Source organism: Taurulus bubalis (genome assembly GCF_910589615.1).
Source record: "Taurulus bubalis genome assembly, chromosome: 16".
Classification (NCBI taxonomy): Eukaryota; Metazoa; Chordata; class Actinopteri; order Perciformes; family Cottidae; genus Taurulus; species Taurulus bubalis.
In genome coordinates, this window is record NC_136604.1 from 8,835,751 (window position 1) to 8,907,839 (window position 72,089).

General features: G+C 40.1%; 3 protein-coding genes across 3 annotated transcripts; 2 read left to right on the forward strand and 1 right to left on the reverse strand.

Moving 5' to 3' along the window:
- Positions 1-10,465: 10,465 nt before the first annotated feature.
- Positions 10,466-11,923, forward strand: LOC306748349 (uncharacterized protein; the record flags this gene model as incomplete). The annotated part of the gene is made up of 1 exon (XM_079231509.1): positions 10,466-11,923. One exon carries the CDS (start codon positions 10,466-10,468, stop codon positions 11,921-11,923), a length of 1,458 nt encoding a protein of 485 aa, XP_079087635.1.
- A 5,817-nt stretch (positions 11,924-17,740) lies between these two features.
- On the forward strand, positions 17,741-26,262 carry tmem79a (transmembrane protein 79a). The gene is made up of 4 exons (XM_079232203.1): positions 17,741-18,325; positions 19,881-20,075; positions 20,213-20,435; positions 21,861-26,262. Exons 1-4 carry the CDS (start codon positions 17,851-17,853, stop codon positions 22,051-22,053), a joined length of 1,086 nt encoding a protein of 361 aa, XP_079088329.1. The 5' UTR covers positions 17,741-17,850; the 3' UTR covers positions 22,054-26,262.
- A 1,048-nt stretch (positions 26,263-27,310) lies between these two features.
- Positions 27,311-41,785, reverse strand: LOC306748796 (myocyte-specific enhancer factor 2D homolog; the record flags this gene model as incomplete). The annotated part of the gene is made up of 12 exons (XM_079232016.1): positions 41,673-41,785; positions 39,057-39,260; positions 38,539-38,676; positions 37,777-37,993; positions 37,399-37,455; positions 35,936-36,117; positions 34,717-34,746; positions 33,010-33,139; positions 32,061-32,316; positions 29,573-29,641; positions 28,279-28,329; positions 27,311-27,776 (listed from the first exon to the last, which is right to left on the reverse strand). The coding sequence occupies exons 1-12, from the start codon at positions 41,724-41,726 to the stop codon at positions 27,311-27,313; spliced, it is 1,854 nt and encodes a 617-aa protein (XP_079088142.1). The 5' UTR covers positions 41,727-41,785.
- Positions 41,786-72,089: the final 30,304 nt, after the last annotated feature.

The following is a 72,089-nucleotide window of genomic DNA, read 5'->3' on the forward strand; positions in this document are numbered from 1 at the left end:
TTTTCCTCTGCATACGTGAGTCTTTGTCTAGCTGTCTGCCAGCAGGGGGCATTTTATTTGAATGCCTTACTGCACAGACCTTCACTGAATCTTAGGCGCTGGCTATGTCGGGAGGACAGACAGCAAAAGGGCCCCGACAATGAAACAAACGGACAATAATCGAGGATTTATATTTATATGTTTTACATTGTACTCTAACGAAATCTTTCTTCTTTCTGCAGGATGCGATCCAGTCCATTTTGTACGGATGTGTCAAGATGCTACATTTCATGTCGGACCGCATCGGCATCGATTAAAAGAACAACGGTAACCACCCAACATGAAGTATGAGCTGTTTATCATTGTAGAGTCTATTGTTGTTACACTGTAAGATGCTACGTATCCATCTGAAGTTAAACATGTATTAATGTGCAGTTTTTTTGTCGAAATGTAATCTCATTTAAATGTTAAATAAAGAATAATTCCCAATAAAGATACATGGCACATACACATACTGTACATACATCACAGAAATGTCAGGGCTGACAGAAATATTTAAGATTTGATGGATTTTACTTGCGGACGAGGCTGATTGACCAGCTAGCTGAATGACGGTGTGCTTCATTGTCCCTGAGACCCTTAACCTGTGATGATATGATGTCACAGGTGAGGTCCTTGGGAACAGAGTTGCATGCAGTTGCATCTGGAGGCTACAACGTGTTGTGTCATTACACAGAGAGAAAACCTACTACAAGTCATGTACTTTTTTTTTTTTTTAATCATGAGACCATCACAAATATCAGAAATGTATCACAGATCAGAGTAAATCTGCAGAGCAGTTTCGACTGCATGGACTCATCTGGCGAGAATTCCCCGACCTTTCCAGACATCATGGAAAGCCGAGAAGAGACTGCGTGCTCCTCTGGAGGGGGCAGTTCCTTCTGGCCAGCTTTGTACGGTTCATCAAAAGACAGCCAAGGTTCGTGACCCCGATGTATGATTCTTCACATGGGATCTCTATAAACTGTTTTAGAGACTCCAGATTACAACATCCAAGTTAAGAAACCGTTAGTGTCACGTTAAGACAGCCAGGTGTCATCACCTGGATGCTTATTCATTCGTAGACATTTTAAAGCTCTTCTCAGAAACTGAAAATATTTGATGACGTTTAATAAAATATGTTGGAATTTCTCCATTTCTCATGTTCTCAATTAATCCATGAATCACGTTGTCTATAAAATGTCAGAAGAAAGTGAAACATAAACGATTAATGAAATAGTTAAATTATAGTTGCTGATTAATTTTCTGTCGATCGACTAATTGATTAATCAACTGGTGTTTGCAGCGCTACACTTTAATGATGGTTATGGATGATTGATTTGCACTTTGTGGATGTTTATTAACTGAAAGTATGAGAATAAAAACGTTTTAAATTGTGAAAACGTGCGTTGTTTTTGTTAATTACCATGTACATCCAATAAATACTGAAACGTTTTTTTTTTAAACTTGATCAGCTGTTTGTCTCTGGTGTTTTGTGGTATGTAAGCAACATAGGATACATTTTTCCTCACCCATTTAAGAGTTTACAGTGAGATAAACAGATCAGAGCAGTAATGATCAGCATGTGATATTTGTTACCGACAGATAACACAAATAAAACTTGTCACATGTTATGACTGCTTAACGAAGCACCAGACTGCAGTTTTCAGGTGAATAAATGAGAGCGGTCCTCTCTCAGACTCTTGCCCTGACACTCAGCCAAGGTGGCTCAGTGTTCCCTGGCTCTCGGCCCCACCATGTGTTTGTGCATCCCAGGACAGTTGACATTGATTGTGCAGGAGACAGACTGAGACACATTAGTACCCAGCTCGCTCCTGCCGCTGAAAAACACATTAACTGGCTGCATTGGGAGCCTTGTCTGGTAACCATGGCAAAGCACACGGGGAGGGAGGAGGAGGAGGGTTGAGACGGGGCAGCGGGTTCAGAGCAGTCTCTCAGGGGTTGTCTTTCTCAAACGCTCCTTTCCTTTCCTCCGGCCATGTCTGTCATTTTCTCTATGCCTCTGTCTCACTCTTTTGAACTGACAGCCCCTCTCTCTCTCTCTCTCTCTCTCTCTCTCTCTCTCTCTGGCTCTCTTCTGCTCACACACATATAAACACAATTTGCATATTTCTTTCTCTTCTCTTGCATTCTTCTTATTGACGCTGACCTCATCAATCTGCCTTACCTCGTATTCCACCCCCTTATCCAACTGTGCTGTGCAACATAATCTGCCTCGCTCTAATTTGCCTCTTTTTTTTCCCTCTCGCCTTTCCCCCCCCCATATTGTTTCTTTCTTTGGCAATATGGTTCCCCTTTGTGGAGAGTACAGGAAAGACAAGAAGGAGCGAAAACAATGTGGAATAAACTGAGCTAACACTGATTCCACAATCATTCTCACGTTCTACACTTTTGGTGTATATAGTAGGATAATGATAGTATTTTTACAGTAGTTTAAGGTTAAGTCACACATATATACCAGATGTTTTTGCTGCTGCAACACTTATCCTATGTGGGCTCAATAAAGGTTGCCCCATCTCATAAATCAGTCCTCATAGGGCGGCAATTTCCATCTTGTGCTATTGGCTGAGCATATTTTTAATGAATGTACGTATGTTTTTACTCGGTGCCAGAGTGCAATTTTAAGGTATTTATACTTATACGTATACTACGTGAGAAAACTTTGAAATTAAAAACCATACACTTGCTTAATAATATTTAGTAATAAAGTGTTTTTGCATATAAAACTCAAATATGCAAATTCTTGACTTTTTAACTTAAAGCCAAGCCATGTAGCTCGTGTTCAAAACAAAGTGTAACAGTAGCTCAAGAAGAATCATAGTAAGCTGACTCCAATGTCAGTAACACAGTAAAGTTGTGCAATAATAGCCACCAGAAGCCACTAGTCGGACCAGGCCGAGTGTATTCAATTGAGCAAAGGTGCATTTTATTACTTATGAATTAAATCATATTTGTAAGAGAAAGAATTTGTAATTACTTCTTTCAAAAGTGACATTGTCTCGCTTAAACCATATATATTACATCTGTTATGCCAGCCACCATCGTTTTCATCAACTCATATACTTTTTCATGTTTTTTCTAGATAAGATAGACTCGATTGATCGTACAGAGGATGTGAGTCTACACATACATCGTAAGTTTAAATCTAGTTTATTACAAATAGACTACATTTTGAGTATCCAACTTCACTGAAGCATGTAAAGAAAATCAAAAATACTAATTCATCGTTTATTTAACCAGAAAGCTCCCGTTGAGATACAATATTTATTCTGCCAGGAGGTCCTTGTCAATTACTTTGCGACCTTGTCTGAACCTGAGCGTTCGCTATACCTTAATAAATTTAGGTTGATCGCTGTCATGCCCCTTCAGGTTAACCTGTTCAACACAGTGTCAGGATATTGCTGATCCAGACAACTGAGATTGATTGAATCACGTTAGGTTAAGTTGTATCTGTAAACAACAAACCTGTTAATAGCCAACTATAATATACTAAAGGACTGAATCTGTCAACTCAAACTCAATGTGACTGTATGTACTGCAGCAGCCAACATCAAGCTAACGATGTCGATCCATCAGAAGGAACCTCACTGTCACCAGCATCATTTAGCAATTTCAGCGAGATCAGCGTTTTTTGGATGTATTGTTGGTGCAACTAACCACACTGGAACTCTTTGGCATAGCGTTATTAATTTAAACTGGTTTGTTTAAAGTAGAAGTTTGAAGACATGTTTCAACTTCCTCTGTTTCCAATTGCTGCGTTCCAAATCACAAACTCTTTGTTTTTACTTTGAACACACACTGCAGCTTCCCTTACAGTGTAAGAACTGTTGCATGTAGTATGCATTCAAGTGCACCTTGAACGTTGACCCTCTCCCGCTCAAGGATCCTCCATCTATGGGGTCAGAATAGCTGACTTGCATACTGCCAAATGTGACCATATGCAGTAGGACATCTTGGTATTTTTAGCATACTGCATTTGACATGCTATGTATTGGGACCTACTAAATATTTCTAAGGCAGACTAAATAGTTTGGTCGTTTGAGTATTGGAATGCACTGACATTTTGGAATGGGCTGTTGCCGTCGAGGGACGCGGGACTGTTCCGCCTAAAAGGGGCGTGGTGATGAGAGCCTGCCGGCCTGTGAGTGACAGGTCAGCAGGGATGCGGAGGCGGAACTAAAGCTCTGCGCTAAAGTTTCCCTCCGGGCCTCCTAAACAACACGGACGATCGGAAGTGGTCGCAAATTCAAACCGCCATCACAGCAACAATAAGCGCGTATTTGTTTTTTCACTTCATCGGCTGTCTGACGAATAGGTAGTTTATGAAGAATTAAGCTAAACTCTTGATGGTAATTTATTTAAGGTGATGTATACACCGCTATATTTATGGCAGTATGTCATCTGTTTCATGCCGCTAGCTACTCTTTCCATCGCCGTCGATTTTGAAGCTGACTATTACCTGGAAAAAAATCTGGTCCATCGTCCTAGCGATTTTCTGAAACCCTAAATTATAATAATAATAATTACAGAGTATGCATTACTCAATATCAGTTCTCAAACTAACGATTATTTTGTTTCCACTTGATTATTCAGCTGAGTCATTTATTTTCTTCATTATTTGAATAGTCCTTTAGTCTATAAACCGTTTAAAATACCCTATACAATATCCTAGAGCACTATGTGCCGTCATCAAATGTTTTTATTTGTCTGAGTAAGGTCAACACAAGAAGCAAATTCTCCCATTTTAAAAACCTCCAATTTTTTGCTTGAAAAATTACCCTATTTAATTGATTTACTATTATGCAATACTGAAGTCCTGCTTTATCGCACTACACCCAGTTGTATCATCCATATTAATTAGTTTGATTTGCGCAGAAAGTGATTGTTATTAAACAATAATTGTGCTTTTTAATGTTTTTAATGTTCAGTTTACAGGTGCAGACATAACCGAAGCGGTCCAAGCTGACGGCAACAGTATGGAAGAAGAAATAAAGATGGAAGAGACGGAACAAGGAGATGCAGCGAGCAATGAGGGAAAAGCCAGTGTAGTAATGCCCAGTAGCAGTCCAATTAAGAGAGGAAGGGGTAGGCCACAAGGTTCAAAGAAGTTGAAAGTTTGTATTACAGATGTTAACCTCACACATCAGGTTTCCAACGGTGGGTCCAAACAGTCTACGAGGGGAAGAGGGCGTCCAAAACTCACAAAAGACACAGTGCAGGAAGGATCGGGAGACAACACTGCGGATAATTCTGTGCAAACTCAAGGATCCAACAAACAGGCCAGTAATGAAGACAGTCCTACGGCTGAACATTCTTCTAAGAAAAGAGGTCGGCCGAGAAATCCTCCCAGTAAAAGCACCTCTGAGAATGCTGACACTAAAGACTTACAGAACGGTGGCTCTGATACAGCGAGAGCGAGAAGGGGTCGTCCGAAAGGATCCCTGAATCGCAAGTCGGAACATTTAACAAGTGGACAGAATGAAGGCAGTTCTGTAACGCGTCGGAGACAAAGAGGCTCTCTCAATGAGAAACCCAGGCTAGAGACAGAGACAGAGGTGAGCAGTGAGGAGGAGGAGGAGGAGGAGCATGCAGTAAAAAAGAGGGGAAGGCCAAAGAAAAAGATTGTAGAGGAGAGCGAGAACTCGTCGTCTGATGAACAAGAACCAAGAAAACAACCAGCCAAAAGGGGACGGCCAAGGAAGTACCCTCTGCTATCACCTGAGGAGCTGAAAAAGTCCAAAGTATGGAAGCCGCTGGGAAGGCCAAGGAAATACCCCCATGCTGATCCTCCAGAGGAGTCTCAACCAGCCCCTCGCAGAAGCCGCGGTCGGCCTTGCAAGTCGGAGTCCAAGAAAGGTGCTCACCTGCGCAAGAGTTTGCCTGCATCTTCACCGCGCGACCCCAATGTTGGATCCCCGAGAAAAAGGGGCCGTCCCCAAAGTGCATCAAAAGGCGATGCTACACCAAAAAGTGATGCTACACCAACGCGGAAAAGGGGCCGGCCTAAAGGTTCAGTCAACAGAAAAAAAGCCAGCAGTGAAACAAAGCATGAAGATCCCAACCATTCAGAAGCAGAGAGGGATTCATCTCCTGATGGGGTGAAACACAAAGCGGAGGCGGTAGAAGAGGAGCTGGAGCCCAACACGGAGACGTCCATCCAGCCGAAAGATGAGACGCCCACTGAGCACGGGGACAATACAGAAGAATCGCTCATCGATCAGGATGCAGGCTTTGAAGTCAGTAACCAGGCTTGATGAACCACCCGGTCTGACCAAAAAAGTTGCTGTTTAAAACAAAATACAATTATGTCATGAAATCACGTTTTTAACATTTTCTCAGTCAGGTAGGCTAGATATTCTGCAGCTCTTCTGTTTTCTGACAAAAAAAAAATTCTTTGTCATCTCAGTAAGCAGCTTTCATTTAGCTCTCAGATGTGGTGTCAGTTTTATTGTTGCTGTAAAACAGTTGCTGGGGAAACTAGAGAGCTAGATTCCTGACATCACATCCGGGCTAGCATCTGTTCTACTCGCCTCTGGAACTCAGTATTTTTGGAAAGATTAAAAGCATTCTTGGGGTTTCGATCCATATTTTAGGACTAACTGGTCAGCCGCCATCATTTTGATCACCGTCTCATATATTTGTGTAAATAAACTGCCTCTATGAATTGAAATAGACGTATCTGATTTTGTTTCTTGTGTCCCCAAGAATACCGTTGCAGTAGTGAGAAAGTGATGTAAGAAGCATTAAACTGTTTCAATAGCTAATGCTTGTGTACCTGAATGTAACCATAGTTTTATTTTTTCAGATTGGATTTATAATCAAGGTTTTTCACACAAAAAAATCAACAGACTACTTTGTCTTACTATTATGAAGTATTCTTATGTTTGGTGCTTTTATTTTATTATATCATTTAACCTGTTTGAGTAGAAGTAAGAGTGTTAAAGTTAAATCTGTGTATTTCTAGAGTGGTGTTACGTTCATCCATCTCTGTATTTTCGGTATCTGTATAATAATAGGACAGACATTTTCTGTCAAATAATTATTTACACATAAAGCTGAGTCTGTCGGGGGCTGCCTGAGCTACATCCCAGTTCTTAGTTGAGGTGGAAACGCTAAAGTAACACACTACTTAAATATATTTCTAATTGAAATTTACTAAAAATGAATAATAAATACATTGTAATGACTTTATCAGAGGATACAAACTTTGTGATACCATTTACTTTTTTTATTTTCTAAAGGCAACTATTGTAATTCTTTTGACTGCTTATTAGTTTGTTCCGAAATATGTGATGGAGGCCAACATTATACACAGTGGAGGCACCGACTACATTAAATAATATTTAGTTTTCCTTTCCACCTGCTGGTAATGAAGACAGCAAGTTAATGCTGTGAAAGCAATCTGTACTCACAAACACAATGTAACATATCAGATGTTGATAAAGTGGACATTTACATTTCTTTTTTTAACAGAACAAACCCAAACCCTACATGTTGCAACAATATCTGAATCAAATACTTTCATAGAGCAAATAATGAACACATCAGATGGTACTATAATGTCAAATGTGGGGTGTGCAATTGTTAATTTTCCTCTTTGCCTTTTTTCTTTTGATGTGTGCGGATGGTACCATATGAAGCATTTAGAAATTATCACTATTATTTCTCAGGATCAAAGAAACTGGGCAATTTCATTCTGGTTGAACTTTACTGAAGTTAGATCTGTACTTGCAGCATTCTTTTATTGTTGTAATGCAGTCATCCTCTGTGATGTATTCTGCCAGAGTGCATGATGTTTGCTGGTATTATTTGGAGCATTGTATCAAGTTCGTTATTCCTGTGGCTGAGATCATGCAGGCATGGGCCTCATTTAGATTTGCAGAAAAGGATTTTAAGCAGTATCTCGTGTCACAAATATTGTAGTCCTCTCTTTTTTTATGTTTGTAGATGAGGTCAGATTAAACGTATTGATTGTACAGGGGGCAATTGAGTGTCGTAACAGCGGAAGTACAAGAACATATGTTCATATATCTAGTATACTATGTACATTATTGGTATACAGCTCAAATGAAGCACAGACATCTAACATAAAAGGTAACCTATTAATGACTATTTAAGCCAACATAACTGTTAACTACAGTTTATTGAACGTACTAAAATAATCACAAGTTGAGGAAACAAGGAATTTGCAATGAATAAATGTAGGTGCAACAAAAGTGTAAGATATGTTGGGTCTGCAGATGTTCTAAACGGGTTAAAGAAGCAAATGTGGGTATAAATACTGAAACAGCTGGTGGACAATTGCTGGATCAACCTACGGGAACATGGAGCAATCCATCAGACGGTGCTGCGGACATGTCGGAGACGGAGAGGACACAGAAAGGAAGTGTTGGCTGGACAGGAGAGCAAATAGCAAGAGATATGAGAGTATGGGCCGATGGAAGGGACTTTTGTGCAACCTGTCTGGGAATCAGAAAATCTGTGTAGATCTGGAGTTAGTTATTTAAGAGTACACACAGGAATGGGATAAACACAATTGGGTGGGTAGAGGACAACATTAAAAGTATTTTCAGAGTGTAGAGACAGTGTTCAAGGGAGGATGTGGGGATTTGCTTTTTAAGCCTGACTGGACTAGACATAAAAAAATAAAAAAATAAGGATTCCGAGGGAGAATAGATTAGATTAGATATTTGTATTAGTCCCACAGTGGGGACATTTTCAGGATTACAGAAGCAAACGGGTAAAGTGCACACAAGAGACATAGTCAAATAAGAATAATGCCTGAAGGTGGCAGCAATGCGACATAGTGGATTTCAATGGCCGTAAAACCTGCAAGGAGAAGATGACAGTATGATAAATAACAGTAGCAGCAGTCATCATGGACATTGAGGCGGAACTCAAACTCTGCGCTGCTGTTTCCGTCAGAGCCGCCTTCATGTCACGGACACCCGGAAGTGGTTGCAAATTTAAACAGCCATCACAGCAACAATAAAGCTGTACTTTTACATCACACGCTGTTTGGACAAACGGAAATTTATGAACAAATAAGCTAAACTCTTACAGATAACTTCTTTAAGGTGAGGTATGCATTTTGGTTATTGCAGTAATTTCTCTATATTTCTCTGATAGCTACTCTTTCCATCGCCGTCGATTATTTTGAAGCTGACTATTACCTGGAAAACAATCTGATAGTCAAAGCGGTTGTCTACATTTCACAAAATGATTGCGCTTCAGTTACATTTGAGATTGCATGGATCTTTTACGATTTGTAAAAAAAAACTTTACCGATGTTTCAAGATGTAATCGTAAATATGCAGCGTAAGAACACAACATTATTATTATTATTATTATTTGTAGCCTCCTCTACTATCGGCACGCCTTCCCGCCTTTGCGAGCTTGTAATCCGGGAAAAAGTCATAACAGTGCAAAACCCTTTAATTAAAATCTAATATATTTCCCCCCTAAATAATATATACGAATATTTTACATGTATATGCTAGACTTGCAGTTTGTTCTTGTAGATTATATTTGGTTACCTTTTTAGCAAAACACTAATAGTTTTATTTTGGAGCCAGAGATATATTTTCCATTAACACTAGTTGTGCTGTTGTGAGTGGATCAGTAAAGCGTTTGACAGTTATAATCCCTGGATATAAACAATATGCAGACTTGTGAATACACATATAATAACGGTATAGTTATTATTTTTGTTATGATTAATCATTGTTTTACACAAGTGTGTTAGTGATTATGTCCAGTAAGACACATTTTAAAATGTACCGTTTAAAGTTACTGTGAGGAACTTTTAACTGGTTATGAAACCGTCTCAATTTAATACTGATGCCTCTTTATGACCTACATAAGTAAGCAAGACCATCAGAGAGAAAATTGGTTATTTATTTATACTTACTGCTTGTCATCGGTGCCTGTGGGGCCGATTCCACATGAAATCATGCAGGTTTGCAAAGTCTCGACAATATTTTTTGTTTTACCAAAGCCTTTAAACGCTGTAAGACGATATTGTTCATGTTTTTTAAGACATTGTTAATTCTACATAACACATACTCTTATTATAACAATATCTATTTCACAGAACTTTCTTATTATAACTCAAATTCAGTTCTTGAACAAACAATTGATTATTTTCTTTCTTATTTTACTAATCCTTTTGCCTATAAAAACACCAGAATGTCTTGTTTAGTCTGACCAACAGCCCAAGTGAGGCCAAGAAAAGCTGCACATTCTTGCATTTTAGAACCTGGAAAATCAGACGTTCGGCATTTTGCTTGGAAAACTACCACGTTATGGTTGATTCTCAAAATGAATGAATTAAACAATAATTGTGCATTTCCATGTTCAGTTTACAGGTGCAGACATAACCGAAGCGGTCCAAGCTGACGGCAACAGTATGGAAGAAGAAATAAAGATGGCCGAGACGGATCAAGGAGATGCGGCGAGCAATGAGGGAAAAGCCAGTGCAGAAATGCCCAGTAGCAGTCCAATTAAGAGAGGAAGGGGTAGGCCACAAGGGTCAAAGAAGTTGAAAGTTTGTATTACAGATGTTAACCTCACACAGCAGGTTTCCAACGGTGGGTCCAAACAGTCTACGAAGGGAAGAGGGCGTCCAAAACTCACGAAAGACACAGTGCAGGAAGGATCGGGAGACAACACTGCGGATAATTCTGTGCAAACTCAAGGATCCAACAAACAGGCCAGTAATGAAGACAGTCCTACGGCTGAACATTCTCCTAAGAAAAGAGGTCGGCCGAGCAATCCTCCCAGCAAAAGCACCTCTGAGAATGTTGACGCTAAAGACTTACAGAACGGTGGCTCTGATACACCAAAAGCGAGAAGGGGTCGTCCGAAAGGATCCCTGAATCGCAAGTCGGAACGTTTAACAAGTGGACAGAATGAAGGCAGTTCTGTAACGCGTCGGAGACAAAGAGGCTCTCTCAATGAGAAACCCAGGCTAGAGACAGAGGTGAGCAGTGAGGAGAAGGAGGAAGAAGAAGAAGAAGAAGAAGAGGAGGAGGAGGACGATGAAGAGCAGCACGCAGAGAAGCCTCAAAGAGGGAGGGGAAGGCCCAAAACAAAGATTGTAGAAGAGAGCGAAGATGAACAAGAACTGGACACAGATGACTCCCAGCCAGCGAAGAGGGGGAGGGGTCGCCCCAAAGGCTCTTTAAACAAGAACCCCCCTTCATATAGGGTGCACCGTAAGGTGGGCCAGCCGAAGAGCGGTCCGCCCACACAAGGGAAGCGTGGTCGACCAAGAAAACAACCAGCCAAAAGGGGACGGCCAAGGAAGTACCCTCTGCCATCACCTGAGGAGTTGAAGAAACCCAAAGTATGGAAGCCGCTGGGAAGGCCAAGGAAATACCCCCGTGCTGATCCTCCAGAGGAGTCTCAACCAGCCCCTCGCAGAAGCCGCGGTCGGCCTTTCAAGTCGGAGTCCAAGAAAGGTGCTCACCTGCGCAAGAGTTTGCCTGCATCTTCACCGCGCGACCCCAATGTTGGATCCCCGAGAAAAAGGGGCCGTCCCCCAAGTGCATCAAAAGGTGATGCTACCCCAAAAAGTGATGCTACACCAACGCGAAAAAGGGGCCGTCCTAAAGGTTCACTCAACAGAAAAAATTTCAGCAGTGAAACAAAGCTTGAAGATCCCAACCATTCAGAAGCAGAGAGTGATTTATCTCCTGATGGGGTGAAACACAAAGCGGAGGCGGTAGAAGAAGAACTGGAGCCCAACACGGAGACGTCCATCCAGCCGAAAGATGAGACGCCCATCGAGCAACTCCAGGAGACGCCCACTGAGCACGGGGACAATACAGAAGAATCGCTCATCGATCAGGATGCAGGCTTTGAAGTCAGTAACCAGGCTTGATGAACCACCCGGTCTGACCAAAAAAGTTGCTGTTTTAGAATACAACCTTGTCAATGAAATCACATTTTTAGTCAGTCGGTCAGACTCAATATTCTGCAGCTCTTTTCTGACTAACTTGTCCATCTTGTTCTATTGTGCTTTTTAAAAATGATTTTATCTCTGTCAGAATATTAGTATTACTAATAATCTTTTTTGGAACTGGCACTGATTGTTCCGGTTTACATTTAACTTTTAGATGTAGTTTTTGTCAGTTTTATTGTAACTATAAAATGGTTGCTGTTTAAATGATTTTAAAAGGGAAAAAGTCAAAGCAAATAGAAACTATAGAGAGCTGTGTTTGTGAAATCACATCCGGACTAGCCTCCATTCCACTATCTTTTGTAACTCAATACAATCTCTTATTCTGTATTTCTTTAATCGCTCTTTCTGAGAAGTTCTTTGTGTTTATTTTCCATATTTCAGGACAAACTGGTATATAAGTACAGAGTGTTATGGGGCTCATTCATATTCTATGGAAATGTAAAAACACACATCTACTATGATACTGCTCTGCTACCCTGTTTTGATTTGAGTTTGCATAATTTGACTTGACAAGGACACAGGATTAGATCTTGGAAATGATTCTTTAAAAAAAGAAATGTATATTTTTATTATAATAATGTGAAAGGGGTCACTCGTATGCAATGAACGTACAGAGAATTATCTCCTGAATCTGCAGCTGATCTCTGCTTAACAGAGCTTTTCACCCTTTTAACTTGTTAAAGGCCGAAAACCTTGCTGTTTTCGTTCATTCTCACTGTTCTCATGGTGTCTTTTGTGGCCTCAGGAATCAACTGTTTTTAGCAAAAGAAATCACAACAAAACACTGTACGAAGCAGTCACAGTTAGCAACTAGTTGGTCAACATAGTGAAGCATTTAGCAGCTAAAGAGAAAGATATTTCCCTCAGGAGTTGGTTGAGACCAAAATCGGAGCAAAAAAAATTGCTTATTGGACACAAGCGCGACTCCAAATGAGTTATGATAATTCTGCGTAACTGCTGGATGTGAAATGGGCAAATTGTAGTTCATAAATTTGCTATACCGTCTTAAAAGGTGCTGATATTTCAATGTTGTGTTGTGCAACAAATTGTTTCCCGTGCCCCCAAGTGGTCAACACAAATCATTATTGCAGGTTTAGGCTTACACAGAATTGTTAGAGGCCACTAAAGTACTGTGGAGTAGTTTGTGTTTTTTTAAATATGGATGTGAAGGAGGTTTCCTTGCTTTTGGATATAAAAAAACCCTGAACTCACGCTTTTATATTGGGAATCTGTGAGGAAAGTTTGAGGCCCTGCAAGATCAAATACGTCCACATGATGTCATGTTTTTCTCAACGCCATTTCAGTTTTTTTAATTTAAATTTGCCTTAGTTGCAGAAGCTTTGAATGTACCATCAGTTAGTGACACAGATCAATGATTTGTCGTCCACACATCCGCCTCTCAACTCTTACTTAACATAAATTCCTCAACAGGACTGAAACTTTTGTCGGAAATGCCTTCTCACACATTACTCGTGTAGATTCAGCTGTTGCTATCATTAATTTTTCTTAATGTTGACATGCATTTGAAAGCTTTTCTTTTTTACTTTGACCGCCATGAGATTAAATTTACGTGATTGGATTGATTTCACAAACATGCATACATTTTTCTTATTTTTTGGCACCTTGTTCAAAAAAATAGTGTGACTTGTACATCATTATTACTTAATGTGTATCGACATCTTTAGGGTTGGGTAAAACAATTAAAGTTTATAAATGCCAAATGCAGCTTCGGTTGTGTTAAGTTATTCAAATATTGTTCAGTGGACACATTTGGATTTTGTGTGTTTTGAACAAAAAGTCAATAATTTGGGATATGATCTTGAAATAAAATGTGATCTGGCTGTTTTATTTTCCACAGCGTGTGTGGTGTTTGGATCTGATGTGACTCAATGCCTCTTTATTAGTGTTTATTACCTTTCTATCTACCTGCAGACATGACTTAAAGATGGAGGCAAATACATACTTTATTGAAATATCTGCTGATTATAGTGTTTGTGTGAAGCAGCAGCTACACACACCCTCACCCGTCCTGTTTGATGACTTGACTGCTGCGCTATGCGCTGAAGAAAGGCTTTGTGCGTTTTGACGGATGAATCATTCAAACTACAAAACTTGTATAGGTCAATGTGCGTGTAGATAAAAACTAGAACTCACCTGCTTTTTTTGTTAAATACTACGATAACAAGTAATGATAATTACTTGTTATCGTAATGACCGACTCAAAACAAAGGAGTGCTTCACTGTAGTATTCAGCTGGTTTCATGTATTATTTTAGACCAGGCCTAGGAGCCTACTGGGGTGTGTAGTCTTTACTTCAAAGCTATTTGACTCAGATGTTTACAACTGCAGAGGGTGTAATGTGTGGGATGAAGCTTCCTGCTTGCTCTGGTAAACAGACCAAGATCAACACACAAAAGGAAAGCGTCTGTAGGCGTATTGACACGGTCTTTTTACTTTGCTGGGGAGAAAAATGTTGTTTAATATGACACGATCTATATAGCTTCATACTATTTAATTAATCATACTCATTCAAAAACAATTTAACGACTTTATTCTTGACATATCAGTCAATTGTTGAGACAAACAAGTAAATGGATCTTAAGGTATTGACTCAAAAGTGATAGAAACAGACAAGCAAAAACCTCCCTAGAAAGAAATAGTGTATACTTCTGATTCGAGGTGCTCATTTGAGAGAAATCAAAAGCAAGAATTATGTAATGGAGTGGAGAGCGCAATATTAAGTCTAGAGCAACTGTTACATTGAGAGCACAAATTATTATGACAAACTATTCCAGAGCTCGAATTATTAAATGCATATTTCATTTTATGTTTGTAATTTTGTAAGATTTTAAATATTATATAGGTGGAGGCTTCAAATAAGCCCAGCTGGTTTTTTGCCTCTTCCTGCGCGGTGATATTAATTTATCTCTATTATGTTTGTTTATCTTTAGATTTTAGAAATGACAAACTCCAGAACACAACAGTTAGAGAGCCAGGCTGCCATTCAATGGCGAGCACAAACTAATAATTGGAGAACATTAATTGCATTCAGAGCACAATTGATCAGACTGAGAGCACACACTCTTGATTTGAGAGCGCGACACTGAATCAGGATTACAAAAGAGTTTTCTTTTCCACATGACTCCTCCGGTCCTCCATTAAAGGGCCCTTCTGGGTTGGACACCCCAGACACGGAGCTGCCCGCCGGGACCACGTGGGCAGAAGGGACTACACATCAGCGGAAATAGAGGCAGAGTGACACCTCTTCCCCGGTTCTTCCTCCCTGGCTACACCTGCCAGGTAACTTCTCCCGTGAGGAACAGCTCAGGTAGTCTCGCTGCTTTTAGACACGACTAACTTTACGGAGGGTTTCGGTGACGTGAGCGGACTCCGAACAGGTAGGCCTGCGTCATTATTTACCTTCAATGTGTTTATGTATGTAACTGCTTCAGTATCACAGCACTCGGTCGTCAATACGTTTCTAGAGTCGCCAAACAAGTTTTGGTTTCAGCCAGAAACTAAATGCCCCACTGCCCTGCAGGCCTCACCAGCTAAAGATCAACGGGGTGCACACAGGAGGAGAGGAAGTCCTGTCAATCTGAACACACTCAAATAAAGCAAATAAATCTATTTTGAAGTGAAAACCAAGAGTAAGCAACCTGTTCAGTCTGTCTGTAACAAGCGGGCAGCTCTCACCGAATAGTTTCAGTGTTTTTGTAAAGTGGCCCATTGTGTTGCAATGTGACAGCGAACAGGCATGTGAGATCATAAGGAAATGCAGTACAAGGAAGACATTCCCTGCAGGTAACCTATCCTATTTAAATATGAACCAATAATCTCCCCTGAAACCAGAACGCAAAACTGGGATTAGATTTCTAGACGTGAAACTCAAAGTCTCACTTTTGTGTCAACAAATGTGTGACAAATCCAGCCATGTTTTCTATTTTCATATCGCACTTACAAACAACACGCCAACTTCATTCTGAGGGCATTTCAGTGGCTGTCGCTGCAGCCCATGTGTGGTCATTCTGCCAGGCAAAGTCCAGCTGTTTCTTGTGTTTTCATAGAGCAGGAATGCAGCCATGTTTATACAGCTTGTTACTCACTTTATGGCCGAAATTAAACTGTTTCCTGTTAATAATTGGCCGGTTAGAATAATCTATATAGATATCCAAAATTGGATTGGACACACTTGGGAAATTGTTCAAGATGTATAGGCCTTGGTTGTATGTAGTACTGTATGTACTTTGTAACTTTTTGTATTCGTAGCGTTTTATCAATTAGATTTGTATTTGCTGAATTCGCAAGAAGACAAATTTACTCAAATTACAATTGAATTGATCAATAAACAATAATTCCTTTCAGTTATGTTTCAAGCAAAAAACGCCAACATTTGCTATAAATAAAATATATGGGTCATACCAACTCACCACGGCCTCCTAGTTAATGTCACGGATTGTGTTGAAAAAGATCATGTGCAAATCCTCTATAGCTCTACTCCAAATACTTTTCAGTTATGATTTTTTTTTTAAGTTTAATCACTGAAAAAAGAAATCTTACACTTTGAACATTTTATTTTATTTAACAGGGACAATGTACAATACATGTACTGTGCCAGATATAGCTAAAAGCACATTTTTGTCTGTAGTCCACTAGTTTTCACTTCACATTCTGATTCAGATTATCTGAAGTGTAAATATAGTTATATCACACATAGAGATGATTTGGTCCTGCATAAACGCATTGACTGCCACAGAGATTGCTTTGGAGCTGAAACAAATCTTTCTAAGATATTTTGACTGTATATTTTTAGCAGAAATTTTAAGTAAAAGAGTATTTGAAGTAGAGTTATACGATTTTGCAAGGTCTCCTGATTTTATTAGAAGTTTTCACATGATTTCTTTCCATCCTAGTTCATGTTAAGTTTGTCTGGAATGGGCCATGTATTTAGAATCAGAATCAGAAACCGTTTATTTGCCAGGAATATTTACACAAATGAAGAATCTTTCTAGGCAGAATTTAGGTTTTGAACTGGTCAAAACGAGCAGTTTGGAGATTTTAAATAGACCAAACGATTAAGGGGTGATCAACAAAGTACTCACCAGATGAATTGATAATGAAGCCAATTGTTATTTCACGCCGTTAATTACTTTAAGATATGATGTTGACTTTATTATCTGTGGTGAAATAAGGTAGTGATGCCAATATTCTTCAAATAAGCTCAGACTGTATATCCACAACATTTCTGATTCACTTGTTATTTGTGATACTTGTTTTGATATTTGGGAGTCTTATACTTCACCATTCAATCAATACTTAAATTAAGGGAACAAATGTAGCATTTTTATTGCTATTTTTAAGTGGAATAAGTCAGATCTTCAGACCTGCACTCAAACAAATCTGATTTGGCCTGTGCCGGGGCAGGACGGCTACACAGGGCAACACACCCATGTTAAACAGTGAACTTTGATTTTCCTTCTTTGAAGGCGGAGCAGGACATAGTAGTTAAACATGTTTTTTACTCCACCCCCTCACAGAGAAATGAAGAAAACATGACTTTTAGTCACTGTAAGAAGATTTGCTAACAGTCAGAAGCTTGACGGCGCACAAGGTATTGACTAAAAAGACAGAAAATTGAATTAAAAAAAATGTCTGACCAGGATGGTTTAATCTCAACTGAGGACGAAGCACTTCCACCTGCAGAGCCACAAATAGCCGGAAGTAAAAAGCCAGAAGAGAGCATAGAGGAAAGATATGAAGTTATACATGACGAGGAGGAGGAGGAGGAGGAGGGGGATGAAGAAGAAGTAGAGAACTCGAAAGAGGAAGAGGAGGAGGAAGAGGAAATGACCACCTCTGCTCATCTGGAGGCGAACACTCTGCCATGGCCTGAAGACAAAGACAAGAGGCCTCAGACTGACAACGACGATGAAGTCTGGTCAGGACAAGGTGGAGGCAGCCGGCACCTGTCGGAGGACCAGAGCCAGGCAGAGAACGACAGAACGAGCAAGTGGAGGGAAAGCATGCCCGAGGGCGACCGGTGGAGGGACGATGAGGTCGAGCTGCGGCGGGACGATAAAGGGGGTGGCTCACTGGCAGATGATGAAGATGAGGGGGAGGAAGAAGACGAAGAGTCAACTTGGATTTCAGAGAAAGCTGCTCTGGGTTTCTCTCCACGAGTCACAATTGTGCGTCCGTCCAGCAAAGAGCTCCCCGAGGAGAGCAGGCTGTTCATAGAGGACGTCGACAAGGAGCCGCAGACGGAGCTCCACTCGGCAGCGCAGTTTCATCCAGAGTGGACAGAACAGGACGACAAGTACTGTGAGTATAAAACCAGACTTTACTGCATCGAGCTCATATTTATTAAGCATGACTTGAACAGCAAACTGTGTGTGACTCATTTATCAAACAACTCACTGCCTAACATTTAAAAGTCATCACATAATTGATTGGATGTTTGCCCTGAGCAGGAACAGCAGAGTCATGAATTTACCTCATGGCTGCACGTTATCCTTCAAAAAACACATGTTCTTCTTTACGGAAGTTATTCTGCAAAAGCATATGCACTTTAAAAAAACGTTTTATTTGTATGCCCTATTTAATATCTATACTAATCGCTAACCTGTGAAAACATGAACTACTGTATGTATTGATATTGTTGTCTATAAATAGGGATTCGAAGTTGGTTGACAGAATTGTGAAAGAAAATAATGCAGCAGGAATTCAGAGTTGCAAAAGAGAAATCATAAAATAAGGACAATGTGGTATTGATGGGAAAAGACAATAAAGACGCAAAATAATGGCAGCATTGTATTAGTGAGACAGCAGAGAAAAGACAAGAGAGAGAGATGACAAAAGATGTTTGGCTGGAATCAAACTAGGGCCATAAATGTGCCATAAACCCCCACGGACCACCCAAGCATCAGATTTCTTAATCCCCTAATCCCTCTCTACTGTTTCCTGTCCAAAAGTCCTCATCTATTTCATCAAATTAAAGACCGATTTAAGAAAGATTACCATTAAAACAGATGCTCACAAACTGCTCTGTCATTGTGACACTAAATCCTGTTTTTTCTTTTTGAGCGGAAGAGGGAAACATAATCTCACTGTCTTCAAATGTGATGATCATAAGAATTTGCTGTGCTGATTTTAAAGTAATTTACTATTTGCAGCCATCGCAGAGTATAAATACCTGAGCAGGTATGGTTTTAAATGAACTAGTCACATATTGGATCACTTTGCTCTAATTAGAGATGCACCACTTGAAACTTTCTTGGCCAATTATTATAATTTATTTTTTAAGTTTGACCTGCCAAGCCTGATTTCCTTTCCTTCTGAGAACTATCATTGACACTTTTGTAACTTTTCTTTAGTAGAAAATTAAATGTGTTTGTTCTTGCATACCAGGGAAGAATCAGATACAGTATTATTCAATACTGTTTACGGACAACTATTTATTATCTATCCAAAACTATGTACATATTAACCTAATTATACAAACCTATATTCTATTAACTCCTGCTGCTCCCTTGCCTCCCGCACACTGACTGCACCCGCCACAATAGTAGAGGAAGACCCGCTGCTGGCAGAAGAGCTGGTCACTGCGCTTACTCCAAGCAGCGTGCATTGAAACAATATAATACATTGAAAGGCATTTCTGGCATAAAAAAACTTTTTTTTTCGAATTGCTTTTTAGAAATATTCGCTGAGAGGGTCTGAAAAGGAGTGTGAGTGACTGCACACAATGATCTATTTTCCCCTTCATCAAATGTAATTACATGCCTTGAGTTGAGATGAATCACGCTCTGACTTAAGCCACCGTGCTGTCCCACTGAAGACAGAAATGAATGGCTTTTAAAAGATCCTCCCTCCTCAGACATGTGTGAGCATCTGTGCGGCAGCAAGCTGACGATAGCCCTGTCGACGGCGGCCGCTGGACTCCTCTTCCCTCTCCTGCTGTGGGGCGGTTACGCCCTCCTTCCCTTCAACCCCCCTCTGCTGGTGGGCGCCCCCCTCAGGGTGGTCTACACTCTACGCTGCGCCTTCTTCGCCATCATCCCCATCCTGCTCGGTAAGACCTCACGTTGCAAGTGCATTGTGTATTGACACAAACACTTTGTAGAATCTAAAACAAACACTGTAAGCCACAAACAATAAAAGCTTCTCACAGAATAAAACCCGGTAAAACTGACCCTCGTCTCTCTGCAGGTGTGGTGGTGCAGGGCGTGGCCCGGCTGCGCTACAGCGCCCTGAAGCCCCTCTATCAGGGTGAACTGGTGCACAGAGAGGTGGCGGTGCACTGGCACTACGTCAACGAGTCCCTGTCCCTCTTCCTCATCTACTTCCTGCAGCTCGCGGTCATGGCCACTTACATCAGCCAGGACCTGCTTAAACTGGTGCCGCTGCTCAGCATCATATTTGTTTTTGGCAGGTATGTGTGCTCGCTGCCAAAACCAGGAATGTGTGATGAGATGGATGATTCTGAATGTTGCTTTGGTTATCAAAGATCTGCTGGATCAGAATCAGAACCATTTTTTTCACATACGAGGAATTTGTCTTGGCGGGTGGTGCATACATTAGACAAATTACAAACAATCAACACAGTGCAAGAAATGGAAACATATTAAATTTGCAATAGAATATAAAATAAAGTGCACAGACAAACCGATAACAGTACTATAAACAAGTGTACTGTAGGTGTATTTGAAAGTGTAATGGGAAAGTGGCAAGTGTATTTAAATATGAAGTAAGAAGGGATGTGCAGGAGAGTGACCTGATCATGAAGGATTATTACAAATCCCCTGTTTAACCATATTTAAACCACTTACTGTGTTGGCGAGTACTTTCTACTTCCTGTTGTAATTTTGCATACATGCAACAGTAAGTGCAATGGATCAAAGTGTAACAGGGCTGACGGACAGTTGGAGCAGTGATTTTTAAATACATTCACCTTTTACACTAACGCACACAAACTGATTATAAAATGTACAAAGATTTCACAGAAAATGTCAATATTTCTAAATGTTATCCTTTTACTTTGTTATTGCCATTTATAGTAGTTATCTGCATTAAAAATACACTTTTTAAATATTTGCTTTGATTGAAAACATTTTTGGGGCATTAGTACTTTTAATTATGTATTACAAGCTTCTTAAATATTTTGTTAGGAAGTTTAAGAGGTCATAATTCTCTACTATATATTTCTATAAAAAAAACTATTTATTCAAGTTTCTCCCCAAAAACACAATTTTACAAGATTACAATTGATCATTCGCCTAATACAAATTCTTTACTGTTCGGCTCTTAAATGCACTATAATGTGCAACGTCTGTGAACAGCTGTCAGCTTCGTTATCAGCAGGCCGGTCGGAGGGAACAAATACATGAGGGGGAAATATAATATAAAATAATATCAATGTATTAATCCAGATCCTTTGAGTCATCAAGCACTTGACATAAAAATGATAAAGGGCGTGAAGGCGGGGAAGCCTCGGTTCTACTTTCCTCAAGGAGGGTCGCACAGACTTGAGCTGAAGCAGAGTTCTTGACAAGGAAACATTTGGATCCTTTACACTCAGTGCCGGTTTCTCCGCTCAGTCCATGTAGTTAGAAAAGGTTGGATGTGCAAAAACAAACGTGAAGGGCCTTGTCTGATAGTGTGACGCCGCTCTGGCTGCGTGGATACGCTTCACCCTCGTAGATGTGGAAAGCATGAATCACGCTGAAGCCGCCTAACATTCCTGCTGAAAGGGTCTGTGTATGCGGGTTGATGTGGGTCATGATCGGATCTATTTATCATGATGATGTGCGTCCTGTTGGCCTCTAACTTATACGTTGTGTTGTTTCCTGTGCTGCAGGCTGATCTACTGGCTGTGCCTCTCTCTGGACAGCAGCATCAGGGGACTGGGCTTCGGCTTCTCCTTCTTTCCCATACTGGTCATGCTGGGCACCAACCTTTACTTCATCTGCGCTTCAGTCGGACAAGGGGCGGTCTTTGACGTGGAACCTCCGACGACGGCTCCGCCTCCCAGTCCGCGCTGGTGGGGTTGAAGGCCGGCGTCCAAAAAGGCAATAAGGAGTTAAGAGACAAATAACTGTAAAACGCCTTTTTAATGAGACGACACGACATTCAGACAACTTGTCTCCTTTTGGATTTCAGTCCTGGTTGATTTGGCGTCACCTGTGATTACTGCAACAGCTCTCTGTGAACAGCTTTTTTTATTATTAAATTAATAATGATACACTGTCAAAACATCTTCCAAAAGTGAAAAAGTTTGTTTTGTACACATTATTGGTCACAATAAAAAACACTGATTCTCCGGGATGCTTTTAATGTTAAGCAGCAGTAGAAAATGTTCTGCTTGCATCAGCAGTAACGGTGAAGGCTATAACGTATTACTTTTCTGTCCAGCCAAAAGAAGTTAGATTTAAAAAAGAAAAAACTAATTGTGATTACTATTGAAGTTGTAAATGTTGTCTCTGTGATTATGATTCATGTTTAAACTAGACCACATAACCAGTGCCAGGTTAAACACCTGAAAAGGCAGCTAGCCTTGAACAACAACAAATGTGGGCCAACTGCATGTGAAGAAAACTACAGGTGAAGAAGTAAACTGCAGTGTAATGGTCAAAGTTCATAGACAAAGAAAAACAAGAGAGAAATCATTTAATTACATTTATTTTCTTGAATCTGTATCTATGGCTATATATCTGTATATTTCTATGTCAATCTGTCAGCAATTTTTTATTTTACTTTCTTACATATGACCATCCCACACTATTATAAAAGGTTCTAACATTCACAGTAGAACCTTTATAGCCTGATGGCTTTGCAAAATCAGCCAGCAGTGTGATTAATCCAATAAATGATTTTTCCAGCTCCTTCAAATATATCAGAACATCAGTTGTGAACAAAAATAATCATTTAATTGAATCAAAGGCGTCCCCTCGTCTAATCCCACTATCAATGATAATCGGTTGATCCTTGAGTCCAAGTGGACATTTGTGCCAAATTCAAATAAATTCTTTCTTGGTGTTCCCGATATATCGCGTTCACAAGAATAGACGGATAGACAGATGCAAAAGGCAGAAAAATTAATTCATTGCCAACTATTTTATGAATCAGTTATGGACTAATCACGTCTGTAGTATATAATAAAACCACTCGGGACAATTCCCTGTAATTTAAGAAAAGTGCATAATAAAAAAAGTTAAAAAAGGAAGTGATCTAATATTGTTTGCAGTGTAGTGTTGCTACTTTTACTTCCGTACAGATATTTAATTGAAAGCTAAAAAAACTAAGACATCACCAAATTGCTCTAGCGTTAAAATATTGTTTACTCTATTGTTTTTGTTATTGCCTTGCTCACAGTTGTTTACTTCACAGGAGAGAGATCAGCTGATTTAAGCAGTGTAGTTCTCACTGAATATGTGAAATGAAGCATGTTTGTAGCTGTGACAATGAGCTGACATGAGGATGAAGAGAGAAAAATGCTGAAATGTATCTAACGCACTTCTAAAATGACATTATTGTTCAAATTAAAAGTCTCTGAAATATTTTAGAGGCACTTTCGGTTTGATATCCAGTAAACATTCAAATAAAACCACAAACTCCAATTTATTTCACTCAGTTTGTCTATTTAATATATAAAATACGATAAAACATACGCAAAAAGGGTAAGGATTCCAGGGACTTGGATACTTTGGTACAACAAACACTTTTTTTTTGTAAAAGCGGTATAGAATTTCAATAACATATCAGTGCATACTTTGTATATGAAAATATACACAAATTGTAAATCATTCTCAAAAAAACAAAAAGAATTATTTTCTTTACAACGAAAACCAAAAGCAGACTAGCTCAACACAATATATTAGCTATAAATTTCATCTTTAGTATTTCATATGCTACATTATTCTGAGTTGTTTATAACTGCATGTCCTGTATCATTACTGTGCGTAACATAAGTCGTGTTACCTGTATCCCATGCATTTACTTTTTTTTTTTCAAATTTCATGAACTAATTTCAGTTGTTTCCCGTTTTTATAAATATATTCTTTATCTTAATTAAAACTGCAGCATTTAACTGGCATTTCCTTCATTGCATTTGCTAATACCACATTAACTGATCGTGCAATTTTCAGCAAGTTGTTTTAAAAAAAGGAAACCAGTACTATGTTTATGATAAGAGAAAATAAGAGAAAATAAAAACTATCCTACACAAAATAGCAATAAAATAATAGCTCCATAATAATATCATAATAGACAATGGAACTGTCACCAGCACAAATTAATCCAAAAATAGTGAGATTCTAAAAAACGTTGTACACAACAAGTAACAAGGGTGCAGGTTTTCATTTCTCATATAGATTGTCTCGTGACTAAACGGCTAATCGGTGTGGTGTCACATTTCAGTCAACCATCAGCGCCCACAAACAAAGAGTTTCCACTGAAATAGAGTTGATGCAAAAATGGAAATGACTGATTAGCTCTGTACCACTCAGTTAAAATACATTGCTCCAGATTTTGGGAAATGCACGTATTTGCTTTCGCAGAGTAAGAGGAGAAGTTTGATACCACTCATATCTGTCCGTTAAATGGTACGTCACAGCTGATTAGCTTAGCTTAGCTTAGCATAAGGACTGCGGTAGTGGTTGGAAACACAAATTCACGTATTTTCCCCCAAAAAATCTTTTGAAAAGTCTTGTTACGTTTTGGCTAAATTTGGATAAAAATGGTTCATAATCACGGTTTAAGTGGTATGACATAAAGGCGGCTTTAGAGGTGCTGGAAGGAGAGTTTTGTTGCCTTTGCACACCTCCAGGCGAGCCGTTTGTCCCCGTTTCCTGCTCATTTCAGCTCTAGCTTCATATTTACCGCACGAATATCATTGAGTGAAGATCAATCTTCTCAAGAAAGCGACTAAACGAGTTTCACAACATTTTGAAATACTCCTTTAATGGTTCACGAGGCAAATTTTCACCAACATGAGTTTATTGTAAGCGTTGGTTGTTAAATTGATGAAGAAATTAATAAAATAAAAAAACTAACCTGAAATTATCAGAGTTACCCAGAACACTGTCAAATGAGGGATGGAAAATTACCTGATCATAGAAAACATCAACAACACTGGCGTGAAAATGTCGCACAGCAAGGTGAGGTTTTTTCCAGACACTTGCCACAAACCCAAAGTCAGTGTCAATCACTGGTGTCACACTCGTCTACAATCACACCAAACTGCATCAATTCATAAATTCCACTTCCCCTACGCTGACATGAAAGTGTTTTCGATAAACAGTCAACAAACAGCTGTCTGCACTTTGAGCGTCGTCTCAAGGGGAAAAAGGTCTAGCAATCAGGAGAATCGTTCTATTTTTAGGCTGTGAACAGCCTTTGTACACTTACACGCCCACTTGAAATGGTTCAGACGAAACAAATTCGTACTAGAAAACATACAATTAAACAACAAACACAGCACTTCATTTCTAAGTGAAAAAAGTCTTAATCTGTGTAAGCTTAATGTGGAAAAGGTTCTGTCAATCAAAATATGCGTCAAAGAAGTGCATTGTGTTTCTTAAAAACACTAAGTGAATGGCAGTGTCCTAATCGTGTCATAATTAGGTGGTAATGGACAATTATTGTGGGTTGGATTTGGGTTTAAAAAAAATGTGTGGTAGGAGAATATGATGACACCACAACCAAGCAGGCCTCTGTGAGTGAGACAAAAAGTGCACACACCATCAACACTAGCATACAATAGGTTTACTGAAACAAGTCCGACCCACCAGCACGACCTAGTGCGGCGAAACCCCTGCACCGTAGCTCGAAACATATCAAAGTCACACTCATATATGCAAACAGATCCACTGAGAATCAACACATTGCTTGTTTTTAGGGATACCTAGCAAAGTCTATGCAAATATAGTCATATGTACATACACGTCGTTGAAGCTGAAAAGCTATTTTACTTTGTCGCCAACTGAAGCGGTAGAAATATAGAAAATGTCTTTCTCCTTTACTTTTTGAAACACGGCAACGAGCTAAGGAGAGCTAGAGAGAGCTTAAGAGGACATCAAAGCTTTTGTATAGGAGGGATTTTTAAACAAAGTCAGAATTTCTACTTCTGGACAACCAACGGACCAACCTTTTTTTTTGCATTTTAAATACCAACAGATAAAGAACAATTGGACTGAAAGAACCAAATACTTTCCCTACCCAAAAAAAGCCACCAGAGCGGCTACAAAAACTCCTACTATGTATTTAACTGGATGGCATCTAATCCAGGTAGTAAGCCGAGCGGCTGGCTGGATTTCTGGCGCAACAATTTCCATCCAAGTTCCAGAGGAGATGAGGCGAGAGGACGGGAGGAGCACCCGTCTGAGGAGCGCGACGGCGAATTCAAAGCTTGAAAAGCATCAACAGTTTCTAGTTCTCGTTTCCGTGACAGTGCAGGTGATAATTCGTCATTGTCCTCGCATCGTGTGCGAGAGACATTTGGCATTTTATTAGTTGTAGAGGTTGATATTGGCACTCTAGCGAGGTGCTGGGCTCCACCTGAGGGCTCGGGCCTGCCTGGGGGTACGAGGTTGGGAAATGTGGCAGCGGAAAGAACCATTGATGGTTAAGTGTCTCAACCCTAGAAGACCCCGTTTGAGTCGGTTTGCTCAGTGCCAGATAGATGCTCAGTCCTCAAACTTGTCCAGATTAAGTTCTATCCAAAAGTGCAGTTTGGAAGTGATTTATGGAAGAATGAGGAGCCCATAATCCAAGCTATACTGGATTTCAAAGAGCAGGAAGTGGTGAGTCATACAAGTCCCATGACGCGGACATGCCACTAATCACATTGTGAACGATGCTCGATGTAAATACATGAAGGTGAAACCGTGTGATAAATGTTTTCAATGGTTTTGTCAGAAAAAAAGGTTCAACACCTAATTTCTACCAAAAGAAATGACTTTACGGGAGTTCATTCAAGCAAGAAGGCTTTAGAGATCTACTGTGCCTCTATTCAAGGATCTACACGGGACAACATATCCAGCTGAGCACTAAGTCATCCTCTCCTCACTCAGAGCGAGATCCCCAAAGGATTTTTATGTCTTTTTTTAAAATGTTTATTCGGCAAAGCCTCATAAGTCTGGGTGACGCAGCTGAGTTTTAGAATTTGGGACAGAGGCAGATCTGCGATGATAGTGTCACATGGCAGTGGGGTCGGGGCCGTGGGGGTTTAACAATGAGTGTGTGTGTGTTGCGGGTGTTTAAGTGTCACCAAAACTTCACTGTGGGTGCAAAGAGGTGTGGCAGGCAACTCTATGTGACCCAGGTATCCAATCTCATGCGCTTGATGTTTCCTCCCTCCTGCTCTGGTTCGTTCGACGCCCTAATGAGCTCGGCCGAGGGGCTGAAGTCGGGGCGGCTGCCGGGGCCTCCGCCTCCTGCAGCACCAGCTGTGCTGCCGCTGCCGCCGCCGCCGCTCCCACCTCCGCCACCAGCTGCACCAGTGTCATCACGATCGCTGCCTTCAAAGGAGCTGGCGTTGCTGCTGACGCTGTCTGCAGGCGAGCGGCCGGTCGGGGGCTCCAGGCACAGCAGGGAGCCCGGGTACTGCGGCGGTGCAGTCAGGACGGCTCCCCCTGAGGTCGAGGACGGCGTGGTAGAAGATGGTGGAGGGCACGGGGTGCTGCGATCCCTGCCGGGCGAGATGGGCTCTGACTTGATGCTCACACAGTTGGTGTTGACGGTCAGCGTGGCGCCTTGAGGTATATGGGTCACAGGCCTGAGAACAGGGTCACAGATGAAGAGGAGGACAATAGAAGATAAGGGACGGCACAAAGAGGAAAGGCGAGAAAACAAAACATACATATGATTATCTTCTTGACAAAAGGCATGAGAGAAACTGGAAGTTCACTTGTATCAAGACAAAAACCCACGTCACAAGGCACAGCACCAACAGGGCAAAGCCACATTCGATTATTCAATAATCCAATAAATTCGGCGCCTTCAAAAAGCAGAAGTAACCCTCCCGCTGTTCCCAAAAGATCAACACATCAACCCAGGAAGCATGAAAATGATTCGCGTGACAAGGTGGTTCGCAGTGAGTCGGCTATGAAGTGAAGAAACTACAGATGATAAACAGAAAATAATCTCGGGTTAGAGAACATGGTGGAAACCGAACTACGTCTTATTTCCTGTTTGACTGCAGACAGCACCCGACATGCTAAGGGGAAGCCAGCCAGAAGCACACAGACACACAGGAAAAAGAAAGTGAGATACAGTACCGGCCCAACCACTCATCTCTACCCAAGAGCAGGTTGGACGGGGAGCCAACACTGTGGGGGGAAAACAAAATGTTGGAGCCCAAACCGAAGGAAAGAGGTGGATTAGAGGTGGATTAGAAGGCATGTGTGGAGAAAAGTGTGACACATTATTGCAGGCAAAGTTTCTTCAACAACAGCAATAATGTTAATAATGTCTTAGAATCAGAAAAACAAAGACCCTAATCTGCTGAATTTGTGTTCCCACACACAACAAAATCCAGGCATGACAATCTTGTTTTTTGATCTACAAGCACAGTGAATGAAGCATTGAAGAAGAATAAAGAATAAATGTGTTAATCAGGACTGTCACGCGGTTTGAAGTTTACTCCTACAGAGTTTGTACGGTGGCTCTTAAGGACAAAAATGCATGCAAGAATAAATGCAAAAACATGAAAATGTTTGCTTCAGTAATGTACTTTTCATGGTTCAATTAAGGATTATTTTTAGAAAATAAAAGAAAGCAAACTAAAACAATTGAAATGTTAAGAAAGAAGGAAAACAGATAAATTACTGCAATAATATTGTGGCTTTGTATCATATTTTAGAGTGCATTACTCTTAATGTTTTAGCATTTTTACATTTGCAGTATTTCGGGATTTTGGGTGCTTGGCTTTCACTCTTGAACGTGTTCCTTAGAGGCCACCGTATTTGTGGACAGGAAAAATATGAGGAACATTTTTGTATCATAGAAAACAATCTTAAAACGTGTAATATATAATTGGCTGCAGTGTCACAATTTTATACATCTTTACTGCATCAACTTATTTATATTTGTGCTGCTAGCTAAATTAAAGAAATAATGGTTTAAAAATGTGGCATGTTTTAGTGACTGTTAGATACAGTTTTTAAGTTGTCTACAAGCTGCTGAGGCCCTTATTACTGAGTGAATTACACATTAATATGCTCAGAACAGCAAACAACACATATTGAAGGTTTCATGTCATGAAACTCAAATTTAGTAACCATACAACTTCTTGGATTACTTGCATGTAAACAATCATGAACGTTAACAGAGTGATTTTTTAGAAAAGGTTTATAACTGCAAATGTATATTCTCCTAATATAACTGAATTAATAACATCCTAAATACTTTTAAGGTTTATATTTAAGGCCAGTGCTTTACATTGAGTTAATAATATAAATGTAGGAAACATTTACTGTATGTTGTTTTATTTTAGACAAAAGCAATTAACATACAAAGTGGATTACAACCCACAAGCTCATGACATTTCACACACTGGTAGTGGCTGTTCACCTCAGGTTGGCAGCCAGGCTGGACACCTGGCTAGACAGCTCGCTGCTCTGCTTGTCCACGCCCCACATGCTGTGGACAAGAGGAGAGAGCACACTTCAAGGATCTGGTGTTCAACACGAACCCTGCAGCGCTCACTCAGCTCGCCTCACACTGCAACTGCACTTAAAAGGTTAGTGAATCTAATGCAGAGGCGTCTCAATCGTCTTCTTTATTTTAAAAAGGAGAACAAAAATCTGCCAAGAGCGTTTCCAAAAAGCCCAAATCACGTTCCACTTACTTGATTTCTGTCCAATTTCTAGAAATAGACCATTACAAAATTACATTTAAAATAATAAAAATGATTGTCAGAATATTTCCCTTCTTCAAAAGGAAAGTTTTAATTCTGACTTTGTTGAGTCCCTAAAGACATTCAAGTCTCAAAGTCTGGCTTCTAACAAGAATAACGACAAGAAAATAGAAGCTGAAGCTGACTGAGTGCACGTGTTTCTCCAAATATGAGGACCCATTCATATCAGGACAATATAACTATGTTTATGGAATAAAACCAGGGTGGAATTTCATATTGGACTCTTACAGCTTCCAGTAGCCCTTGAACTTTACGTCTTTATTAACAAACCTTTACATTTTAACCTGATATCAATGTCCCTTCTAAATAAGAATGAGGGTATAAAACATTAAACTATGTATCGCCGTCTAAACCCTGAAGTACATTGTATATTCTTATATAAATAATGCCTATGGACCAGTTGTGTATAACGTGTGGTTTGGAGGTATTGTGTTTGTGAACTGTTACATAAATCTTATTTATAGGGAACACTTATACAATAACATGAGCACACTTCAACCATTATTAAACCAACAACCTAATGCAACAGTGCAGAGGTTTAGTGGAAATGTGTTTACATGAATTATTTTCCTTAATTCCTGCAATAAGGTTCATGATGCAGTCCTTTAGTTCAAAATGTCTCTTTTAGTTGTAAAGTTGTACTTTAGCAGGCAAAATAAATCTGAGTTTTATCAGTCAACGAGCTTTAATTATAAAAATGAATGAAAGTAAAAAATAAAAGTGTGCATTACAAAATGTATTTCAGACGATATCGGTCAGCTCTAGTTTATATGTAAATAAGACGGTGAGATATGGCATAATTATTGGATGACACATCATTTACTAATACTTTATAGATCACTTAGAAGCCATTAACGAGTACCACTTTTGGGTTGACAGTTGAAAATCATTAGGGGTGGTGGGTAGAGTAAAAAAAAAAAGTTTAAGTTTTGTTACTTTATAATAATATTGACTCAAGATGAAGTAAAAGTACTACTTTAAAAAGATTAAAGTATCTCCTAAAAAACTACTCAAGTAGTCATGATCTATTTTAAATCAATGCATTTAGTTAAAACGGGTCCTTTTTCACAGATTTGATGTGGAATTCTTGAAGATCAAGAATTATGCATCAAGATATTCTTGAACTGTAGTAAATTGGGGGTCTTCCAGGGCGCATGGCCACACCTCGGTTCCATTTGCAGCGCTATGATTGGCTAGGAAGCCATCTTATCTCTCGCTGTTTGAAAATCGCTGTTGTACATGCGAGCGCAGCAGAGTAACTGATACAATTAGCTATACGTAAATGTTCTAAAGTAGTGAGAAGTTTGAAACGCAATATAAGGGAGTAGAAGTAACACACACAAAAATCGCAATTTATTTTTTTTACTCCACTTTACTTTATATATTTGTTTTAAATCATTCAAGTAAATGTAACAATGTACTACACTGCCAAAATAAGTTGAGATTCTAATGATTCAAAAATTCTGCAGTTACAAATGTAATTAATTAATAAAAGGACCTTTGAGAAGGTGAAATTGTTTCACACTGCTGAAATAACTCCAGAAAAACTGAATACCAGATATTCAGATTGATGTTATGAAGAGACTGAGATGGTGAGATGCTGGTGAGACCAATCCACTAACAAGGAATATGAATTGCTTGCATATAAAAGGTCATGGTATGGATGTCATGCAAGCTGACTGGTAAGGTCAGCAGGACAGTGTCTCAGTGTTAAGGGGGTTGTCATCAGGCAGAGAGCTTTTACAGCAGCCTGCCATTATCATCATCATCGTCATCATCGTCGTCATCATCATCTGTTACATTGTTCATTCCATACACATGACATATATTGCTTCTGTCCATCCGGGGAAAGGGATCCTCCTCTGTTGCTCTCCCGAAGGTTTCTTCCCTTTATTCCCCATGAAACATTTTTTTCTGTTTTTTTGGGAAAGTTGTTCCTGATCCGATGCGAGGTCCCAGGACAGGGATGTCGTATGCGTACAGATTGTAAAGCCCTCCGAGGCAAATTTGTAATTTGTGATTCTGGGCTATACAAAATAAACTGAATGGAATTGAATCACCATGCAAGTGACTGGAGAGCTTTTAAAAACAGATTTAAAAGAAAGACATAGTGCCGATGAAAAAAATAAAGAAAAGACTTACACCAAGTTGCTGAGTGATGCAAGATTAAGTTGCTGCTGCTGCTGCTGTTGTTGTTGTTGCTGCTGTTGCTGCTGCTGTTGCTGTTGCTGCTGTTGCTGCTGTTGCTGCTGCTGTTGCTGCTGCTGCTGTTGCTGTTGCTGTTGCTGCTGCTGCTGTTGCTGGGAAACAGCCTGCTGTTGCCATGTGGTTGGCAACAAGCCGCCAGGCGACGCCAGAGCGTGTAAAGCAGTGATGTCTGCACTGGTCAGCTGGTACTCTGAGAGGACAAAGGATAAAAAAAAGTCTGTGTAAAGCTTACTTTTTCTCAATTTAATTATCTGGGATAAAAAAAGAAAATCCTGGCAGTTTTTAAACTTGTTTTGACGGTAAAAAAAGAAAAAAAGAAACCTATTTTATTTATTTTTTAAAGCCACCTGGTGCACTAATGTTACAAATAGTAACACCATCACTAACGTCGGGTATATTTTACCTTATATAATGTGACATCAAAATATATTAAAATACAACAATAAAAGGCAAATTGAAGTACTCCTCTTCTATTTTACCCTATAGAATTTCTCATGAAAAAAACCCACTGGTATTATGGGGGGGACCCTAAAAAAATTTAAAAAGAGGCTCAAAGTCAGTCTCAAAATTAGGGAGTCGTCAATGAAACTTTTTCTTTGGTCTACCCGTTCCTGGGACATGTGAGCCTTGTCCTGTGAAGGCACAGTCTCCCTGCAATGGTAATATCCACCCAATTTTTCTTTACCCTCCATCACTAACGTCGGGTGAAAATATCCGAACACGTGAATGTTGAAAAAAAAAAACAGGAATTGGAGCAGGGAGAGTCTGTGAGCAGCATGGAGCTACACCAGGACCCACGCAACTCAGACAAAAGCAACACAATGAAAATGACGTAACCACAATCGCACGGGTAAAAATCACCCAAAGTTAGTGTTCAGCTCACCTGTGTTGTACGCTGTGGCCATGGCGGAGAAGGGCAGCCCTTGTGCCAGGAGACTCGGTGTGGCCACAGAGACCACCGGCGTGGTGAGGCTCTGTGACGCCTGGATTCCGGCTGCCAGCCGCTGGGCGTTCTGCCAGGAGAGGACACCGACGTGTTAGTCACGGCAGAAACAATTCTCACATGTGGCGGAAAGCTAATAGACTTATTTTCGACAATGTCAGTTCTGACATGCTGGGAATGACTATGTGCATATGGCTGAATTAAAAATGATGGATTGAGTCAAGTAAATCTCAAAGGCGAGTGGATTTACTATCAGGAGGTTCGTAGTATCATGCATCGAAAACGAGTTCCTTGTTTTGAGGGTGCCATAAACAGACATATTACATTAAAGGCAATTTATTCAACCATCAGATACACTTATGCCTTAATTAGATAGCAACAGAGAGAGATGACAGGAGGGGAGAGAGACACCAACCAGAGATATTGCAGCTCATACGCTAAGGCTAGCAGGGCGATACAAGACCTAAAATTATTCTCCATTGATTACTTAATTAATCGCTTCCTCTATGAAATATCAGTGAATAGAAAAACAGGTCCTGAAACTTAAGTTGACTTATCTAAGTTCTTTGTTTGGTCGGACCACGAGTCGGAAAACATTTAGATATTCAGTTTACTATCACAGGAGAACAACAAAACCAACAAATATTCAACTCTAAGAAGCTTGGACGGTTTGTTCTTTTTTCTGATGTATTTTCTGAAGAACAACCAATATATTGATTGACTACTCATTTCAGCTCTAATACTATCATCAATCTTTATTTTATACTATTATTAAAACAAACACTGGAAAATATCTTCAACTATTGTTTGACTTTTAATTGAATGTGCAGCTCATCTCACGTTTCTCCAGTGGATGTCACTACAGGCCTTACAGCAAGTTGCTGGCTGGGCTTTACGTTTCAATCATCACTTTTTAGAGAACAGGAACAGTGTTTGTCATTAGATGACAAAATCTGTGAAACCGCTACTATAAGGTTTTATTATCATGTACTTCTGCTGAAAGACATACATTTCTGAAGTAGTAAGACACTCTGGTCAAGCCGAATTATGAAAAATAAACGCAAAACTGAGCTGCTTTGTAAGAGTGAAAAATAGGAGGTCCTGCGAATAAAGAGAGAGAGATAAAGAGAGAGAATTATTAGAGTCAAATGCCTTTAATGTATTGCCAGTTAGTTTAAAAAAAATTAAAAATCTGACAATTTTGGTGGAAAGTGAAAATGAGTGTCAGTGAATGGGGAACATGCCACGCGTTGTTTGGCACCACAATGCCAAAGTGGAGGAACACCCATGCTTAATGTGGCATCACATGATGAAGTTAATGGACCTGATCAAACCTGACTAGATAACTCAAAAACAAACTCTGCTCAAGGACTGATTACCAAGATCTATTTTTTTTACATCTTTATTACTATTGCGATCGCATCATGATCCTAACAACATAACCACAAGCCCTGAATCACATGCAGTCAGGTGGGAGCCACACGCTGAATACCATCCCAAGAGATGTCAGTGGAAAAAGACCAAAACAATGAGAAACTCTTGCACAGTATAATACATCATGAACAGTCTTGTAACCATGCTAATAAAGTGTGGACAGTCGATAACCATCAACTCATGCGAGTGACCGACGTGGGAAACAAAAATCACCTCGTTTACCAATTCCAGCTCATCCTCTGTCTGCAAAGGGTGGCAACAGATCATATTAGTAGCTAAAAGTAAATAAAAACATACAACGTATACTAATTGTTACAGTAAATGCATGGGACCTGAAATCACAGAAGGCGCCTCCAACTAACAAGGGACAGCACAAATTAAATAGTTGATGAAACAATCTGACCTCAAGGGCCATTTAGTAGCAGGTCTGCAGCTTTTGCTCTTCTTCTCAGATATTTCTCAACACTTTTCTACTGTTCTCAAGGTCAAAAATGAATAATCAATGTCAACCTTTAAGCCAACATGAAAAACAAGTCTTTAGACCTGCAATATTTGTTGTTTGTTGGTTTATTTTTGGCCACATGTTATGTCGTGCCATCTTTTCTTTCATCTCTTCTTTTGATAAAACTAATAAGGTGACCGTTTTAGCAAACAGATGCCTCTTCATACACCGAGCAGACATGGAGCAACATTAGCATTCATTTGGAGTTGTGTCTACGTTCACTTGATGATTATAAGCCCAATGTTTACTTTTCTTTTAACTGAAAACATTGAATTGTGTCTATAATTCTCTGTTGGTCTGACCCGTTCCACACACAATAAGTCATGTGATCCATTGGTTAAATATAAATTAATACTGGAGGAAAAATGGAAATTTGAAGTTGGCAAACAGCTTATGAAGATTGTGTGATATAATCAAAAGCTCCAGGTTTTTTTTATTTTTATAAAAAGGTTGTAAGTAATCTCATCAGTATGTCAGTGGGAGTTAATTCATCTTTACTAACGTCGCCAAAGTTAGAGTGAAAGCGTAGAGCAAAGAGCACAAATCTCTCTGGTCTTTACCAACAACACAAAAAACATGGAAAGCAGCCTCCAATGGCCCATTTACTTTCTATATAATCAAGATAAGTTAATATGTTTATATATGACAATTCCCAAAGTTTTTAAATAGTTTTCCATCTCATTCATTGGCCGGTGAAGGCATGGTTTTCTGAGATAAAAAGGAAAACACGTTCTATCCCCTCATGTCCCTTAACAAATATTATATAGGTTCCAGGTGTCTTAGTTTTCTTATTGTTTGTAAGATCCTTACTTTTTATCATCCCAAGAGTGTTAACAAAAAGGTAAGAAGTGTCATGTTTTCCATTGTGTAAGGTCCAAAACGTTAACTAAAGGGACCCAGGCCCCACAAGTTCTGCTTGGGTAAGCTCACCATCTGCATGAGGCTCTTTCCGCCCTGCGAGGTGATGACTCTGAGGTCTGGCTTGCGGCTGCTGACCATCTGGGGGCTGGGAGGGGGGGGCGGAGACTTGGCCGGAACTACTTTCCCCAGACTGTTGCCGTTGGAAACGGTGAGGAGGCCTGGGGAGGCCCTGGCACTGGTGTATCCATTAGCTGCAGGGAGAAAGAGAAGCAATGGACAGAAATCAATGGGAAAATCAAACAGGTGAACTCAGACAACGGGGTACAGAAAGTGTGCACACTCAAAATTGTGTTGAAATAATAATCCTCTGCAAACTAATTTAAAGACGTCGTTTGTAAAAGCCCAAAAGATGATTTCTGAATCTTTTTTTGTTGGTGATTATTGGACATTATACCACAACAAATGTATTCATTCTACTAAAATCTTACACACACAAAAAATATGATTTGGGAGCTAACATTTTAAGTAAGCATACTAGATAATTTTACTGTGAAAACATAATAAAAAATAAAAAAAAGATTTGTGAAAATTAAAAAAGGACCATAAGGGGCTATAGGTGGTAAAATGAAAAAAATAAAGCATTAGAAGTGAGCTTCTGGGAATCCCATGCCTGTCTGTTGATGTTACTGGTGGCATCCCCTGATCCCTCCAACGCACCGCCACAGATGGTGCAGAGGAGGAGAGGAGGAATATTTTGGTGTTCATTTTGTGAACAGAAATTTCAACAATAAGCTTCTGTTGATGTTCTTTTATTTCATGACTAGATCGTAACAACAATGTAAATAGAAACAAATATTGTTAAATCTGTTTCCATTATGGCCTGAGACGAGACCGCTGACTCAGTTGGGCAAGGATGCCAATTTAGATTCTTTTTTTTTTTTCTGATTTCAAACAAGATTAAATTGTAAAATGTACAATGGACGAATGTCTAGGACCCATTCAAAAATAACAAGTATATTGGTTTTTCTTCAGAAAAATCTAAACGTCGACATGCTGTGGGGTGAGTCTGGTGTCTGCTGACGATATATACAATGCAGAGATAGGGGCTCACGATAGAGGGGTGCGTTTGATTCAGGGTTTCCGTGTTTCCCTTAAATTCATTCTACAGCGGAGCTCAGCCTGGCCACACACGGAGAGGCGCAGAGGAGCGAAGTGAAAGTAAAGTTGTCGATACGCGTTGCAGGCTCAGTAGTTAATATACAGCATACTACATGTATAATTAGATTGCAGTGCTGGCTGTAGGGTTTCTGCCAACTTGTGTGATCTCAACATTTTCAATAATTCCAGAGCAAAGTAAAGTTCCATCCATATTTGTTGGCATTAAGCCTTTATAAAAAAAGGTTTGTTGTTAGATTTGGGATAAATACTCAAATACAGACCAGATACCAGAGGAATTCTGGGCAATACACAAAAAGAAGCAATGACAAAAACCTTACTGGGAATCTGAACAAATATAGTAGCAGATTACTCACGAACTGGACTTGGGCATCCTCCATTTGAGTTACTCAGCTCGCCTCCCAGAAGAGCTCCTATTGAAAAAGGATTAAAGCGATGTCAACTAAAACCAACATTACACCAAGAGTTTTACAATGTTCTGATATATAGTACTTCTCCGGAAGTGTACAATTATTAGGTGACGTATTGACTTTAGATCTTCAATGCTTAATATTTGTTTGATGCAGATATTAGCTAATCATTTGAAGGTTGTACAAATAAATCAACGTTATAAATCCAAATATAATAATTACTACTTGAGAAGTATTCCTTATGTCAGAACTATCTCTTCCCAAAAGGCTGTTATTTATTATTATCTCGATCTCGCCGCACTCGGCAAAGCATCACTCGCTCACCTGCACTGGCTGGTCGCTGTGGCAATCCGGGAGACACCGTGTTTCTCTGAAGAGCCGGTTGCTGTGGCGACAGGAGGTGGGTATCCGTGAGCGATGATGATGTTACATAGGAGGTAGTTACCAGTGCGTTGCCAGGGTTACTAAACTGCAATGTGCTTTGATTAGACGCCTGGACTGGGACCGGCATGGAGAACGTCTGGGCCGCAGCGGTCGACTGCTGCAGAGGGAAGAGATCGTTTTAGTCTCCATCGTACACCAACTACACACCGCTCCATCAGACTGTGTGTTTGTACACAGATGTCTCTTTTGGTAAGCCGATATGTGTTTGATCACCAAATCCCCATTATTTCTTTTCTTCAACTGTAAAAAAAAAAAATCATGATTTATAGACATGAAGCACCAAGTGACAGCTTATTTCATATAAAATATGTACAAATAAAAGTAATATTTAAGGATATTCCCTTATCTTTATTAAATACACATTGAGAAGTATGTCACTTAAAAACAATGTATAGACTCAAACAAAAATCCATCCATCCAAACAAAAATCTTTGGCCAGGTTTGATGTGTCTGTTATTTCCTTCATCTCCTTCTGCAAACGACCCAGTAAAACCACCAGTAAGAGGAACTTAGGCCCAGTAGCCGTTTCCTGTAGGCACTCAAGCCAAACAACGAATAATAAACAGACAAATGTCTGACCAACAAGGTTACAGTGAAGAAAGAAGCAGAACAACAGTAATTACAACATACTTGAGTACTTACCCCGTAGCGTTTGAAGAGAACATCCATATCCTCTGTGGTCTTACGGTACTTGTCATCATTTAGGGGACTTTGGTCAATGGAGTCTTCACCGTCCGGCTCTGGACTATCACAACCGTTGAAGCCTTTCTTTCTCAAAGTCTATGAAAGTAAAAAAAAAAAAGGAGGGAGTATGTCAGTTTAGTTGCTGGAAACTGTGGTTGTCCCAATTACATTTTTTTGGCCCCAAAGCTGATCTGCTATTTTCCAATACCAAATCAGATACTTATATTTATCTAAACGTTAATTATATATGTATCTGACTCATCACCACACCATTTGAGGGCTGAGACTAAACCCAGCTAAACGGTGACTACTTGCGTCCTCATATCTCTTGGTCCTGAAACATCACTTGTACAAAAAGGGGGTCACAATTTTACGGGATTACGTGGAAAACACCTATATGCGTTATCAAGCTCATGCTGCATTTCCTAAAACTCAAGCAATGGGAACTGTCAATCTTAGCTGGGTCATGGATATACCTCAATAATATCTGCATTGGTCCGGCTCTCATGCGGCTCGTTGTACTCTGTGTATTTGAGCAGGACCTTGTCCATGTCAGTGCTGGCATACTGGAACAGCTTGTTGGCATGGTTGAAAATGATCAGAGCAATCTCGCAGTCACACAATACGCTCAGCTCGTAGGCTTTCTTCATCAAGCCAAACTTTCGCTTCGTGAACGTCACCTGAGAGAAAGCCGCAAAGGAAGTTGGGGAGAGGGGAACAGGGCAGAAGGTGGGAAAGATATGTGAGAACACACCCTTTATTTAAAGCTTAAAAGGTCAGAAATTCATATACAACTTGCACATTTTCTGTGTAACGCCGTTTCACTGTTCTTCATTTCAGAGTCTCTCTTTCTCAGGGTTAACACTTTGCTATTGAGATAAATATGTATATGATTTTTAGGTCTTGATCCACAAACAAAGAGGTCTGGACTTGCAAATCAAAAGTGTATTCAGTTCAGGGGAAGAAGTTAATGACTTGTGAATAAACTTTGCCTAGTAATGAAGACAATATATGCAGTCACATTACTGGCACATCAGGGAACATGTATAACAAATAGTATTTTGGTGCTCTGTCTGTCAGAATGGGGCAAACACTGTTACCCCCCTTGTTTCCCCTTCAGGTGCCAATCGGGTGATTAGTTGCCCAATTCTGCTGCACCTGGGTTCCTGAAGGCAAGCTGGCCAATCAGCTGAGTGGGCCCCGTTTAAAAGAGGAAGCCTGAAGAGTTCGGGGGTGTTTTTTTGTTCTATGCCATGTACACACTGACACTGCGGTTGCAAAGCGTGAAGGTTTGTGGTGGGAGGTTGAGGACAGTTGTAAGTTTGGGGTACCTGGACAATCACGTAAGTACTTTGCGTCTAGAAACATTAGGTTATTGCTCGGTGCTCCATGTGTATTTGTTTTGGTAGAACATTGTTTAGAGAAGCATGTGAAACAATTTTGTTGGTTTCTTTTCTAGCAGTAGTTTGCCAGGCCTAGTTTTGTCATCTTTATTTCTATTTTGTTTTGCACGACCACAACTGTCCTAACCGCTCCCACTTCATGGAGAACCTTTTTGTTGTTGTTGTTGTTGTTGTTAGCCACAACCATGTGTAAATAAATCTTGTTTAAAACGTTACTCCTACTTTTGGCTTTTATTCACATATTCCTTGGCTGTCATGCCCCCCCCCTTATCGCCTCGACTGAAAAGGGGACATAACAAACACGATGGAGTCCGTTTTCATCATCAATAATGACTCATCCTTTTTTGTGGAGCTGTGGATTGTTTTTAGTCATACTTCATCATCATAGGTTTTGATATTTGTACAATCAGTTATATGAATCAAAAGGAAATACTCGTCATTTTGTAATTTGTTGATTTTACTAGTTCATTTGCTTTTGTTTCCATAGACATTTTGATGACCGGTTTAAAGAAAGTTTGACGACTTGTGTCGTCTTGCTGCATACAAATTATTTTGAAATGCCTTACGTCGCAACAATTTGATTTATAGTGAAATACTTTCAGTATTATTCACTGTGCAAACAGTTTCTAGACAGAGTCTGCAGAGGTTAAAGTCAGAGCTGTGAGAAAGTGGTTCACAAAGATTATTACGCTGGGAAAGAACCCTAAAAATCCCAAATTAACATTTTTGTATGACTACTCATCTGACCCGACTGAGAAAACAAGACGTTGGTCGGGGAGGAAACCTGAAGAGGGGTGTGAGGGGTTACCATATGTGATAAATAAAAGAGCAAATGGAGCTGAAAGAGGCAAATTAATGAGGACAGCTGGCTCTAGAGTTTTTGAGAACTTTCACTGTAATACAGTGTATAATTGATTGGGACAATGACACGCACATGAAGCCAAATCAACAATAGAGCAGCTACAGAATGAGACAAATAAATCAGTTTGACTTCTAGACAGCAGAGTTCCCCTAAAATATATAACAATCTACCTGGTGTCTTGTACTGGGAGTGAAGGACAACAAACCTCAGTACCAAAACTGTTTGACATCAGTAAACTGCACACTTCACACGTTTCGTGATTATGAAGACTATCTCTTAATAATAACTGCTTTAAAATGGTCTTGAATTAAAATATAATTTCACACAGTACTGCCTGGGGATTAAAAGGTTTTCGAGGCACTCAAAAGTAAATTATGAAAATGTCTTTGTGAAATGTAATGTACAACTGCAGCGTTATCTAAAACATTATAATATCCAAGTCTCTAAAATAACAGAATTTTTAACTGATCATTAAAATTGTAAAATTCAAGATCAACCCCATCAATAAAATCAAGTTCTATTCAGTAATAACAAAATACATAGGGATTACTGCTGCATTTAAACAGAATACAATCAAACTTGAAATAATAAGTTAAATATACAAGGTTATGAATCTGATCAGACATTTAATACCAACTTTAACATGTGATTTGACAGACGTATAGCAGGTACCAAAAGTACAGAGGATCAAAGCCCTACATTCCCTATACAAAAGTGTACACTTTATTAAGCATATTCACCATAATTATCAAAACGCTTTTTGGTCGCAGCCCTCATCCGTATGACGAGTCACACAGAAGAACAGATGCAAACTAAGTTTGACTCACCTGCTTGTTCCTTTCGTCGGTGATCCGTTGGATCTGAATCTTTTTCCTACCCATAATGCTTTGCAGTTGTGGAGACAAACTTAGTCACTTAAGTGGAGAAGCGCCTCTCAGAGGGTGCGAGAGGAAGTGCAGCCTGCGACCTCTTACTTTCAGCCCCAAAAACTCTCAGACAGTGTCATGCATCCGAGGATACACGCACACACACATTTCTCTGCCCAGGTGTGGTCAAGCAACGCTGTCGACTCCTTTTGACGGGCGGCGAGATTGAAGAGTGGGTGCTGCAGGAGATGCGCGACGATGAGGGGAGGTCTTCAGTTCAGTGTTTGTTCACCGAGGAACAAAAAGGGACAATCTTCCCTGCAGCTGCTGTGGCGAGGAGGACGTCGCTCCTCTCCTGCGTGACACAGAGGGACAGCAGGTCACTCCAATATCACAAACATCAAAACAAGACGTGAGGAAAAAATAAAAATCAAGGTCTGATGATGGTGATCGTCACTAAATCAACCTATTCTTGTCATGTGACAAATGAAATGCCAATGTGAGCTCCCTAAATACATGAGACAACAATACTGCCTGATTTTTAAGGCAGGGGCTCACAGGCAAACGTTAAGGTTTCTTTCTAGCCAACACACCATCACTATCAAGAAGCAACAATCCTATCAGGTGGAACGGCACTTAACTAAGTCGAGTTTGGATTTGATCGCATGCTTTGAGACGTTCTCCTTCGGTCTTCATAGCAAACCAAATCCATGAGTCCTAAAATCATAAAATACTAGCAGCTTCTTAAATGAGTATTTTTCTACTCTAGCTGTGTCAAACACCTCTCTCCATACAACCTAATGGACCACTAGAAGTTCATTTCCAACAATACACTTTTGTATTGTCCTATACATTTCATACAAAACTTCCTACTAAAAAGCCTAGAAAGCATAACTTCTCCTTTGCATTAGTTTCAGTTATGTGACACTATACCCGTCAGTGGTGAAGCAGATGACGATCTATAAATAACAGTCATTTGAAGACATTAGTTTGGGAAATTCCTAATACAATATTGGTTTCAAACATTATATAGACAAAATTACTTATTGAGTAAATTAATAGATGATTAAATGCTAAAACTTGTGAGTCAGCGGAACATAAAAGCAAAGGGTCAGCATGTGTTTCCACACACATGAAGCTTTTGGGATATTCAGTGACAACACTGAAACATCAATTTGTCTTTGAACTAAAGTTAGAGTAGCTCTACATTTAAAAATAAAAGGATGTCAGTAAAACCGACTCAGGTTGGGCTGCTTAAGACCTCTAATATAAATCCTGTGACTCAATTGCATGCTCTACAAGGCTCTGTACAAGCATCAACACATTTTTGACTGAACAACTTGATGTCAAGGAATGATTATTTTTGATGGAGATGTGTATTAGTGTTTAAGATCATATTTACACACCAAGAAACGATCTCAGTAGCATTGGTATGACACAGCCCAGGTTAAAGGTCAGTCCAAACGTTGTGTGGAAGAGGTGGCATATTGACATCATTCTCTTTGTGTGCAGGCGGAACCACTGTTTGATACTCAAATCTTTGAGTCATAAGAAATGAAAAATAATGATCAAATGATGAATAAGAAAGCATTGTGAACCTCTGCATGAGCTACAGATAGATTTGAGACTAAATAAACTGATGTTGTTACACACTACCTGAGCTGTTAGTCTCATGATCAATTGTTTCCGATCCCAACGAGATATTTCTGCATGTATTACTGCAGGTTATGGTAATAATTCAGATGTTTTTAATGTGTCAATGGTGGCAGGATAAAGATTTAAATGAATATGCCACCGCAGTAACAACCGTTTCCCTTTGCTTAGGCTGTCAACATGGCATTAACATAATTATTGCTGACTACGCATTTGATTCTATCTAGAAAGACTAATTAGTCACCTAATCTTCAGTAATATATACAGCTGCACATGTACTTCCTTTAAATATGTCTTCAACTGTGATCTAAGCTTACAGTAGCACTGCACAGTTAATCATATAAATCACAATTGTAGCTTCTACATTTGATTAAACTTGGTTAGGTGTGATGCTGATGCTTTACATTTATTGTGGCGGCTCTGGTGCATAAAATCAAATGCTCCCTGGAGCAGAATAGAATGGTTTATTAATCAGCAATAAATTAGTCGATTGACAGAAAATTAATTGGTCACTATTTTTTTTATAAATGATTAATCAATCAGTCCTTTTTTCAGTAAAAAAATGCCAAACATGACTTGGTTTCAGTTGACAAAGGATTTCCTCCTTTTCGGAGTTGAAGATAGATTCAACCGTGGGCTCTGGGACACAATAATGAGCTATTTGTAACGACATTTAATTGACTAAAAAGGCAGTGATTGTACTCTTTTCTATCAAACTTTTGCCGTCCGATCATGATCATCAATCTGATCATGCCATTTATTGGAAGTCTGTACAATACGAGATCTTGCTCGCATCGGGAATCGATCAGCCAGACCACATGTCCCCGACTAAGAATTGACAGTCAAATGTAATTGGTCAAGTTGTTGACTGATAGTCAGTGATTACTTATTGTTATGTCATTCCCCTCTGTTTAAGCTTTATACAACAAAACTATCGGCTGCAATAAATGTTGCTATCACTTAGCTGTTTTAGAATAATGGGACAGTGCGGCGCTATAGCTGGAGTATTGATCGATAAACCCAGAATGACAGACACGGTTTCAGTCTGCTTCCTTAACGTGCTGCAAGCAGCTGTTTAAAATTAAACCCAACATTTCCTGATTTTGCTTAGAAATAACAGAACATTTAGCCCAATCACACATAAACTCATGGCAGAGGCAGCCATGCAAGGTGTCACCTGCTCATCAAGATCTAAACTAATTATTCAAACACTCGCATGTCGATGACACAGCCTTCAGAGGCAATATGCGTTTCAAAATGTTGCCCAGGGACACTTATGCTGCGTTCACACCAAACGTGGCGCGATAACCGCGTCAGGTTACTCGCTCGACAATAAAAGCTGTGTTCACACCAAATCGGGCGTGAATAATCGCGCCGCGTCAAAGGGGCCGTGGCTTAGCTCTGTGAAAAGAGCTATCATTTCCGCTATCGACCATGGAATAAATGCTTTATAATTGTTGTTTAAATTCCACATACGTCGGAACATACAACTCCATCGTGTCTGGGTTCATAATATTATCCAGAATTATTATTAATTATTATTAGCAAACCAGCAGCAGTTTGATTCAGCAACGGCAAGACGGCGGTGATGACGGGCGGAGCTTCTCAACGCTGATTCTCAACGCTGATTGGCTGACGCAATTTTTTTCCGCCCAAATTGGAAAATGTCAACTCTGTTCGTCCCGCGTCATTCGCGTCTGTGCATTGATTTTTTGCATGTAATCTGGTCGCGCGTCAAATTTGCGCCGCGTTTGGTGTAAACGCAGCATTTTAGACCTGCGGACTGAAGGAGCTGTAAGGTAAGGATCATTTTATTTGTTTAATGCTTGACTTTATTGTTATTGATTTGTTTCAGTTATTTGTTTGTGTGTTTAATATCCTTAAATCATGAGCTGATTCGATGGGGCAACGACACTCCTGTAGTGGAAACAAACCTTTTACATGTTCTAAAAACCAATAGCTTCTCCTTCTTACACACAGGCTCAGCCTTGTGGCAACAGTTTTACTTTTCCCCTCCAGTCTTGACCTTCTCCAACCATGCTCTCCTGTGGGATTTGTGTTAGGCCAGACGGAAAAATTGAAAACGCCAGTGGAGTGCACATGGGGCCTCCAAAAACCTAATTTCAACACTTCAGAGCATCCAGCTTGAGAATGAATCAAAAGTTGTAACAAAAGCCAGAATCTTAGGTTTAACTCTAAAATGCTCAGTGTCCTTTATCATTGCCATGGATTACAAGTGTTCATATCCTTGTCCATTATCAAACAACATATTATACAAATGAGAAATGTATCTAGACAGCCTGAAAAACCAACAATACTCCTGTATGATATCGTTTGCGCAGCACCTACAGTACATGTAGCTTTTCCTACATTAGATATTTGTATATCAGCAGGGCTGGACATCATTATAAATCATTCATTAGCTGCAACTGTAAAGCCCCAACTCTAAACAATTACCACAAAATGTAGAAATATCTCACTGCGAGAGGGGGAAAATGACTAACAACAGCTCCTCCCTACTGACTTTGTCAAGCGACAATCTTTGATTAGCCGTGAATTGACCAGAATGGGGCTACACTGCCAGGCTTCTGTCCAGCCTCCCTCTCCCTGACTGCCCTCTGCATGGCTGCCCCCTCATTACTGTAATTGACACGTTCATCCCTCTTCTTCCCCCTTAAGGCGCTGATGGCTCAATTAGGAGCTGGCCTGAGGACTGATTGGACGCCAGCATAATGAGGTCGCCGCTTGGCTAAAACTGAGCCCTGCATCAAGCCAAACCAAGCTCACTCTGCGACATACGAGAAGCCAAAGAAGCAGAACATACTGTTAACAAGTAAAGACACTAGATAGAGGTGTTACATTGTGGGAAATTATTGACTTTTTGCTGGACCGGGTTTGCCTTATTATCTTAAGAGAGCAAGCATTGTGTCACTCTGGTAAAAAAGGAAGAAGAAAAGGAGCCTTTGCATGTTATTCAAAATCATCCAAGTGACGGTTGAATATTCTTCTGATGAAGAAGAACGCAATCAAGCTCGGGATAGGCATCTGTCAGTTTTGGAGGAGTGTAATTAGTGGCTGTGACCTTTAGTGGATTATGCACTAGCCAATGAAATGTGCCAAAGCCCTGAGATAAATGGTCGGAGCCTCAAACGTGACTTGCAGTGGGGTTTGCCTCTCCACAGCTCTCAGACGGGGTTTGGGACGGCCTTAATGGCTCAATCTCCATTCCACAAAGATAGATAGGGCTCTTTTTGCACTTGCATTGTCTTGCGACTTTGTACGCATGTTGGCAGAACTGGTTTCAGGTACTACGCACCTTTTTAAATAGAAAGAACTGCAAACTGTCCGCAAACTAGAGCTGTGCTTTTCACTACAAACTGCTGTAAAAAAAAAAAAAAAAAAGAACTCAAAGCATATTACCTATCTAATAAAACAATTGTAATAATGTTATATTTTGCATTTTAGTCTTTTACATTTAGAATATTTTCCCCTTGTGTCTTACTGAAAAATGTACATTAGCAGGCAAATCAATGAAAGCACGGCGGTCTTACTGAACCTTTTCCACTTGATACAATCAGAAGGAGAGACAAGGAAAGTAAATCGTATCACACTGGTAGATCTCAGAGAAGTTACAACTGTCTAGACACGACTGAGGTATTTCCCCAACAAAGAAGACTGAACTTGGAAGGAAATATTTTACAACTACATTCATACTGAGTTGTGTGTTTCCTTTCCATTTAAACTTGTATCCATTTCAATCATTTAAAGAATATCATCTGGTACCTCCTCTCTGACTCCCTTTAGATCTTTTGTTTTGTTTGAAATGTTTATATTGCTACAGTATACATCTTCGCCCAATTAAGAAATATCAATAATTGTTTGATTTGTTTGTTCGACCTGAGAGACAAAAGGTCAAACTCCCATACCGACATGAATGCATCAATTCAAGACCTGAATTCAATCTGAAGGAATTGCTGCTGTGGACTTTGAAAAACCCCTTGGTTGATTTAATTCTGTTCACCTTGGCAACCACTCCCAGCTTTATTAGCTCAAAGTCCTACCCATAGGGACGACACGTTTCAACAGCACTGTTATTTCAAGCATTTTAATAAAATACTTCTGTTGTTGATACTGCAGCAGGTTTTCGGGAAGCCAAAAAGGCAAAAAATGTTGAAACCTGAGGTGAGGCAGAAATGGGAATCTTTGGGATACGGAGAACTTGGCTTTGATGTAAAAAAAAAAAATAAGGATTCAGCAGCAGATTCAAAACGCATATTGCACATCACATTAAACATGCTGCTGGTGGAGAACCAATTGAGAGCGTAGATGGCTCGTTTCACCAATCAGTAAGACTGCACTACCTTCATGTGTTGATATGAACCCATCTGCAGGAATGGCACGCAGCGGTGTGTCACTGTCAAAGTGGCCTACTTCTTGCCCAACAGCTCTGGCATCTACCCTGGGATGGCACAGAAAAATCATGGCTGCTGCTCTCCAGTGCACTGAATGCATGCCACGCTAAACCATAACCGGTGCCCTGATTTGAATAAAGTTGCTCTTATGGTTTACATGTAAAAGAACACAGTTATAGACTTACAGTATAATAAAGCAATGCAAATGGGCTCAGCACGCCAACAGCATCCCTGCCTGACATTTAGCATGATCAATATAGTGTCTTTTGTAAAAAATCTCTTGAAGTCACTGCGCGCACACACACACACACACACACACACACACACACACACACACACACACACACACACACACACACACACACACACACACAACAAAATCATTTTTCTTGAGGCTCCTAAGAGTGAAGCTGGAAAGCTAGATGAGCATACTCCTCTAGCTGCAGCTTTGAACAATAGGTCCCTTATATGTCCGTGTTCTCCTTAATGTCATTAAACTACTGATCCTGTTAAATCTGGTATGAAGTGATTTCCTTTTTTAAACAAAGTGGCATCAGGACTCTCGTCTGTCTGCTACAAACATGATGACAGATGGAGTCTGAAGACTGGTAGGCCCACTGACTGCAGACAGGTAGCGTCACCCTAAGGGTCGGATTTGACAGGTTGGAGGCTAATACCGTTATCAAATAACGTGTCCTGGTTTTCACCGAGCACCCTCATGTAAGACAACACACCCGGGTGGTTGTACAGAACAAAAGGGACGAGCTACTCTTTTCACAAGGCCATTTCACAATGTTCAAGTTACGAGTCGACCGACAGCCATTACCTTCCTGACACTCTCCGTATAACTCGGCTGCGCGAGCTGTAGCACGCGCTACTTTAAATCACGTCACAAACATGTTGTATTCAAATCGAGACCGTCCTCCTGTGGAACACAGATCCACGCAGGGATGCTTATTTACTTTGCGATATTAAAATAATAAAGCCAGCAGGTCTGCTTCTGTGCGAGGAGAAAAGACGCAGGAAGGAAATGTATCACTCCACTTACCCTGAAATATTGCTGATAAAAAGCCGAAAATAGGCCTGTCGTCACGCGCGGCAGAAGTCGTAATGTCTTAATTAAGAAGCGTTAATTGATTACGCTGAAGCCACGTCTCTATTTTCATGAATCCGCGGCATTTTATTCCATTTAATGTTGAAGTAACTATACTGTCCACCCAGGCGATACAGCGCACCCAGTGTACGATCGACGTCATTGAAATTAGCCCGTGATTGACCCGTTGGAAATCCAATAAGGAGCTGACGTGCCAGCCTCTCGTCCAATCAAAATGCCGTGTTGCAAAAGGGGGCTGGTCTTTGCGAGAGGACATGACGGAGGTGACGGCCATGTTCTGCAATAGTGTCTGTATCCCTCCGCTTCAGTATTTACCTTTTGCATGATTTTGCATGTGGGGAAAATGTCACTGTAGCCCCGCTGTGCCCTGCCTGCTTTCCATACGAGAAGCCGCTAGGCCATTTGTTTTTCACGACTGGAACAACCACAGCGCTGTAACACGGCAAATAACGACCAGTTACCGTTGTTAAATAGATAAATGTTGAGTATTGTTTGACGTTAATCGTCGAAATTTTTCTCCCAGACCTTATATTATATTATCTTATCATGACTTACAGTAATGCTGATATGATTTTTATTTTTTTAACACGTCGCTTTGTGAAATTCTGCACGTCTATGAGTTATATGGCTAAAATGTGTGAAATACATTGCAATACAATCTTATACACTGTATACTATATAATATAGCTGAAATGCACATTATACATAACATCATTATACTCATGTGCAGTAGGCCGACTGTACATATACTGTCCAAAAAGCCACCTCTGTATGCAGACTAATTAATAATCTGTAACCCACTAGAGAGCCCTGATGGGGCAAATTATATAGATGCCTCATTATACCCAACCAATCCTCATCCCAAGTTAGTTTTCCATATTTTGATTACACACTGATTTATTTAGAATATTCCCCATGTAAAATGTATTCAATGTGGATTTGCAGAAGACGGGCCTTAAGGTTAAAAATACATACAAATGCAGCATCTACCATAGGGACCTAATTATTTCAGACTATTATTTTCAACTAAATTTATATTAACCAAATAACCACAAGGGGCAGCTAGGGCAACTGCCCTCTCTGTAACACAACTCTATATACATTAGCCTTTACGGGAGACAGGCTGCCATTCAATTGGCGGCCTGTCCCAGAAGCAACCTCTGAGTGGCCCAGTATACATACATCTGATATATGACAAATATGTAAACTGCATGTGTGGAAGTAGCTAAGGAGTGAGTCATCTCACGACCTTCTGATCTCTGCTGATAGTTCACATACAGCACCTATCAAGCAGGATTGCCTATTGATCGTCGCAAGGAAGTGCTCTACTGAAAAAATATGTCTCCGTCAGCCAAAATTGACAATGACATTATTTATGGGAAGATTAGAAATTAACATATATGCCAATTTACATGAGAGGATCAACACACACTTTTACATTGAGGCTGCCAAAGCTAAAACAAAAAAACAAGAGCAGCATGCAAATGGCAAGCTTCTGAGCACTGGCATGACATTGTGTGTGTGTGTGTGTGTGTGTGTGTGTGTGTGTGTGTGTGTGTGTGTGTGTGTGTGTGTGTGTGTGTGTAATTGAATAGCCCTGCTAAAAATCTCACCTGTTCACAAATTGAATGTGTATAAGTTTAAAGCATTTCTGAACACTGGCACGTTTGGCTGTATTTCTCAGAAACCTTATAATTTAACAGAATTTGTTTTCCGTAACAGGAACAGGAGTACTGGTTGGTTTCTGGGTCTCTGGGTGCACAATGAAGGATGCCGTGGCCTACTTCTACTACCTGCACTGTACTGAAGGGAACAATTCCACATGTTGGGATACTAGATTGGTACCACTGTCATGTTTGTATGCTAAACATAAAGCGAGAGCCAGCAGGCAGTTATCTTTGCTTAGCATATATACTGCAAACAAGGGGGGCATGTTTTCTCTTGTCCCTTCTCATCCAAGGCCCTGCTAAAGCATATATATTTTCCAATATGTTGGAGCATTTATTCAATGGGGGATTCACAGGCGACGAAGGTATGTAAACAATGTGCAGATAGGTTTAACAAGGTCAGTAGGAAGCCATTTGCAAATTAAAAAATATGTTAATGCTGTACCAGTTGGAAACCAGCACAGTTCATCCTGTAACTAAAGTCACAATGATGTGCACTGACCCTGCAAGGAGTATAAAAATATGCCTTATAAAAACTTTACATTTCTAGTAACATGCTGCCCGCATTCATTTTCTTCATAGGTTTTCTAGCAGATGTGTGTCCTAGTTTGAAAACAAAAGCTGTATCAGACCCAGTACTGTGGATCATTGGGAATAGAGCAGCTGACAGAAATAAAACACATGACATCTTGGCGAAATGCCTCGTAAGGGACATCTTGGATTAGAAACGCAGTATCAAAGGCTGGCTTGATTTGTTGGATTCAAACCCACAAGATACAAATAGGTATGAAGATGAGTCATAGACATCAAGCCCGGGCATGGACATCACGATGGACCAGGAGAACGTTGAAATAGAATATAAGCAGCAGAGGAGGTCTGCTCGTGTGGATGTAGGAAAGGGACCTAAATGTCCCCAAAAAAGCAGCTTTGCAAGAATCCGGTGATGACCTGGATGTTTTGAAAACTTAGGAGTCCTTTGAATTAAGTCCAGTGGTAAGTAGAAACTCTGTAGCTTAATAGTCTCCAGAGCAGACATTTGAAACGAAATGCAGGGTACAGAGGGCAGAGAGATCAGGCAGCAAAGGAAGGAAAAGTTCAGTGAAGAAAGAATTGGCCTCAGGCTCCTCAAGAGAACAAAGTCGGCATCTGTTAAGTGTTGTACACCAGCTGTGGAAAGGTTTACAGTTAAGTAGCTAGAACTATCCGGCATGTTGGCTGTGGATGTGTTGGTAGAGCAGGTTAATTGCAAGGTCGGCGGTTTAATCCTTGAGCCACTGCTGTTGAGGCGTCCTTGAGCTGAACATCGAACACCAAGCTGCATAAACTGTAACTGTGAGCGGTGAAGCTTGACACAGAGGAGGCCACTCAATTATTAAACATTAAAGACGCTGAATATGAGATTGGTTGCCTCTCAACGGTTCTCAACATGGCGACGCCTGAGCCAGCGGCTCATAGCTTACGGTGCTAAAAGGCGCTAACAGTACAAACTAAGGGAAACGCACAGAACTGAGAGTGTTTACTTGAGGGGGAACCGGAGGGTGGACGCTACACTTACGCTGCCGTACGGGACGGCATCAACAGCCATAAACAATACGAGAGCAATGCAGATTGGCAGCAGTGAGCTAGCCAGTGCACTGGCTATTGCCTCATGAGTATGAGGCATATGAGAGTAGCCATACACTCATGCACATAAAAGCAGATGGTTAACAAACCGGTATTGTCTAACTATACAGCTACGAGCTGTATATATCGTTTAATCTCTTGTTATATTTCATGTAATATCAACATACAGAGGTTAGAGTTATCCAGCCCCTATTCATGATTAAACACATAGTCATCCTGTTCATCCTGGACAGAGGGCAACATAACAAGCAAGTTTACTGATAAATGTGTTTCCATCCTCTGAAGCGACCAAACCGGAGGGGTCATCATATCCCATCTGCATGCCAGAAAATGTGCTTTACAGTCCCCGTGGTAATGAGAAAAACAAGCCAAAGTGCTCTCCATGCAGGTTTACCACACTCTGCTGCCCACACACACACTCCACACTGCGTCCCACGCTCACTGCACTCTGCCATCGTGTTTCTCCTTTATGATCTTGTTTTGACGAGAGCTATACTTGTCACTCTTACTACGGACGAGGATTTATATTTCTGCAACAATAAGTAGGTCAGTCTTGATTCTATAAGATATATTAACAAGTAACATTAAATAAAATAAGATGCCAATTTATGAGGTTACATATTTGTAGTGACATGACATTTTATTCATACATCAATGCTCTGACATCAAAGCCAAGAAACCAGTTTTACATGAAAATGTTAGGCAGCGTGACACAATGCAGTACATCTTAGGTTTCATCTTTGTTCCTGAATTTTTTGATTCTGGACTGTCACACGCAATGTGTGATTGCCTCTGTGAGCAATGAGGCCCCAACAATCTCAACAATCTCCATAATCTCAACAATCTCTGTCTGCCTTCATTCTATCACTGCAGGGAGTTTGGGTTTTTCATTGATAAATATGCTCATAAACGCAAAGGCATACAAAGAGAGAAATCTCATTATTCAGTTACAAGTAATTCCACAGATAAGGCAGCCGCGTTTGGTCAATATTAAAATGTTCTTTTGTGGGCTGAGACAAATAACATGAGCCACAAATAAAACAAGTTCATTGTCAAGTGAACCATGTAATATCCCTTATACTTTAATGGAAAAACACACAGTAAAGTCATTTTTACAACCTGGTGTTATTTCACATGCAATTATATTCACAAAAAATACTATCTGACTGGTTTTGAAAGAACATTTGTTTCCAATGTGCATTACACTGGCCATTTTTTAGTTAATGTAGCAGCTGATGTGTTAAGGATAAATCAACTGTAACTAGTGTCAAAAAGCCACTGCTAGACTCCTCTATAAATGTATGAAATGCTGCAAAGGAGGAGTTATTGATCAAGTGTCCATTATTATTTTCGGTGTTTGAATGAAAGTAATTGAAGATTATTAGCATTTATCATCATCCAGAGGCCTAGATTGTCCATTGTTTGGCAGCAGATGGTAAGGACACAATAATCCAGTGTTGAGGATGTAATATACAAAACGTCCTCAAGATGGCAGCAGGAGAACAGAGAAACCTGCATACTGCACTGATCTCATCAATCTCATCGTCGCCTCGTTCAAACAACCACGAGGCCAAATATCTCAATGATATTTTCTCTTCATTAGTGTTGACTGTATGATAAAAGCTATGAAACGATCTCATTATACTGGAAACACTGCTAACACTACATATAGTCGACTGTAGAGGCGGACTGAGGGATTTAAACCTTTTTACCATGCTTTATTACAAACGCAAGGAAATAACTGCTTCTGCTGATATGACCTAAAGACAACGGCAGCAACTACATCAGAATATATACTTCACATCCAGTGAAGATCGGCCCTCAATTATATAGTCCAAAGATGAATAAACCACGTCGTAGGAAAGATTTTCCATCACGTCCGAGAGGACCTGCGCTGAATTGTAACGCGAATATGTAAAATACCGGGCCGAGATATCTCATGTGTGATCGAGACGTTTTGTTGTATGATGCTTTAAAATGTATTTTGAAGAAGCATGGTTGTCTAATACTGCTGATCTCTTCAGAAGATTTAAAAAGATTTAAAAAAAAATAAAAGAATGCAGTTGCTCTAAATATTCAATACAGTGTTCTTTTTTTCAACCAATATTGTAGCTAATAAAACGTGCAGTGGCTAAACGTAGCTCTGTGAGTCACCTCTCCTACCAAAAAGTCATGATTAAAGGGCAATCAAAACATTTGACGAACAAGATATACAAGCCCACATTTGTTTATTAGCAACTCCCATTGAAAATGTGAAGCTGGCTATAATTGGCAACTTCAGCCATAAGAATAAAGAGAATGTAGCCTTTTTAATAGAGGAGCAATTCACCGTGTCAAGTGTTGGCCTTTTCAGTTGTAACTTCATGCAATGAGGATACATTTAAAGAAATTCAAAATCAAATCAAAGAGAAAAAGAAACTATCAGAAATGCGTTATTTTATAGAAAAACGTGGCATTCGAAAAACATAGCTTGATTTTGATTCACTGGAATTGAAGATTTAATGTCAAGGGTCGGTTCTTGAGAGTGCATGTGCTGTGCATAAACATCACGAGTAGAACATTGGCGAAGGGAAAAACATTACTTCAAAATAAAGTCCTTAATTAAAGGCTCTGCTTAATAATCTAAACCTTCGCGGTAAATGTGCATACATAAATACCTATTTGTCATTACACGTGTAGAACGGGACGTTTTTATGTAAACCAAATACAATGTTTATCTTAACTATTTACTCAATGCATGAAGTCAACCTGATGGTCTCAGAGCTGAGTAACAATAAGTGTCTTCTTGACTTGTATTCTATTGAGCAGCTCTTGTAGCTCATGTTGTCCTCCTCGACCAGCTGGAAACCAAAAACCTGTTGAATCTCAACCCATAACGACATTTCATTCCTCTTCCTCTATGCCCGCTATGTTTCTGTCTAGCGGTACTATCAAGCATGTCAAGTACATTTTATTATATTTATATTGCCGAAAATCACAAATCAAAAGTTTGCCTGCAGGGGACTTTAATATCATAATCAAATTAGGCTATTTTCTGTTCACTTGTTGTAATAATACTATATCTTGTTTATTGAATATTCAATAACTCATATACAATAGTTCAATGTACATATTACTTTAAAAAAATAAGCAGGGTCCATAGTATTTTATAAAATATAAACTAATTAAAATTATTTTTAAAAATCAAGAATCATTGTCTTATTTGAACTCTTTCATTCTTTTTGGACGATCTATCTATCTATCTATCTATCTATCTATCTATCTATCTATCTATCTATCTATCTATCTATCTATCTATTCACTTTGAAAAAAAGGAGAAACGCAAAAGTTTCCCAATTCACTAAGGACATTGTTCATGGGTGAATGCTAATAAATAATCCGATGGTCTTCCTTTAAAACTCACTTTAACAAAAACTGTCTCTCTTCAAGAAATTATTTTGTATGTAATTTTATTTAAATGTTTTATATGTTCAATGTAATCGTTGCCCTGGACCCCAAGAGGACTGGCTGATAACTGCATGTCGTTCTTTCTTTTAAACTGTGGATCTTGTAATAAACAATAACAAATAAACAACAATAAATAAGCATATGCATATGGCCCTGTGTGAGTAACAAGGAGGACGCATGCATCTTCAAGGTTGGTTCAAGATGTTTAACTGCTGGTCATTTTTGCTCTCATCTTTTGCTTTAAATAAATACAATACTTATACTTCAGTTTGCAGATTTTACCTCCTGATTTAATTACACATTATAGTGCCAGTTCTGCGGTTTATAAAGAGTGTGATCTGCATCCTTCAACACATGAGGAACATCATGTAAATATATCAGATCCCAGAAAGTGAAGGAGAGTTTGTGATTCTTCCGGCTCTCAGATTGAATATGTATCCACCAGTAAGTATTTTACAAATATACACTTCTACATATGTTTACTATTCTTTATTGGGATAAAAGGAACCAATCAATGTTACTATTTTGCTTTTTATTATTATTCTTGTTTAATATGCAAACCTCTAACTTCTTGCAACATTACTGAAACAACTCTGCTAATTGTGCAGCACGACTTCAATCGTACCCCTAAGTACCCCCACTGCCATTTATTATACACCACCATGTCTCATTAAGCTCCCATTCAAATCGCAAGATCCCAATTTGAATATTGGCGCGACGTGCGGGTGGAAGGGTGCCAGAGTCCCTGCATGCACGGGCACAAATACACGCGGAATCCTTGTGGTAAGGCAAAAGCATCACATCTCATATTTACAGTTACAGGTGAGGTGTTTGTACATATGAGCTGTACTTTAACATGTTGCTCGTCCACGTGCGTAAAAGCCGCTTTTGTCTCGATGCGCGCCGCCTGCGTGAAGCCTGCCGATGGTGTCTGGGCTGGTGGCAGTAAAACAATGGAGGGATGTCGGAGGGTGGTTTACTGCTGTCGGAGGGTCTGGAACAGACTGTGACCCACCAGCCAAAAGACTGTCTGCTTCTCACGGCCTGTAACGCGTTACAATAAGCAACAGGGCAACACGCCATTGTTTTTATGACTTTGAACGAGCCAAGTTAAGTGGAAAAAATAGTTCTCTTCCGGACACATCTAATGCAAAATAAGTCGTTAATAGCATGGCAACAGAACACGTTGTATCAAGCACTTTACTTTTGCTTTTATTATATCAACATATAATTAACTGTGGCCTTAAGATGACAGAGAGCTCCACATCAATATAAACTATTGAGCTGTTTTTATTGGCAATGTGTTTCACTTCATGCTGTGAGGACCAGACTTATCTCAGAGGTCAATATAAGCTTTACTTATGATTTAAACATGAAATGTGATTAATTGTTATTAAACTACTCAGCAATATAAAGTAGGTTCGTTGAAACTATCGCAGCCCAAACAACAATGCTGCCTATAGAGGCCTATACTCTATATTAATGATGTATATGCACATTGATATACCTTCTTTCGGCCTTGCTGCTTTTGATGAGGTAGCCTATTTTAAAAGTAGCCTGAGATTTATGGGGCTTTTTTCCTTGTCCGAATAGAAGCCTCAGGATAACACAGCTCTCTCAGACAAATGTAACATTTTGTGGCTGAGCACCTAAACCTCGCTTCATAAACAATTTAACATTTGAAGTGGCAGCAGTTCAAACCCGTGTAGCATATCTCTGAACTAGTATAGTGAACTCAATTGTGTTTCCAAGGAGCCAAATACTATATAATGTTGACTTCTTAAATTGTAAACTACCATGAATCAAAAGCGACCAGTTGGTTTTCGGCCCATCAACCTAACGGCGGTCTGTTGGTCTGAGCTGCGTGCGGCTCCCCGGGGCGCGTGATGGCGGAGGCTCTCTGTTCACATTGAACCTGAGTGATCTCATCACAGCCCCGCAAACGTGTCGGGGTCTGGTTCCCATGCGTACAGTAGAGAGGAAACGGCAACACTTTACGTTAATATCCGCCAGGCTCTCCCGGGTTACTGAGCATCTCTCAGCTCTGCAGCCCTAAATCTGACTGACATGGGGTTTCATTTGAGTTATTGACAGCTAAAGCCAGAAGGTGTGAAAGGAGAGAGTACTTGCTAGATTTTTTCGACATATTATGGGCTGTCAGGTTGTGAAAAAAAATCCCTAATAATGTAAATAAAAATAAAATAAATGAAAATAAAGCATCAGAAATGTATGTTGGTGAATACTTAATGAGTTGTTTCACATGTATTAAGTTCTACAACATTGCAGGTAAGTGTTCATATTGCCCATTCTTCCCAAACTTAGCAATGTTTAAAAAAAAAATGTTTTGCCCTAAATATTTTATTAATCATTATTTAACCATTGATACGCCATTTATAAAGATCGTATTGTTGTTATTATTATAGTTATCCCGCATTACCAAAAGCTATATTTAGCCCATCCTACTATTTGTATGAACATTCTTGCACTGTGTGTGTTTAGGGGGGAGTGTGTGTGTGTGTGTGTGTGTGTGTGTGTGTGTGTGTGTGTGTGCGTGTGTGTGTGTGTGTGTGTGTGTGTGTGAGTGTGTGTGTGTGTGTGTGTGTGTGTGTGTGTGTGTGTGTGTGTGTGTGTGTGTGTGTGTGTGTGTGTGTGTGTGTGTGTGTTGTGGGTGGGGGACTTTGCGGCCTGTGTGTGAAGGCAGTTCCACACATTGATGGAGTCTAGACAGATCAACTGAGTAAAGGTTATTAATAAATGCAAATGGTGAGCACCGTCTAGGGCTATGCACACAAACAAGCCTGAGACCTTATACAATAACGTTTGAGAGGATTCGTCTTTCCTTGATTCAAAAGAGTTCTAGTGTGATTATCATGATAATTAACCAAGATGGAGCGCCTCTCGAGTCTGTCTGTCAAGCCTCTACAAGTTTCAGCTGCAGACAGCAACATCTTTGAGATGCATGTAAATTCTGGGCGAGAAGCCAAATACAAAGACGCGACTTTTCTGATTGAACCGTCTGAAAATGAGATGTTCTCCTGTAATGTGAAGTCTGCTTTCATTAATAAACAAGTATTGGCCTACAATCAAATATAAAAGAAGGTGCTACAAGGATACAATGAGTCCAGAAATGGCATTGACTTGGAAATAGCCCCAAAGTTGGCCCATGATGTTCAATCGTGATACTGATACATGAAGCACAATATGATCACTTTAATTAGAGCACCAGACTTACAAAAATACTAAGAATATGGTGATATGATTTATATATCTTTACTGGCATATAAACAATTCGCTATATGCCCGTATAATAAGGATATTACCAGGATAGCGGGATAAAGTCATAGAAACAAGCACACACACTGTCTGAACCCCCCTATAGGAATTAGAGGGATGTTTGGTGGATGAATGAATGATGGTGCCACCATGCACTTCTGCATGCGTCTGTTGGGGGGCGTGAGAGACGCTGCCATAGGTTCTTATTATAATTACATCGACCGCCTTGCATAATACAAAAATCTAAGAGGGTGGGAACAGTGTTACCTCACTGACTCATAAGGGGGCGGGGCCTTGGACGGCGTATATGATTGAGGACAAATGAGATGTTAAACCATTTGGAATCAACGGCGGTGGAGATGTAGCCATCGGACAGCCCCAACTCCCCCCGCTTGGTGAGGGGAGGACGGGGGCTGTGGATGTGGAGGACAGCCGCGTGGAAGAAACAAGAAGACCCGTTAGTTTTAAACAAATGGACGGAGCCGGCGGGACGTCACGATGCGCCGTCGCCACAAAGCTCAATACGTCGCTCGCGAACGCGCTCATTTGGCTCCCAGTCCGGAGGGAGCGCTGGTTACCAGGAGCTCATCCAAGCCCAGTGCAACCCAGCCGCCTGCACCTGAGGAAGAAACAGTAAGAACCGTGCTTTGTATTATGATGTTTTTGAGGCATATAGTGTGAGTTTAAACGTGCAGGAGAGGATTTACATGGAAAGATCATGCGCGTCTTTATAGCTGCAACACAGTGTGTCATATTGTGTGTGTAACCCGGTGGTGAAATAAGTGTGCATCTACAGGCCGAACAGATGCTTCAAATGAATGTCTGCCAGTGATGCTCGTTCTGTTCTCAGCCCAGTTTAAGGTCCGTGTAAAAAAGGTGTGCAGCAGCAGCAGCTTCATAGATTAAGGTTGATCATCATCTGATGGCAGCAGCACAGACGTGTACTTTCACTTGTGGCTGCACACAGTTGTGTTTGGCACTGATACTACAGTACATGTCCAAGGCGGCTTGCTGAAATCTCAGCATGCGAGTGTGAAGCAGTGACTTCAGTGGCCGTACAGTCACGGGCAAGCTCCAAGGCCTTTTAATTATGGTCCTAGTTATCTTTACTGTTAATATTGTTCCAATAATGAGGATCTGCATATATCTCTCACTCTCTCATCCTTCTGCCTATTTAACCTACACGTTGATAACACCTTCAATAGACGACTCACAGAAAATACCATACGAATGAGAGTTTTTTTCTTCTTCAACTTTAAGTTGCAACATATGTTTTTCGTCTTTGAGACCATATCGGCCAAAGGCTCTGTTGTTATTACCATTACATACGTTCCTGTTGCGTTTAGAGATGGCAAACACTGCCGCTCCTTTTGCTATAAATCATCACATTAACAGATTTGATAAAGTGTATAACTCCGGCCTCGGGCGGTGCAACCTTTCCCAGCTCAGGGTTATGTTTGGCCCGCTTGCTGTCAACAGCTTACGCGCTGAAAAGGCTAAGCAGGCGGCAAAGCATGTAGAAAAGCAAAAGGTGATTATTGTCCATGAACTCAGCAGTGTGTGCGGCTTCCCGTAGCCCGAGATTACACAGCATAGGAGAGCTCTTACGTAAAGCCTATAATCTGTGTGAGTGGGTAGAAAGACCTCCCTCTAATGCGTGTATAGGTTTTATTCTAACAATTATTACATCACACTGCTATAGTATAAATGTGTGTGTGGGATGTATTGCGCCACACTGTAGCGGACAATGGGGGAAGAAGCTTTCGAGAAATATGCCATATTGTTGGACTTTTTCTATTCTCAAAGTGAAGAGCATTTGTTTGAAAGGGAACAGATTTTACACGTGCAAGGGATTTATTGATGATCTGCCTCATCACTGAACAGCCTAACTCGCACGTGCTGCAGGGCACAGGCCGGATGACGCAAAGGCCAAATTAGTCGGATGTTCCCCCCCAAAATGAAGACATGAATCGGGGCTTTAACATGAGCAGTTCCATGACTCTGCACTTTCAACAACACAGATGAATGCAGGTAAAAATGCACGAGCCAGTGTTGATTGACCTCGCACGTGAGAAGGCATGTGTCTGAGCAGACCTGCCACTGAGACACAGGTCTATGACATGTTGCGATGTGAAGAGGGGCGCTGGATGCAGCAGCATCTCTGGAGCCTCATCCTGCTGCAGTCAGTGAAACTGCAGGTGCAACGCGCCCTGCTGAGCAACATATACTGGACTAGTTTGTGGCTTTCTGTGACCTAGTAGGCAGATTTCCCACGTATGGGAGTTTCCAGGGATTTTCTTGAGAAGAAAAAGAAGAAGAGAGAGAGAGAGAGAGAGAGAGAGAGAGAGAGAGAGAGAGAGAGAGAGAGAGAGAGAGAGAGAGATGACATTGTTATTCTAACTAAGGAAACATTTCTTCGAGGTTCTACTGAACTTTATTTTCCTATATCCTCAAGTAATTCTTTCTTTTCCCCTCCCCACTAGAAAATTACACACACAAGCACCAGAAGTGAAGATGAGAGCTTCCTCCAACTTCCAGGTGAATATGAATGATCACTTTGTACATCCTTCGCTTGTGCTGAGACTGACGACACGGCGTTTGAGCTCTCAATGCACTTCAAGACAATTAGGAAAATCCATACAGACTATACAACATATTCCTCTCTCTTACACACCCACACGAGAAACGAAGTGACCACGCTGCAGCAGCATACACTGTGTGGAACTAATTGATTACCCCTGGAAATCATTTAAAAATCCTTTCGGGATCCTTTTTTTTTTTTGGAAGCGACTGTTCCGCTCAGATTTTTGCATCATTTACAGAGGGCATATGCTCCTGACAATCTATTAAAGTAGACCCCCCTCTCTTCCACTACAGTTTTCCCAGGGCCAGCGGTACCAGAAGTCAGTTTGGACCTAAATAATGGCTTGTTCCTTTTCTATATGCGTTATAGTGTGCCATGTCTTTCATAATTTCTGCACCCGCGCTGACTCTGTACTGGTATACCTGCATGCAGAAAATGCATCAGATATCAATTAAATAAATGCATACAGTTTAAAATTAATATTTCGTCTCAGTCGTTAGTTTACAAACAGCAGTGCTCAGTATTTAATATTTAAATTGCACCTCACAGAGATCTGATTAACACACAAATAGACAAATACAAATTAATACACAGTTGCGATAATATTCATTTTTACCATCATTTATTGCGTTTAGAAGGACAGAAAAATACACATGGTTTTGTAAAAACGACCGTTACGTGATACATATTTAGTAACAGCTTCAGTGGTCACATTCCATGCAGTTCGAAAAATAAAGTAATGTTTTTGCATTTGAAAAACATAATACACACAGACACAAGTCGTCTTTTCTGTAGCCAGAGAATAATATCAAACATAACTCTATTTCTCCCGAAGGGGCAAAATGCTGCATCTCACCACACCACCCAGATCAGATACACTCACATAGGAAAACAAATACTGTTAGTCACACATTTAACAATATGCAAAAGCTATATGTGGAATTGTTAATGCAAGTATTAATACACGAGAATGCGCTGTGTGCGAGTTCAAGTCATCAGTAGGAGTGAATGTGAATGCTCATGTCATGTTAAAATGTGCGTGTCACGGCCTGCAGACGTAAAACAGCAACGTGATCTCCACTAATGGATGTTTCTTTTTTCTCTGGCAAAAATCCAAAGCTTGCTCTGTATAATTCATCCCCCTCTCAGCTCTTTCAGAAAGCAGTTGAAAAAATGAAATGCAGGCTTAAACATGGAATGATGTGTAGAATATCTCTATTCGTGTTTTTAGAGAGGCTTCATGTTTGAGGCAGTGGCCTATTTTCAAAGCAATAGAAAGAACACCCTCTCCATAATGGCGTGCTTGTGTGTTAATTGGGCATCACACCTCGCTGCATTAATTGAAAGCCAGCGATGCCAGTGACGTCACTCCCCTCTCACGCAAAACGTCATTAACAGTTTAGAGGAATATTTTAGAGACACACACACACACACACACACACACAGACACACACACACACACACACACACACACACACACACACACACACACACACACACACACACACACACACACACACACACACACAAACAGCAATTATGTATTTGGCTATAGCTCTCTAAACATTTGAGCATTTTAGCAGATAATTATAAATGATGGAAATTGTGTCCAAATATATATTTAAAAAAACTATAAATAAACATGTGTCAGGGAGTTCAAACATTACTGTATTATGCAAAATATGTATTAATATAAATAAAGGTGTCCACAACAATTCTCACAAATAGACATTTAATCTACTCAAAGTGTGTTTGCAATAGGTGAAGATATGAGTCTCCACATGTCCTAACTACATCCATCACAGCTGGTGTTGCATTTGAACTGAACTGTTTCAATATTTTGAGTTAATAATATTTGAATAATGCTCAGAATGAAAATAGAGCAGTATTTTTAAAGATATAAAACAACATGAATGTGATAGGTTTATCTTCCTGTAATACGGACTGAATACTTTTATATAGTGGGAGAGTACCTCTACTAAAATGAGTTTATGTGTTAACATTTCAAGGGATTTCCTCTTTTATTCTGCCATAATGTAATATTTTCTTCACGGTGCTATTTGTGTAAATTATTCCACTGAGTGTTATTTCATCCCGAGCTTCTGATGCCCCTCATAAATATCTTTATTGTTGTTGTCTTTAGTTCACTGTATAGTCGGCCATAATGCATCGTTTTGAATTCCTATAAGAGCTCATTCACATTTCAGTCATATAAAAGACACTTAATAGCTTGGAAAATGTGTTTTCCCAGCAGTATTCCTTGTGAATCTTTAGTCATGCTTGTGTTTCATCTCATTTCACTGAGGTGTTTTTAACACCATTTAATAAATCACCTGCACTAACACTTCAGATTTATGACTATTATTGTCATTATTTACACCTCTGGAATATGTCCAAATATGAGTAAAGTAGCTTTGCTTTGGTGAATTAGACTTTTAAGCATTTCCCCTGTCATTGTGTCTCCTTACAGGTGTGTTGGAGGTGGTGTGTGTAAGTGTGCTGCTGGCAGAGAGCTGTGTTTGCAGGCCTGAGGGGTTGTCTGTTATCTTTGGTTATCTAGCTGTATGAGTGACGTACATTTTTCATAAAGCTAGATAACCGAAAGTAACAAGAATCCCATTACACGCCTGCACGGTGGAAGAAAACTAAGTGAAAAGCACAAGAAGAACCAGGAATGGGCTTGGACAATGGACGTTGCCAAACGATGACGTGAAGGTACGATGCTGTATTACATAAGAGGTATTTTTAGAAGGAGGGGAGGAGGATAGGGTCTCTCATAGAGGATCCAGTGTGCACCACACAACATAAATAATACATTTTTGAATTGTAATTACAAAATACATCAAATCTGGTTGTTGAACAAACCGCAGTATACTGATGTGGTGCTGTGTGATACATATGGTGTGTGGATGTTTCCTAATGCCGGCACTTTTCCAACCGCACACTGTCCATCAAGGGGGTCGACAGGGATGGAAAAACGTAGGTCCTTACCAAATATATGCACTTAAAGTCACACTGATACTCAAAATTCTCAAAATAGGGAATAACAAATGTGTGCACCTGCTACCATTGCATGATACATTGCATGAAAACAACAAAACAATCTGGTATTTTCACACCCAAATCTTTACTTTTTTACTTTTGTCTCCTCAATACGCAGAATCTTTAGTGGTGACCTTTTTACAAACTGCTCTTCTCTCTATAAATCCACTCTCCTATTCTGTCCGAACATCTCGCTTCAGGAGGAAATGGATCAAATTAACAAAGTACAATGCGATTAAAATCAATTGCACTGGGATTTTAAACTGGTCATGCAGGGCTGAAGCTTTGAGTTGAGGAACATATACAGCAGGGCTCAGCTAAGGGCCAAATGCAAGCACTGCTGACTTTCACACAAACAGCTGACGTTAATGAAGGATCAGCCTTATTTTCCAAGTTTGTTCTCAAGGTTTTAATCTGCTCGTTGTAACAGATTAAAACAAACTGCCAAATTAGACATTTTAGAGTGTCTCGTAGTAGGCAAGGCAAGGCAAGGCACGTTTATTTATATAGCACATTTCATCAACAAGGCGATTAAAAGTGTTTCACATAAAACCATTAAAAGCATCAAAACATAATGCAGTACTAAAAGCATATGCACTGACAGTATGACATTTCTGCCACCTTCTTGTTCCACACATCTGTAACTATAGGTAAACTGTCTAATTATATACTGCTACAGTACTTTACAATCAGAGGATTAGTCCTTGTGCACTGCCTCAGAGAGTTATGCCCCCGAATATTGTATCAGTTTTGTAATTTTATTTGTTTATTTATATTAGAGGCCTCTCTAATCACAAATCAAACCAAATTAGGTCTCCTGTGAGGACACTTCACCAAGTTGGTTTGGTGAGTTTGTTTCTGAAAAATGTGCAATCACTGCGTAAAATAAGTAAAAAATGAAACAGTTATAGTTATACAGCCAAGAAGAAGAATGAGTTTGGAGATTCAAAGCACTGGATAGAATACACATGCACACTCAGGAATCTCTTTGTCTGATTTCACTTTGTTTGTGTTAGAATTTGGCCTCAATCTGTTTCTAATTAGCCTTTATTTTGCCTTAGCGATGCCAGATAATTGGCTAAAATATGCGTGTTTTCATGTTTTCATGCTTGAATCCTTTTCTTTGGGAGGGAAACCTTGTTGTTGCTGCTGTTGTTGTTGGATGAGGCATCACATGGTTGAAACATGGAGCTGGAGCCTCATCAGCCTCTTTATACACGTAAAAACAATACACAAACATCTCTATTTTTGAGTTTAAGGATTTGGATTATTCATAAAGGGGTGATAATGTGAATGCAGCCCTTGTGGTTTTAGAGAGCATGCAGGACAGAAGCAGTGGTGGCGGGAGAGGTGAAGAAAACAAAGAACACCTCGAGAGGCAAATAGCAGCACTTTGCCATCATTTGGAGCATCTCCTCTCCAGTTGATGCTCGTCTTGATTTTCTGCTTTTGCTGCTAAAAGAAAAAGATTTATCCAGCTTCATTATGTCTGAAAACCTTTTTTAGTGGACAAACAAATACATCAAAAAGCTATATTTCTTTTGACCACGTGTGATACTGTACTTTCCCCATGCACTCGTTCAAACATGCTTCTTCTTTCGGCTTTCCCCCCTCATTCATTTGATTTTATTCTTTTCGTTTTTTCCCAGCTTGGATTCTCAGATGGTTGGTTCTGATTTGTATGCATTTGCATAATGAATGTCATTTGCATGCTCAGGGGCAGACCATACCATGAGAACGGCTGTGTTGGTTGTTTGTGTGTGTGTGTGTGTGTGTGTGTGTGTGTGTGTGTGTGTGTGTGTGTGTGTGTGTGTGTGTGTGTGTGTGTGTTCATGCATGTTCGTGTGTGTGCGGCGTATATTAAGCACATGTAAATTACACGTTTTTTACACAAACAGACCATCACAGGGTGTTGTTTGTTTCGCCCCCACGCTGTATAGACACTTTGTTCCTCCTCTCTGACGTTGGTGTGTGTGTGTGTGTGTGTGTGTGTGTGTGTGTGTGTGTGAATTCCTCTTCTATGTGTGGTGCATAGGGCACCAATCTGACGATCATGCCTCTTTCTGTCTCTCCGCCTCTCTCTCTTCTGTCTGTCTTGGTAACCGTTCAGCAATGTACCGACTAGAAGAATGAAAAATAAGAGACTCCCTCCTCAATCCCATAATCCTCCTCTCTTCCGACCCCTCCCTTACCAGTTTGTCCTCCTCTCCCAGACGGCAAGTCACAGTCCTGCCACCATCTTAGGTGTTGAGACTGGCACAAAATGGCAGCTGAAAACAGCAGAACGTGGATAGCCGGCGCGGTACCTTCCCCCACTCCATGTTGGCCCCGATCCTTTCCGCGCCATTGGTTGCCTCAAGACACTGTTAATTACTGCCAGTGTGTTAATTGTGGAGATCGCCCCAAGAGACGTGCGGGAAGGGATGAGATAGGAGGAAACCGTGGAGCCAGTGGCTTTTGAGTGCCGGCAGACTGGCATTTTTAAGGGCAGCTGCGGTTCGTGCGTCGCTTTCGTCGTGCCCGTCGTCAAGCTGCAGACGCTGACGGTCGACCATTTTGTGGATTTCCACGACACTCTGAAAATTCTTTTTACTGCTCGGTTTCTAGGACATTAATTAGATTGTTATTTTGATTGCATAGAATTATCATTTCGACTGGCATTATTTCTGCATGTGGAGCATTCACATATTATTTATACTCCGACAGCTGTGTTTGATGACGTGGAAGAAAAAAACACCTCCATGCTCACAGACATACGCAAAGGAGCCGTAATTAGCAACATGGCAGTCTTCATAAATCTCCGCTCGTTAGCACACACGGTTTTCTCACATTTTTTTCGCACTAGACTTTACATTTGGCTTGTAGAAGAATATTTTTGACATGTGGCTCATTTGACATGGCATCATTAACTGTCACTCATTTCTGAACCGGAGGAACATCAACACTTTGAGATTTTATTTGAATTTTAATGACGTAAAAGAAACTTATCATCACCTTTCCCCATTTTGTAGCTGTTGAATGAAAACCATTCGTTTCTAACAAGTCAAATTTTCTGGCCTTTTTCAGCTTCATGATTATGCCCTTTTGATGATGGTTTATAACAGGTTTCTTTTGGGATTTAACTGGAAATTACTCTAAATTAATAACCTAAGCTAATATAAGTTACTTCTCAATTTGTTGCCATTGGATGAAAACCCATCATGCCAACCTCTCTGGTCTTTGTCCTTTATGAACATGCTTTTTTTTGTTACTGAAAGGGTTTTACAAATCTGACAAATGTTTAAACTTTTAGAGAAGCATACAGTCTTTCAGCAAATTTCTTAATTTGGAAACAGGATTTTTTTTTATATGACCACGGCAATTTAGCCAACCTTTGAGCAGCTGGATAAGAAGTGAGTATCGCATTCTACGACGGGTTTTCTAGACCTGACCGTTGAACCTGCTCCTCTCACGACGACCGGCAGTTCAGAGAGGAAAAAGTGTTGTGAGTGAATGACTGAGAAAGACTGGAAGGAGGAGAGGGAGGCTGCGACAGTGAGATCTCAATAGTGAGAGGCCTTCTTTGTGTTTCTGTGTGAGGTTTATCTTGGGGGTGCAGGGGGCGCTAAGAAAGGAGGGGAAGAGGAGAGGGTGGGGATCCTATCCAGGGCCCTCAGACAAGCGGCACATTGTCCTCCCCAATGTGTGGCGGCACTTGTGGCGTAACGCCATTATTTAGGCCAGTGGAGGGAAAGGGGGTCTGGAGACCAGCTTAACCAAAACGCCAATTAGAGCCGGATCGTCCTGATTAATGGACGAGGGAGATTGGTAAACAATGCCGGCCATTGTTAACGTAACCCCCCTCCCCACACACACACATATACAAACCCCTAGCCCACGGGTTTCTTTCACATAGCAGACCCTCCATCCCTACTCTGACACACACACACACACACACACACACACACACACACACACACACACACACACACACACACACACACACACACACACACACACACACACAATGTCATGCCAGTGCTCAGAGGCCTGCCATTTGCATGCTGCTCTTGTTTTTTTGTTTTAGCTTTGGCAGCCTCTATGTAAAAGTTTGCGTTGATCCTCTCATGTAAATTGGCTTATATGTTAATTTCTAATCTTCCCGTCGATAAATACAACTAGGTTAAGAAGATTTTTTTGAAGCAAAATATTATACAGAAGTTCACATATTGCAATATAAATAGTGAATGTATGAAAAAAACTAAAAAGAATTACAGTTGAAATTTTAAAGATGTGCCTTAATGTATTTAACATGCACATAAAATTACTCATTGCAGTTAAGTTCTACATGGAGCGATGAAACTGAGGCGTCTTTCATCAAAAGCAGCGCTGGGCTCATATGTTAATCACACACCATGCGATGCTTGGCTCTGCATTTCAATACGTCCTACTTTATTGTTTTTTTTAAGCATATGCGCTGAATAATTAGCCACCACATAGTCCAATCAGGGGCATGCCAATGTGGGGTTTCCATGGCGACCCCATCAGTTCTTACCTCCCACCCCCTCCACTCTTCTACCCCGACCTCCTCCTCCTCCTCCTCCTCCTGCCTGGCTGCAAACAGGACGGTGAAAATAAAGCGTGGGAAAAAACATGTTGGTGGCTCAGACAATGATAGTGGGGGAGAGGAGAGGGGGAAAGAGAGGGAGAAGGAGAGGAGGAAGAGAAGGAGGAGAGGAGGTCCGATATTGGTGATTGGAAGAGCAGCTTGTGTCTAGACTGGCAAACACAGACACGGTCTGTTTTGGAGTTTGGTGTTTTTGGGAGCCGGGGACATATTTGATGGCGTGTTGAGTGTGTTCCTTCTGTTATTAGTGTGCCATCTATGGGCAGCGGATGGCAGCTTACAGTGAAGACCACTCAGAGAGTGATGCAGCCAGGAAACAGTAACATTAAGCTTTGTGTTAAATTATGCGGGGCTTGGCTCAGAGTCCAACAAGCGTATGAGCCTGTGCACATGATGCGTGACTCAAAATCTGTTTGCAATCTCTCTACATATTTGACACCGTTAAGAGCTTTGAAATATGAAGAAGAATTATAGAAAAACGCTGTGGCTTTGTTCCAAAGAGGCAGATTGTTCAAGAAATAATCAGATATGTGCATTATGCAGGAAATGTGTGGTATATTACTAATTACACGTGCAGATGCAGAATTATTTTTGCCTTATTGAACCAAGATGGCCTCCTGGGAGCAATATATTTTATAGTCATCTTCAGTCCTATACTGTAAATGCAGTAAAGCTGAACACTGTAGAATCAGAGCAACTGGGGAATAGTAGGGATTTGAGCCAACTGGTTCATAATATGAATAAAATACAGGATAAAAAATGCATGTTTATTCTGCTGCTCCACATACTGCAGAAACTGTACATCTTATCAGGACATTCAGGAAAAAACTGATCATATTTGTTGCATCGCTGCCCATTAGTGGTCTTCCTCGATGCAAAGTGTAGAACCCTGTAGATCAATGTGGTTGTGCTTTCTCTTTCACCTTATTGAAGGACTGTCTTTAACGACTCATCTGTCTCTTCCTTTAAGGTTTCGGATCAGTCTGAAGTTGGAAATCATCGGATCTTTGCCTCCTTGCTCTTTTGGACTCTGAGTCCAGTGATGTTCGTCTCACACAGGACTACATCTTTGACCACTAAGGACACACAGCGATTCTGTGAGAGCAGCCGTCTGCAGCGACCAGACAGAGAAAACTGTCAGGTCTTAAAAAACTGGTAATGGATGCTACAGGAGGACATCTTTATGTGAATGAAGACAAACAAGACGACACAATATTTTGATACAAGCGGACAAACTGACTGAGACAGAGAGCAAAGGATGGCAAAAGTGATCTGTGTGTGTGTGTGTGTGTGTGTGTGTGTGTGTGTGTGTGTGTGTGTGTGTGTGTGTGTGTGTGTGTGTTGTGTGTTCTTGGGAGCTGCTCTGCACAGCTGTTCAGGAAACATCTGTACTACATTTTCATGTAGGTCAGACCTTGGATTATTCTCTCTCGAACACACACGAACACACACACACACACACACACACACACACACACACACACACACACACACACACACACACACACACACACACACACACAGTCATCAGAGATTCAAACTAATTTTAAAAAGGTTAGATGATGGTAAAAATAGTTGCTGTGGTGTCCTGATTTTTTTGTATCATTTATTAGTTTCCCAATGTATAATCCCTTAGATTAGAATATTATCTTAGATCTTAAATCATAGATTTGACATTACATTTTCTTAGTTTTCTTTTGAATTATATTTGTTTATAATTATTTCAGTGAGCAATTAAATGTGTCTATTTGTCTCATGTAAAACTTTTGACGTTTCAAACTTACTGTTGACAATCTGCGTGACTGAATTACTTGATATTTCTTTTGCAATGTGAAAAATATTGTATGGACTTAATCCGTCAACTATGAATTGTATAAACAATCATTCAGATGATTTTACCTTTTTTAATTTTTTTAGAAACAACTAGTTTCCTTCCCATTTCATCTTCTCATATTAGAGGGTTTTTACATTCCTATCTCAGGGATGTAAAACATGCAAAAGGATTTGCTCTTATGGAGATCTTTTCAAGGCAAGTATTTATATTTTAATTTTTAGTGTAGACATTTAATAAAGAGGGCTATTATCCCTGCAGGAAGCGTTTTGTGCAATCACAACTACAATATGTTTTATGTTTTTTCTCTATGCAAAATAAATCAGTAGGAGGTTTTTAAGTTTGCACTATTTGTATAAGTGTTTGCACAATAACTGTATTGTTAAATTTGCACAGCGAACTATACGGGTTCAGTGTGTGTGAGAGAATTGTGATGTTATACTAATATGCACTATATGAGCAGAGTTGCAATGCGTGTTGAAGTGTGTTTTCTTAGAGGTTTGATGAGAAACAGTGAATACAGCCTTTTTCTATTGTTTTAGTCAGTAATTGCAGGAAAAGTGGATTTATTCATTTTAAATCAGTTCCTCTGTTAATGTAAGACGTATATGTGAATGCATGGGATTTTGTTTTGATCTATCGTGGAGAATTTGTGAATATGTGCAATAGATTTTATGCAATTCGGATACTATTCAGAGGGAATAATTGATTATATTATAATGCACATTATGGATGACTGTTTCAGGAGTCTTATAAGAAGGATTTGCACACGAGCTGCTGTTAATCTGCTCCATGTTTGTACTATGCAACTGTTTCACCTGCAGTTTATTTGAATCAATAAAAGTATTCATGTTTACAATGAGACAATAACTGGCTATGTGTGTATTCCTATGTCTACGTTTGTGTATTAAAAAAAGGTACTACAAGGTATCTTTGATGAGAATGTAAAGGATGTGAATCAACCACGACACAATTATCATTTCACAAATTTGTTGGACCATCAGATTACGTCCAAAATTTACAAAACATCATCCGGTTTCTTGTAAAGTACAACATCCACATATACTGATGTTACATTAACAACAAAAAGAAGCCATGCACATTTGTCAGTTAGCTATGCAAACCC

Coding starts and splice junctions, on each gene's coding strand:
- tmem79a (XM_079232203.1), top strand. CDS start 17,851: ATGACCACCTCTGCTCATCTGGAGGCGAACACTCTGCCATGGCCTGAA. Junction 20,076..20,212: donor CATCATCCCCATCCTGCTCG/GTAAGACCTCAC, acceptor GTCTCTCTGCAG/GTGTGGTGGTGCAGGGCGTG. Junction 20,436..21,860: donor ATCATATTTGTTTTTGGCAG/GTATGTGTGCTC, acceptor CCTGTGCTGCAG/GCTGATCTACTGGCTGTGCC.